This window comes from Dermacentor silvarum, unplaced genomic scaffold (assembly GCF_013339745.2).
Source record: "Dermacentor silvarum isolate Dsil-2018 unplaced genomic scaffold, BIME_Dsil_1.4 Seq804, whole genome shotgun sequence".
Taxonomy (NCBI): Eukaryota; Metazoa; Arthropoda; class Arachnida; order Ixodida; family Ixodidae; genus Dermacentor; species Dermacentor silvarum.
In genome coordinates, this window is record NW_023606806.1 from 1 (window position 1) to 72,089 (window position 72,089).

At 47.9% G+C, this 72,089-nt stretch overlaps 1 protein-coding gene across 1 annotated transcript; it reads right to left on the minus strand.

Annotated features, from left to right (window-relative positions):
• Positions 1-1,966: 1,966 nt before the first annotated feature.
• LOC119435584 (endoplasmic reticulum transmembrane helix translocase) lies at positions 1,967-53,956 on the minus strand. The gene is made up of 4 exons (XM_037702385.2): positions 53,783-53,956; positions 45,670-45,897; positions 26,473-26,542; positions 1,967-2,187 (listed from the first exon to the last, which is right to left on the minus strand). Exons 1-4 carry the CDS (start codon positions 53,954-53,956, stop codon positions 1,982-1,984), a joined length of 678 nt encoding a protein of 225 aa, XP_037558313.2. The 3' UTR covers positions 1,967-1,981.
• Positions 53,957-72,089: the final 18,133 nt, after the last annotated feature.

Sequence of the window (72,089 nt, forward strand, 5' to 3'; positions counted from 1 at the left end):
GAAGCGAGCGAAGTGACCTTTGCGCTGTTGTCTATCGCTTCAATGCAAACTGAGCGCCGAGAACACACAGCACGCACAAACTACGAGCCGCCGACGCACCTACACTGCGTAGACTCTGCCCCCACGCAGATCGCTTTCAAGATACGGCCTGCACGACCGCGCGCTGCCGCGCAGAATAATGCCAGAGCACAACGCCGCCCTCTATCCCTCGCTCCCTCACCAGTGCCTCGAGCACAACGGAAGGAGGCGCCCTTTCTCCCTGCTTTTCTTTCTTTCGCGCGCGAGACGCGGTCGTCGGCTCCCATCGCACGCTTTCACTCGCACATACCGCATACGGTGCGCGGCAACGGCGTTATCACCCTTGGACTTTATATGGAACATCTATGAACCAAAACCAATTTTAGGGCCACAACATGTCATAGACACCATCTTTAGATAGCAAATGCGGATCTCAAGGGCCATACTTTTACTGGCGGAACCCAAAAATATGTATAACTGCCGCCCCCGGCACTTTGGGCAGCCAATGCCATCGTCAAGCAACCAAGCCAAGCAACATGAAAAGTAAAAATGGCCGCTCGGGCCGGCGCGGCATGGCAGTTCGCAACGTATGATGCGGGAACGGTCCCACAGTTGCGACGTAACAGCGGGGTTACCAATGCACTGGGTTCTATGAGAGCTGTGCCGGGACCGGCTGAAAACGACGTAACAGCCGGGAAAACGCAGCACCCGGGAACATAACAGCGGGGTTCTACTGTATTAATGTATAATCACACTTGCACAGGCAGAGTTGAAAATGTAAGAGACTAGACGGCTAGCCAAGCTTGTTGCGTCTCGAATCGGCAGGGCGCATTCTTTGGTTGTTTCCATCGAGGCAGCTGCTTTCATTAGCGTCGCCCAGACGGCGACAGTGCCCGACACCGAACGTCACGGGCAAACAGGCGCCCGTGACGGAAAAGGCTGTTCGTAATGATTTGTACATATACTACCTGAACGCTCACAGATAAAAACAACCCAGGGTGGGAAAAATGAAGTTGCACTTGATATCAGCCAAACACAATTATCAAAATAACAGGCACTCAGAAGCATCTACTGTTGTCAGAAACATTGTTGAAACAGCCTAGACATCAGATCAGAAAAACAACCCGACAGAAGTTTCTGTGTCTTCACTGCGGCTGCAATTTTAAAAATATGTTGCCGAGTCGGCCAAGACGCAAATTTTGCATCACTTTATTGAGAAAGCACTAGGAGCACTGGAGACTAGTTTCGACAACACTTCCAGTAGAAGTTTTAATATATTTCCAGACTCCCCAATCTGCCAAAAATTATCAAATCTGACTAATAGTCAAACTTAAGTCGTCATTTCAGACAGTGCATGGTGTTGTTAGTAGAAGAATTCTAACGGAAATGTTTAACAACGCGCAGAAAAACTGTCAATCAAATTGATCGATTTCTATAGGCACAGTAACAAAAACATTAAGAGGGATGAAAATACTAAAAAATGCATTTTCATTATTGCAGCTTTTAATTAATCTAAAAATGACACTTAAATTAGGTGCACTGTGAAAACGAAGTGCCGAATGTGCTATGCACCCCATAAAAATGTTTTTAATGGGTGTACCCAGATCTGCAGTAGCGTGTTTTTAAGGACTTCCAAGGACCTGCCAAAGCATGTTCAAGGACTAAAGCACCATGACACCCAATAGATTAAAAACAAAACACTATCACAAATGAGTAAACATTCCTCTATTGAGCATGGATGCTCATTTACTGTTTACTGCACAAGACATTAGTAGCTACCACAAACTAGGTGGCTCCCTACCACAAAGATGCCGACCAGATTGGATTGGCTTGACTATTGGCATGCATAAACCTTGTGGTTAGATAAACAAATGAGCTCAGCTGAAAGCAAAATTCAAGGATTTTTAAGCACTGAATGAATTTTGGAAGGTTTCTCAAAGCCTTGAAAATGGCAGTATATCATTCAACCACTATGAACCTTGCATGCAATGATATGTACGGAGTTATATTTACCAAAGTAAACTTTACTGCACGTTTTCATCACATGTTGTAACACACTCACCTTCATCTGTGGCACTGACTCTCCAGTGAGCATGGACTCATCCACAATGCATGGCCCACGCAGAAGCAGCATGTCGCATGGAACAAGGTTCTCATTTTGGGATCGACCTGCACCATTGAGCAAAGCTGATCATTGCTCTAACTGTTCATTCATTCCAAAAGGACAAAGGATTCACTCCTTAAAGGCCAAGTGCAACCAAGTTTCACTTTGGCTAATTTTGTTACCAATCTACCACCGAAGCAAAGCCACAGGTAATCAGATCGTTTTCTTGTTAGCAGCCTTTAATCAGCATCTAAGTAGACAGATGATGAAAGCACCTGGTGCAGCTATGACGCAAGTCCCACCACACTGCCTCCAGGATTGTACAGTGCATCGCGGGCGCCGCCTTATCACGGAGGTCATGCAAAATCACCCCACGCACTCCAGGTGATGAGTCACTTGTGGCAAGTGCTAATGGCAGTTTCCTCTTTCAGTTTCTGTACAACAAATTGTTCACTTTGCTACCTTTTCGTGACGCTTCCGCTTATATTTCCAGTGTCGAATTTCGCACAGAGGCTCTCCAAGTAGGCTCAGACATTTTGTTGCAGTTGGCCACCCCATGCTTTCTTTATCTTCATTCGTCATTTCACTGAACTAGTTACCATCAAAAACCTGTCATGTGTTTTATGCATACAGTGGAACCTCGTTGACATGATTCTGTATAATACGTTTTTTGGGATAATACGTTTCTTTTTCCTTTTCCGGTAATATGATTTGGTTGTACAACATGTTGGATGATACGATTTTTGAAAAATAGGCTTTATTTGGCCATTTCTATGAAGATCGTATCAACGGGATTCCACTGTATTCACATTTCTGTTTTGAGTCATCAATAGTTCTCACTATTCCTGCATCAAATGTTTCGTGTTGAGAACTACTTGTTGAGACTGTGGCTCTCAAGGCATGTGAGAAGTTAATGGTATAACATAATTGTACCCATTACCGTAAGTGTACTCATGTTTAATTTTTCTTTTTGGCATTTCCTGCACTGCCATGTGTCCCCAGATAAAGGATGTCAGGACGTTAGTCAAGCCACAACGACATTTAGTCCTGGCCCCTCCTCTCAAAGGAAAAATAATTGACTGACTGATTGATTGATTGATTGATTGATTGGTAAGGCTCTAATTTGACTTGTATTACAATTTGCTCCTACAGTATGGCCTCCTCACCACATGCGTGACATTGTTGGGTTTGATTCCATCCAAAAAAGGCCATCAAGAGATTCATTTACAGTGGCTATGATCGTAACTTGTTCCCCTTAACCATTTGTCGCATGAATCATTGCAGCAGATCTGCATGTGTGAGCGGCTTATCACGATCCACAAGAATGTTCGCGCATCATCACAAGTTGAGGTGCCGGTCACTCTGATCAGTCATTCTTCTCGTCAAACCACAGAGCTGTAGAGCAGCCTCGATGGTACACGGTGCAACTTGCCAAATGAAGCATTTGACAAAGAGCTACTACCTAGCCTCAATTCCTCTTGTTCACTTGGTTGGGTATTTGTGTCAGTGCAGGGTTCTCTCTCCAGCGGGAGAAATGCCGATCGCCCCTTTGAGGGGAAGGGACTCGGAAACTACAAATTTACTCAAAATTTGACCATTTTTTTCCTCGTGTTTTTGTGTGGTTTTGCAGGTGTTCTTTTGTCACATGGGAAAATATTAGAAATAAATCTGCAGTAGCAGTTAAGAAAATCTAGTGTGTTGTGAAAAAAAAATCTGGTAGAAAATCGGGGGGGGGGGGGGTGCCATCATTGCGCAGCTTTCTGTTGATGCAACGCTGCCATCTTGGCACTGCCGTAAGGACCTTCAGATAGCCACAGCGCAGTACTTCGCCATGCAAAAATAAAAGCAAAAGAAGCAAGTAAAAAGTGGAAAAACAGACAATACGCTGCTGCAACATGCAAGCAGGAAGTGCTCCTATTGGCTGACGCACATTTGAATTGCTGGCACGCATTTTGACAGTGGTAAGCTGTGCCTTTCTTTGCCCAAACGACGTTTGGGATGTGTCACTGGCTTTCATTTTTGTTTATGCATTCATGGAAAATTGTTAAATGAACAAGAAGGCAAACAGAGGGGCTCGATTTTCGTTAATCACGACCATATAAAGCCAACAGGCAATGAAGCCAAGGAAAGCACAGGGGTGCTTCTCTTGACTTCATTGCCTGTTGGCTTTATATGGTCGCGACTAACGAACTGTTAAATGTATCATTAAACACAGCAGAATGGTTGTATGGAAAGAACAAAAGCGAAAAAAACTAATACCAGGTAAGAGAGCAGCAGTTCCGAAGCTGTGTGCAGAAACACATTCCAAGGGGAGCGCTTGAGAAATCACTGTTTGTGTGGGAACTTTACGGCTCAGCCATTATGTCAGGTGACACCAAACACATCCACAGAGTGAAATGGCTTGTCTGCAGAAACCTAGCAAGCCCTTTAAAGGGCCCTGCAATGCTTTTATTGCAATGGCAATTATATGGACACTTCTGGAGCATTTTTGCCGTCGTCGTCGCCATGATGTTCCGTATCAAGTCCACAGGCGATAACACTGTTGCCACGCACCGTTTGCTGTATGTGCGAGTGAAAGCGTGCGAGAGGAGCCGACAATCGCAGCCCAATCTCGCTCGTGCTAGGGAGGAGGGAGCGCGCAGTCTTCTGTCGTGCACAAGGCACCGGGGAGGGGGGGTGGCGGCGTTGTACTGCGGCAGCAACTGCATATTGCACAGTCGTGCAGGCTCTATCTTGAAAGCGATCTGCCTTGGGGGCAGAGTCTAGGTGCGCCGACTGAAGCGATAGACAGCACGAAGGTCACTTTGTTCACTGCTGCTGCTGCGCTTCCTCAAGCCAGCGTTTTGACAGCCAGTGTCCGCAGTCATCGAGTGTGATGTGTTCATGTTTGCCTGTGCGCGCTGACACCACACATGTTAATTTAGTTTGTAAGCAAATGTTTGCGCTTAAAAGTTTGTATGGCTGATAAAACTACTATCCTTACTTCTTATAGCTGTGTACTAATTTGCTATCACATTGATGCTTCGAGTTTCTGGCGAAACTGACTTTTTTAAGGCCACACTTACTGCTCCTGGTAGTACCGTATATACTCGCGTAATGAATGCACTTTTTTTCCCCAAAAATACAATGCAAAGTTGGGGGGTGCATTTATTATGTGGGGTAAATTTTATGGGAACTTTTTTGAAACAGCAAAAATTGAAAAGTAAGATGGTAATGATTTGAAAAATGCATTCAGTGGTGCAACAGCCAAAATAGGATTTGGAGCAATTTTTGGAGCAGGAAAATCTTGCTTTTGGAGCAGGAAAATCCAAATTTGGAGCAGGTTACGGGAAAAAAACACTGTTTTGGAGCACTAAATCCTAACCTTGGAGCAGTTTCACAAAGAACGCTTACTCATAAAACGCTATAAAGTTTACCCCGCATAATAAACGCACCCCCCAACTTTGCATTGGATTTCTGAGGAAAAAAAGTGCGTTTATTATGCAAGTATATACGGTAATTCACATTAGCAGCGTAGGTGAGGGCAGGGGCGCGATCAGAGATCGTTGTTCGCAGCGCGCATTCAGTTTTGCCGTGCACTGTTGACCTACGCCAAGCCCGGCGAAATTTAACGCGCGCTCCGAACAACGACCTCGATCACTGCACGTAACTTTTTCCGCCAAACACGTGGAAAGTACACATACATTTCTTCACGAGTGGTTCCCTTTCGTTTGTTTTGTTTGTTTTTTTCTTTTCTGGCGATATGTCACGATGTTCCGGCGGTAGTCGAAACATGCAGCGGCCGAACCCTTGCTAGTTTTGTGCATTGCGTCGCCTACAAAGCTCACGCCGTCAGTGCTGGGTCGCTTGCTGTACCGTACCAGCGAGTTTCCCGTGGAGCATGGGTTCTCAAAGTGGGTTCCGCAGGCCCCTACTCGGGGTTCCGCGAGCCACTGATAAGTTTTCCGTGGTCCCGCACTCGCCAATTAAGTGGCTAAAACGGCGAACAAGAGGTGTGCTCGATCCACAGAACTTCCATTACCCATGCCCGAATGTCAAAGAGCACATCACAGCGTGTAACAGCAGTGTGTGAACTACGCAATAAATCCGCAAGCAGCTTGTAGCCACCCAACCTCCGCAAACGGGCAGCGCTCCTAAGCTTTCGCACTTGAATTTCGGAGGCCGTAACTTACCAACATGCGCATTTCTCCCGTTTGTAGATAGGGTAGGCGCCGATAGCGTGCACACGGACGTATACGTCAGTGGAATAAAAAAAAAAAAAAAAATGCACAGAGCACCATAAATGCGTGCCGCGAAAGAGCAAAAACGGCGCTAGCGTCCAAAAACGAACCGGCACAGTCCGCATCGCCACGGTCCTCAGCGGCAATCGTACGCGATACGTGACTGACAGCAACGCCGGAATGCTTTGTGCTTATTTGTGCCCTCAAAGCCCTTATTGTTGCATTAACCGCCGCGCATAACACCGCGTTGGCGGCTAGCCGCGTGCTTCCATAAGTGCGTAGTCGCCATCTTTGATCGTGTCGATAGCCACCACAGTTTCGTCCGTAGCGGTTGCGGCAAACAGTAGTTTCATTTTGACTTGGTACACGCGTCGGCTGCGTGCCTTCATAACTGCGTAGTCGCAGTTATGAAGGCACGCATAACTTAATCAGTCATGAGATGACAAGAATTTCAGCTTCCTCACTGCTTTTGTGCTAAATAGAAACAAGATATGCTGATGCATTCAGTAAATAAAAGGGTGTTGAAGTAGTGAGCATTCATTTATTGTTTTCGTGATACTCTAGATCGACATTAGTTTAATTAGGACATTTTATTTTGGGGGGGTTCCTTGGCGCTTCATGGAGCTTAGCAGGGTTCCCCGGAACGAATATGCTTGAGAACCCCTGCCGTGGAGTATTCGTACCCGCTCCGCTCGTGAGCGCGTGCACAGATACGGCGAGGATCTTGTTGAGTCAACTGGCAATGGCGAACTGCTTTCGTTACTGCAAGCAACGCGCACTCTGCGTCTCCGCGAGGTTTTACTGCATATACAACACGCCACACTGCAACCAGCAGCGAAAATATTCTTCGGCGCCCACCACCAAACATGCCAACGTCTCGTCTGGGCACTGTTTCATCCCGAACCCGGCCGGGCGCATTCTTTTATTGTTTCCCACCGAGGCAGGCCCTTTCATGAGCGTCACCGAGACGGCGACAGTGCCAGACACCGACGACACGGGCAAACACGCGCCCCAACTCGGCAGCGCGCATTCTTTGGGTGCTTCCCCCGATTCCACCCCCTTCATCAGCGGCCACCTACCTGGCGACGCGGCCAGACACCGGCAGTGACGTTCGGACAAAGAAGCTCACTTTGAAGCGACCGACCACAACCGCCACCCTTCGTTAGAAGCGGGGATTAGCGTGAAGGCCATTCAGCCGACCCTCGCAAGATGACCGGTGGAGGGCAAGAAACTAAGTCACCGACTTTCGTGAAAGGAGTGTCAACCCCGTTTCCGGATTGCCTCGTCCTCGCTTCGAAGGTGCAACATTAGAGGCGGAGTTCAGCGAACAAGACGGCCCGTCTGATTGGCCGCATCAAGATCATCTGATTCCCTAGTCTGGTCAACTAGGGAAGACCAATGTTTTATAAGGAGACACCCTGAGTGCAGTGGTGTGTCCTGACCTGTTCTGATATGTGCTCAGACATGTAGTGAGCTGAGACTTTCAAAGTGCTCTCCCATGGAGTGGGCTTCCATATTTGGAGCCACTGTAAATATGTAGAATAAACCCTTTTTTCTCTCGCTCTTACTCCTGGACGTACTCATCCCTTTGGCTGAAGGATCACCGGCCTAAACGCTACCGAGTCTCAACAACCCGTTCCCAACAAACTGGATGGCAGCGTTGAGATGAATCCTAACCCCGAGCCGCGAGCAACTGGATGACCACGGTGAGATCGACCCTTCAGCCAACGCCAGTCGCCGGCATCTCGTTCGCGACCAACTGGATGGCCGTGGTGAGATGGACCCTGCAGTCAACGCCAGTCACCAACAACTGATCCACGAGCGACTGGATGACAGCGGCAAGATGGAACCTGCAGCCAACGCCAACTGGTTCGCGAGTGGCTGGATGAACGGAGGGCATCATGACTGCACGGTACAGGGTGAGTGCCTGGCTTTGCGCTTGAGTCATCGGATCTTTTAGCCTAGACTTTCTAAAAACCGATGAAGCGTGTACAACTGCCCATTTTGATACTGTGGTTGTTGCGCATCCAAGCAGAAAGCAGCTTTCAGCATAGATCTGAACCAGCTACTAAAGCCAGACCTCATACTTGTGTGGGAGTAATTGGGACGTAGAGACCTACCGGAATTGTAATCAGTTAAAGGCGACCCAGGATTTCCGTCGTCTTGCAATTGATTCGATGCGGTGGAGTAGAACTTGGCGACTTGGCACTACTATAGGCGCTTGGTTTCTGCTACATTTTGCAGGCTTGAATTTCTCCTAGGAAAACAGAATTGAACCACTGGTAGTTTTTTACTTGCATTGCACTTTTGCGGGTTTCGTAGCAAGTATTGTGAATAGCTGAGCCAAAGCCTAAAGTAGTGACCATGGACCTCATGAGTTTGCCGAGAGCTAACCTGTTGCAATTGTATGAAGAGCTCGACGTAGAGGTAGAGAATGACATGTCAGAAGTCGAAATTAGAGCCATTTTAGAATGCAACCGTGATCAGAAATACTTTGAATACTTCGGCAACTTAATTCTGAAAGAACAAGAAAACGAGGAGCATGAAGAGCGAGAAAGGCAGGAGTATGAATGAATTAACCAGGAACGAATCAAAATTGCAGAGGAACAAAGTAGGCAGGTAAGGAAAGAGATAGATGCTCTCAATCAAGAGATTGAAAGATTAGAACAGGGTTTTAAAGTGGAGCAGCAGGTATGTCAGGCACCCGCAGAAATATTGCACAGAAAGTGTGAAGAAGTTGCGCGCACGGTTCTACCGATGGTAGAAAGAGAGGCTGGTTCCCGTGAGCCTAATGGTACGTTCACAGGGGAGGCCAGATCCGTAGACCGTGACGTAGTTCTTGAGGAGCCCGTTAATGGGGACCGTATTGAGCGCGATGAGGTACTGTGCCAATGGAATACTAGAGAAGCAGCTAGGCCAGCTGTGGACGATTTGGCACAGTTATCCAGGGAGTACGTCGCGAAGGTAGCGCTTGCAGAAGCCCGAAGTGGCCCCGAGTCATCAGACAAGAGCACCAGTGCAAAGTCCAATCGGTCAGGAAAGTGCGCTAAAGCACAATGTAGGCAGGGCAGTGCAGTTGTGGACAGCTCCCAGGAATACGAGCTACGTTTCACAAAAGAAAATAGCTGCATTGTCCCTGAGTGTTTGAAGCTCTCCGCCAGTCGAGATAGCATTGAGAGGAATGATTTACCCGCAAATCATTCAGACTGTGCGGTTGAGATAGAAATAGTGACCGATGAAATAAGTGCCGGTCAGCACGAGATTCAAGCGGAAGGCTTGAAAATGAGCACGAGTAAACGTGCTAGGATGAAACGGCGTCGCAAAGTCGGGAATGCGGCAGACAGGGCCACGCGGTCGAACAAAGGCGCTAAACCCAGTGAGGAGCGCAGTAAAAGAGTTCGAACGGCGCGTTTGTCACTTGGAATGTTTTCAGACAGATCACGTCCGAACCGCCGAAGGACGAAGAAAATAAAGGGGCGTTCAGCACGAAAGTTGACAAAAGCGAAGGCGGCGCGAAGGGGGCAATTATGTTCCCCCTCGTTCGGTTCTTTTCGAAGTGTGTTAGGCGTGACACAGGAGAGCGAGCCGGTACGGCGACGCGAATCGGTCACGCGCGGCAGCGAAGTCGTCGCACGGCGCTCAGAAGGCATGATGCCTGCTTGTAGTGTCGAGGGTGGGCAGTGAGGAGATTAACCTACGTGCCCTTTGTACAACCTCGTTAACACGAAGAGCCCTCAGACCGCGCCCGCCTCGAGTACGGCTTAAAATTAGGTCGCAGCCGTAGGCTAATCGGAACGAAAATCGGCGATTCATGTTTTGTGGAAGCAGTTTTGTTTCTTTATTTTTTGTGTTTGGTTAAATGTTTTGAGATCGTTTGGATAAGCACATTTCGGGCCTATTTGTTGTTCGTTTATTTTAGAACCTTAGCGATATACCGAAAGAGATAGTTTGCGCGCGCCTAAATGTTTGTGAAACTTTTTTTAACATGTCGTTCCTTTTTAGGCAAATATGCTTCTTTTTTGTATGTGAGATGCACTTGCAGTGTCAGGTCTAGGCCAGTTGTTTGAAGCCTGTAGTGGCACGCTTGATTATCAGTTTACTTTTCGGTAGTGTTAGCGCGTACTTTACGCAATATTCTTTTTTTTCTTTTTTTTTAGTGTTTGTCCTTTGTGGACAGTAGAAATAAATTGTTAGTGCGTGAGTCGCACGTTTTACATGTGAATTTTGTCCGCAAAGATAAAGCGACTCTGACAGTACATCCATGATGCAAATGTGGCTCTCAGTGGCACTAGTACGTGCGATACTAGCGGATGTAAAACTGTTCATCGCGTTTCTGCTGCGTATGATATTTCAGTTATCCTTTATTGAGAGCATTTTCGAGTATTATACCTGTGCTCTCTGCGGCAGGATGATCTGGTTTTGGTGAACTCAGAGGTTCATGAAAGCTCGCTTTGGCGGCACAAAATTTTGGGTCCAAATTATTGGGACAAGCGAGGCCTGGTGGATTTAAATGGATTTCGGGCGCTTGCACACCGTGCGGCACTTGTCCACTGGGAATGACTCTTCCGTGTCGGATATTGCGAGAAGGTTGCACCATCCTGATCTAATTTCAAAATTGTGGGCTTCAGGAAAGGTTTCGTGATTTGATGGCTGCTATGGTGGTAATATTAGATAAGGGCAGGTGCGTTGATTTGTTTGCTAGACCCGATGGCTCTCGGTGCGAGCAAGGCGCTTTCCTGTGCCCTGTGGTTCGTGTGTGTGCTTGTGTATTCCCAGGGAGAAGGCCACAACGAGGTTAATGCTGGGACCTCATGCTCGAGTGTGTCATCGGCCATCATTTCAAGAAGGAACCCCGAGCTCACGACTGACCACTGACGCTTCGGACAACCTGACAGCTGGTCGCCCTCAGGTCGGATCTTCCGGCGGGGGAGGAGTCTGTGGCGTCCCGAACCGGCCGGGCGCATGTTGCATCCCGAACCCAGCCGGGCGCATTCTTTTATTGTTTCCCACCGAGGCAGGCCCTTTCATGAGCGTCGCCGAGACGGCGACAGTGCCAGACACCGACGAGACGGGCAAACACGCGCCCCAACTCGGCAGCGCGCATTCTTTGGGTGCTTCCCCCGATTCCACCCCCTTCATCAGCGGCCACCTACCTGGCGACGCGGCCAGACACCGGCAGTGACGTTCGGACAAAGAAGCTCACTTTGAAGCGACCGACCACAACCGCCACCCTTCGTTAGAAGCGGGGATTAGCGTGAAGGCCATTCACCCGACCCTCGCAAGATGACCGGTGGAGGGCAAGAAACTAAGTCACCGACTTTCGTGAAAGGAGCGTCAACCCCGTTTCTGGATTGCCTCGTCCTCGCTTCGAAGGTGCAACATTAGAGGCGGAGTTCAGCGAACAAGACGGCCCGTCTGATTGGCCGCATCAAGATCATCTGATTCCCTAGTCTGGTCAACTAGGGAAGACCAATGTTTTATAAGGAGACACCCTGAGTGCAGTGGTGTGTCCTGACCTGTTCTGATATGTGCTCAGACATGTAGTGAGCTGAGACTTTCAAAGTGCTCTCCCATGGAGTGGGCTTCCATATCTGGAGCCACTGTAAATATGTAGAATAAACCCTTTTTTCTCTCGCTCTTACTCCCGGACGTACTCATCCCTTTGGCTGAAGGATCACCGGCCTAAACGCTACCGAGTCTCAACAACCCGTTCCCAACAGCACTCAAGTTTGGTTCTCGTCTGCGCTACTGGTACTGTAATGGCGTGTCAAGCTGCAAGTTGCCAATGCGGCCTTTATTTCCCGCTAAAACTAACGTAACCGAGAAATTTCGCAGCCGGTCGGGAGTTTTGGCACAGCGTGGCGCAATTTCAACGTATATCGCGGTTTTGGCGCAGCTGCACCCCTGTGCATTATCTTTGCAGTAAAAATGCACGTACACTATTTGCAAACCGTAACAGCGTGGTTATCGCACTTCACTCCGCAATCAGAGCCACCAGACCTGGTTGCTGGCCGCTTCATTCACAACAGCACATCCTCGCAGCTGCTACCGGCCATCTTCCGGAAGCATTACGTTGAAGCGCTGCTTTTCGGCACCTGTTGGCTATGATATGATTTATATTCTGTAGGTACAATCAACACTTCTCGCCCTCCTGGCACTTTCGCTGCAGCCGCTGGCCCAGACACGCACATGAGATAGTCTTAACATGCTACACAAAATCATCAGACTAGGTCTATGCGCAGAACCAGGCGCACAGATCCCATGAACATTGTCCTGCTCTGGTCGCAACTGAATTGTTTTAAATATTATTGCGATAGCAATTATATGGACACTTCAACGGGATTTTTGCCGTCGGCGTCGCCGTCGCCGTCAGGTTCCGTATAGATTCCAAGGGCGATAAAATCGTCGCCGCGCACCGTACGAGTAAAAGCGCGCGGGGGACGCGCGCTATCACGGAGAGCCAACGCACGGCGGAAAGCAAACGCGATTGTCGCCCAAAAGGCCGTGGGGGTATGGGGGGAGGGAGACGGGGCGACGCTGTGCTATGGCACCAAATGCTTATCTTGCAACCCAGCGCAAGGAGAACTGGCAACGCAATCTCCCACGCGAAAGCAAAAAAAAAAAAAAAAAGCGGGGAGGCAGTGCGGGAGGGACGGGGGGAGCAGCTTCTACCCTGCCAACAAATACGCTTGCACTGGCTGCACCGTCTCTTTATCTCCACCACGGCCGGGCTCGACTGGCGCACACACTCGCTTCTTAAGAAGAGAAGCGAGCGAGCGCGCCAGTCGAGCCCGGCCGTGTCTCCACACGGCTCTGACCTTTATGCGCTGTCCATTCGCCGCTCAGTTTCCGCTGAAGCGATAGACCGCACGATTCTCCGCCCGCTGCAGCGGCCGCGCCAGCGTTTTGACAGTCGTTGTCTGCGGTCATTCAGTGGGATCTATTCATGTTTGCTTGTGCGCGATGACACCACGCTTGTCAATTCAGTTAGAAAGCGAATGTGTCCAAGTTTATGTGGCCGATAAAACTACTCTACTATCCCTACTCCGAATAGCTCTCTACCAATTGGCTATCGCAATTGATGCTTCGCCTTTCGGGCGAAACTGCGACATTTTTTTCTTTCCTCCCGTCAACAATTGAATTGTGGAACAAACTTGATGGCTCCGTCAGAAGTCTGCCCACAGAACAATTTTCTACTGAAGTGACAAAATACATATTGCGTTAATACTTGATAGCATTTTTTTTTTTTTGCAATCTGTAAATCTGCTTTACCTCTTCTGTGTGTTCATTAACCTGATATATTTTACAACTGTGTTCTCGTAACTTCAATGTTTTGTACTGGCCCACCCCTGCTACGTCTCGTATAAAGACAGCAGTACTTGTAATTAGATAAACATAAAAAGAAAACGGACACAAATTCGACACAATGCACGACTAGGCTGGCGATGCCAACCAAGTGTTGCAGTATCTCTATGAAACAGGCCTTCATGCTTATATTTAACCCCATGACGATGTTATGCCACGTGGCAAACCGGAAAAAAAAAAGTGCCGGCTGCCCCCTCTTGGACTCTCCCGTGCGCCGCGCCTGGCTATACATTGCGCGCACTCTCTCTGCTATTACGTCAGAGTAAAGTCCGTTAACTGCATAAAGTAACTGCTGCAAAGCTAGTTACGTTTCTTTTTTTTTTAATCTCTAGAGTCTGCCAGGTGCCTTTGCGCCGGTACTGGCGCCAAGGTTGTGGTGAGAACAGGCTGAGCGTTATCACAGTCACTCTTTCCATCAGGCCCCCGTGATAACACGCAGCTTGTTCTCACCGCATGCTTACCGCCAGTGTTCTCTCGTTATGGCTTTGCCGTCAGCTTTTCAGTCATCAAACCCACCACCCCTGCTGGTGTGCCGCTAGCGTGGATGTGTAGCCTACAGAAGTGAGATGGAGAATTTTGTTTACATGATCTCGGCATTTCTCACGTGGCATCATTTTTAAGTATTTCCAACGCAGCAATGGGCATTGAGAATAAGTGCGCCTGCTTTAAACACATGCGCGAGAGTAAAGAATTTTAGTCTCTCCGGAAAACTACATCGTTCGATCGTGGGTCTGCACAGTAGCAAAGTTTGGGGTGCGTTCATTACACAAGGAAAAAAAAGAAATTTCAGATTTTTCGCAAACAATCTGGCATTCATTATGCAAGTGAATAGGGTTTATTCTCTGCATGTTAAAGGTAGGAGAGGAAATAACTGTAATAATTACAGCACTCAAGATTAAGTTATGGAATGACGAAGCCTCAAAGTACAGTAAATGCAAAGCCACCTTCAACTTGAATATTATTTGGAGATCTTGACATCCCATATACAGCTTAATCTCGATAATTCGAACTCGAAGGGGCCCGAAAATTTGTTCGAATTAAAAGAAGTTCAAATTAACGGAAGGACATATTTCTGAAGTATTCGAGCACCATAGCAAGATGGGCACCCACGACGGCCAACGCTCGGTTCCCGATAACGGCAGAAAACGAAACTTCAGGGAGCGTATGGCGCCGACATGGCGACGGGCGCACGCGCGCGGAGACCATCGAAGGTGAGGGAGGAGGGAGGCAGGAAAGCGGATTTTGCCTCGGCAACACCACCGCCTCGGTGACAGTGGCTTCGGTGGCTCCCCTCGCCCAACTCCCTCACAGCTCCCTCACCTTCGACTCGTCTCCGTGCGCGCCCACCACCGGTACAGCCGGCTCGGCGCAGATTAGCCTGCTCCTGGAAGTTTCGTTTTCTGGCTTTATCGAGAAGCGAGCGTTTGCCGGCGTGAGTGCCGACGCCGCCGGTCCAGCCGGCCCGGCGCCAGCTTAGGCCGCGCCCTGAAGTTTCGTTTTCTGCTGTTATCGGGAGGCGAGCATTTGTCGGCATGGGCAGTTCGTTGGCCGGATTGGGCCTCCGCCGCTGCATGAAGCGGTCTCTCCTAAACTTTTGCTCTATGGCGGTGTCGGAGCAATGCCGGTCGGAGGTGCCGCCGCGTCATTTGGCGCGCTGCTGAGAGCATTGTCGGTCTGCGGTATGTCCGAATTAACCGTCGCAAATGCTTTCGCGTTCGAATTACCGAGCGTTTTCGCCCATTGAAATACACATAACTTTGATGGGACCAGAGCGTCAGTTTGAATAAACCCGCAGTTCGAATTAAGCGTGTTTGAATTAACGAGATTCGACTATAATTCTGTTAGTGACAATATATAACGTGTATCCAACGTCAGTGTTACAAAGAGGGAGTTGGTACGCCATTGGTGATGGTGGTGTTGCCATAATTACAACACCTTTCACACACTTGAAAACAATGAGCACTGCATAGCAGACTCTCAAACATTTTATACATAGCACATAATCTGACACTTGGAGCCCTATGCCATCTGCCAGTGAGCTAACCAGTCACACAACACAAGCTAACAAGTACCGAAGTAGCGGAGGCATACAGATCGAAACAGGGCACACATCAATGTTACCAGAACTAATCTTCCCAGCTCTGCTTGAAAGGCCAGTTGAGTGTGGCCAACACAAGTGTGACACAAACTACAAACAAACGTTCCCTGCACTTTGCCACTTCACCAGTGAGAGTCATGCAGCTCGATGGCTTTTTTAAACTCGCATTTTGCACAGGATGCAGTTTAACAACACATGAGGTTCCTCACTCACCACTTTCATCTATATAATAAATCATAAGTTGTGGGGGTCTTCCCCAACCCGTAGCGCGTGTAATCGCAGCTACGTAGGGTTCGGGCGAATAAGGCAACCAGCGAGTCAACTCAACAACGTTTATTGCTGTCAGCAATAAAACACACTTGTAGAGGGAAGTCCGCTCTGTATAACAACTAATAAAATAGGCTTGCCTCGTCGCGTGTGGTAGTCACGCGAACGAGGTCACTCACGGCTTTCAGCAGGTAAAAATCCGTCCAGGCAGAAGGTTAAGCGAGGTCAGAGAGAGCGGGGGTCTCTCGGTCGCGCTCTTTTATGCCTTTTTGCCTTTCCGCGAGGGGAGTGTCCTCCTCGCCCGCCGGATACTTTCCCTCTTCCCGCGCGGCACGCGCGTCGCGAGAGGCGAGCGAGAACCGGGAGAGGGCAAAGTGCATTTCTCCCGTGTTCGCCCGGCTCCCGCAGCGCGCGGTGTGCGCGCACGAGATGTCCACCCGGCTGCTGTCGCGGGCGCTCCGTGCGCCGGCGACGGGCGAGCGCCCGCGGGAGAAGGTGGCAGCGTGTGCTCCCCCACATCCTCCCCCCCTTAAGAAGGCCCCCGTACGTTGAGGCTGGCACCTAGGGACGTCCGTTTGCCTGAGTACCCGCCGAGGTTGGCGACCGAGGAAGCGTTGTGGTGATGTAGCCCTCAGCTGGCGGACACTTGATGCCGACTCGGAGGCGGCTGGTCAGCTGCACTGCTCGGGCTTGCGAGGCGGGATCGTTGTCGGGGCTCGAAGGTGACTCTCAGTGCTGCGCCCTAGGTGTCGGCTGCGCTGGACGTCCGCCGGCTAGCGGTTCGTGCGGCTCCAAGGCCGGCGTAGCGCCGTCAGTACTGCAAGGGCGTCAGTTGTTCCAGCGCGTACTGCAGGCAATTCGCACGGCCGTATCTCGTCTTGCTCTGCTCCTGGAAATTATTATCAGCAACTGCATAGCAAACTGCACGGAACGGCGCTGTGATCAGCAGCATAGTTGGCCGTATCCGGGGACACCATCGACGTCTGTTGCGAAGGGAATGTTCGCAAGCATCATCACCAATTCGAGTCGCAGCACAGGATAATCACCGCACTGGCCCTCACAGCAGTCTTTGGTGAAACCGCACACCCACGCGTCGAGCGTTCACGCCACATTCCCGTCGTGGCCTCGACGACTCGTCGTCCGTACTCGGCGCTCCGTGGTCACTAGACGTTCGCTTCCCCGGCAGGAACTACCAAGGTGCCAGCCCGGCGCGGCTGTATGCTCACGCGGTACGCAACGCCACCCGGACTTACGAATGTTCCTCGCAGTCGTCGGGTTACGCAACTAGCAGTCAGATTACCTTCGCCTGCTACGCAAATTGTAGCGCGGCTGCGGGCTCGCCGTTCTGTTCTGACTGCTCTCTCTCACCGATCGCGGTTGAGGGAGTGCCTGATCGTCATCCCACTGCTCATCACGCGGCACGTAGCGTTTCAGGTCGCATACGTGTACCGGTCCGCCGATCGGCTTTCCTTTCTTGTTCTCGAGCCGGTAAACAAGCGAGGAAACCTTCTCTCTCACTAGATACGGCCCGGTCCACTTCGGCGCCAGCGAGGCAGCGAACTGTTTGGTAGCATCGCTGAGAACATGCTGGCGTCGAAGCACCAGATCGCCCACTTCGTAGTGGACGTTCCGATGCGAGCGGTCGTACTGCGCCTTCTGCTGTGCCCTTGCAGTGCGAAGATTACAGCGTGCTTTATGTAAAGCTTCCGTCATCTTGGCACGTAGATGCGTCGCGTATTCAGCTCGTGCTGACGGCGCGACTGGCATTCCGCTGCGATCCGCGAGAACCCTATCCATCGGATTCGGCAGCTCTCTCCCCAGGTTGAGAGAAGAAGGCGCATACCCAGTCGAGCGGTTTACTGTCGATCGCAATGCAAACCCGATCTCTGGAAGGTAGGTATCCCAGTCCTTATGCCTTTCAGAGAACGCGACAAGCATGTGCTTGATGTTGCGATTGACTCGTTCAGTGGGGTTCGACTGAGCATGGTAGGTTGTCGTTTTCTTATGCTTAATGCCCAGTGCGGCGCATGAGTCAACGAACACCTTTGCAGTGAAGTAGGACGCATTGTCCGTTATCAACTGCTCCGGAAAACCAAACCTGGTGAAAACCTCCATCAACTTATCCATGATCACCCGTGCCGTCAGTTTTCGTAGGGGGAAAAGTTCTACCCATTTACTGAAGTGATCCGTGACCACCAGCAAGAATTTGTTCCTGCTCGGTGTTGTGGGATACGGTCCCATGATGTCACATGCCGCGATTTGCCAGGGAGTCTGGCTGTCGATAGGCTGCATGAAGCCGGGCGGTCGTCCGCCTCGGGGCTTCACGCTTTGGCACACGACACGATCGGGCGTAGCGAATCACGTCCCGTTTCATGCCTGGCCAGGTAGCGAAGCGACACAACTTAACGTAAGTCTTGGGGCCGCTCGCGTGCCCAGCAATGCACGAGTCATGAAAGTAGCGTAGCAGTGCTCCTCTCAACGCGCGCGGTATCACCACCTTAAACGCCTCACTTGTGTCGTTCTCGGTGGGAATATACCTCAGCAGGACGCCGTCGGAATTCAGCAGATAGGAATCCAGTGCGCTCACAGCATTACCAGCTGTTCCTGAGCGCTCCGCACCGACAGCAATACCAGCTGCCTCCATGTGCGCGGCGGCCGCGCCGCCCGGCTCTCGGAGCCCGTCAAGCACTTTTCGACAAAACGGATCCTTCTGCTGTGCCTCGAACAGCTCCTTTCTGCTGAAGACAACTCCTGCGGAACCGACAACATCTACGTGGTTCACGCTCTCGCCCAGGATCGACGGTTGTTCCGCGTCCCTTACTCGGGCTACGGCCAGGGTTTCTCCCTCGCCTCGGACAGGCGCTCGCGAAAGTGCGTCCGCTGCGGCATTGCTTTTTCCTTTGCGGTAGCGCACGGTGAAGTCGTAACGCTGCAGCAGCAGTGCCCAACGCGCCAGGCGACCACTCGGCTCACTCAAGCGCCTCAACCAAGTGAGAGCCATGTGGTCAGTCTCAATTGTGAAAGCCACTCCGTCGACATAATAGTCAAACTTTCGCAGAGCGAAAACTATCGCGAGACACTCCTTCTCTGTCACCGAGTAGTTCCTTTCCGCCGGCGTCAACGAACGGCTCGCGAACGCAACCGGTCGGAGAATGCCTCCGTGCTCCTGAAGCAAAATTGCACCTAGACCCAGGTCGCTTGCGTCTGTTTGAATCACAAACTCCCTGTTCAAGTCGGGCAGCTGCAACTCTGCCGTGTCAGCGAGCACCTTTGTGAGGCCCGCGCAGTGCCGCCTCCTGCTCTGGACCCCAAGTCCAACGCTCGTCTTTCCTCAAGAGCTTCGTTAAAGGCGCTTGCACTGCCGCGCAGTCTGGAATGAATTGGCGATAAAAGTTCACCAATCCCAGAAAGCGTCTCAGTTCGCCGATGTCTTTCGGCGAAGGGTAGCTAAGTATAGCCTCGAGCTTATCCTCACTCGGCAGAATGCGGCCGTTGTCCAACGTGAATCCCAACAGCGTTATTCTGTTCGCAGCTATCTGAGCTTTACTCGGGTTCAACGTGATACCCGCGGACCTCAGCCTGTCTAGGACGTCTCTCAAGTGGCGCAAGTGCTCGTCGAATGTTTTCGAATAAACCACTATATCGTCGAGATATGCGAGAGCATGTTGCCACTTCGCATCTCCTAGAACTCGGTCCATCAACCTCTGATAAGTAGCGGGAGCTCCGACTAAGCCAAAAGACATTCTTTTGAACTGAAAGAGCCCGCGGTGACAAGTGAAAGCCGTTTTCTCTTTGTCACGCTCGTCCATTTCGACCTGAAAATATCCCCGACTAGCATCGAGCGTCGTAAAGTACTTCGCCCCGCCTAGGTTAGATACTAAAGAGGAAATGGAGGGTAGAGGGTACGCATCCTTCTTCGTAACCTCATTCAGCCTGCGGTAGTCTACACAAAGGCGATAAGTATCGTCCTTCTTCGGGACTAGAACTACCGGGAAGCCCCATGGGCTGTTCGACCTTTCCACAACGCCTGTGTCGATGAGTTCGTCTAAGGCGCTGTCAAGTGCTTTCCGTTTAGTCAAGCTTATCGGCCGAGGATTACATTTCCACGGCGCAGCGTCACCCGTGTCTATCCTGTGCCTGACTAACGTAGTGAGGCCCGGCCGGTCCGTGAAAATCGCGTCGTATTCGTACAACAGCGATGACAGTCGTGCCCGTTCTCTCTCCGGCAGGCTGTTGACCTCTGACAAAAGTGGGTGCGCTGCCCCTTGCAACGTCGCGGCACAATGTTGTGCTACCGTCTCTCCGTTGCTTTGATCGTCTTTACCGATTACGGTTTGCTCGCTCGGCTGCGGCTGGGTGTGGCCCGCTCGCGCCGCCCCCGGAGACTGGCGTGTCGCCGCAGGCACGGGCGCTTTTGCGAAACGCTTCAAAACACCCGTTCCGTTCTCTCGGTAACCTCCGCTGGCGATGTCTATCAAAATACCCGACTTGGCGAGAAAGTCTCGACCTAAATAACAGGCACTGACAGACCGGGAAGATGTACAAGGCGTTGTCGCCTGACGCGTCTCTCCCAACGAATAACTAGTCTAGCTGCACCGCTCGATTGTGCTGTGCCGGAAGCAAGGCGGAAAGTGATGTCACTATCTCTTAAGCGGATATTGTTCTCGCGGAGATGCTGCAACACCTCGTCACCAAATAACGAAGCGCTTGCCCCAGTATCCAGTAATGCGGCAAACTTCTTTCGGGCTATCGTTAGCTCGATGAACGGCGCCTGCGAGTCCGCGACATCTCCTACGCGACAAGCCAAAGGCGCAAGTAAATCGAAATCGCCAGTTGTGTTCGAGATCGCCGCCCGGGACCCAAGGTGGATCACCGGCGGCCTCGCCCGTTTCCCGAACCACGTGCTCGACCTTGGCCCGGCGTGCTTGCGCAGTCACGGGCGATGTGCCCCAGTCCGCCGCATTGGTAGCAACGGCCACCGAAGCCTCGGTGGCGTGGGCGCCCGTCGCTCCAATCCGGCGGGCCGTAGCTTCCACGCTCGGCGGTCGGCATGTGCCGCTCCTCTGTTCTCGCATTAGTCGCCAGTTCCTGCCGCGGCGCACTGCGTGCCGCGTTATGCTGTGCTGTTTTCAGCGCGTAGGCGTACGGGTCCAAGGCGCGGTCTGATAATTCCCAACCACGCTGGACCTGCTGCTCGTCGGCGAACGATGCCGACGCGTCGACCCTCGGGGAATGTGAAGCGATCCCGCCGCCGTTCCACGCGCAACGAGGCTCGAGTGACAGCGCGGCGGGTGGAGGCGGACGGTATGCTCGCGCCGCGAGGATGTCCCCTTGGATGCGCTTTGCTTCGGTGGCGAGCTCGTCTAAGTCTCGGTACCTACATCCCCTGAAGTAGGCCGCGAAAGTCGGGTGCGCTTGCCGTGTGACGCGCTCGACTTTATCGGCGTCGGTGGCGAGAGGGCTTGCGAGACGATAAAGTTCGTCCATCGCTCGAACATACTCCAGCAGGGACTCGTCCGGATGCTGGGTACGCAACTCCAACTCTCTCCTCAAACGCCACTCGTAGTTGGCCGGAAGAAATTCCTCGCGGAAGTTCGCGCGGAACTCTTCTACTGTGCGGGCTCTGTGTCCGGCCAGTCGGAACCAACGAGCCGCCTGTTCAGTCAGTGAAGCAGGGACCACGCGCGCGAGAAGTTCGGCGTCTGAAAGCCCTGTTGCTTGCTGATAATACTGCAGACGGTCGAGGTACTCGTTTGCACTAGTGCGATCGTGGTACCCACTATAGGTAGGCATGTCTACCTTAATTCGTGGTCGCTCGCTCTGCGACGGGGCCCGCATGGTGTTCTGCAGGGCGCCGGCTAAGCTCTGCATGACTTGCAGCGCATTCTGCAGCATTATTTCGCTTGACGGAATACTACCGCCCGAAGGTTCGGACGCATCCGCAGCTTGCGTCGAACTATTTAGAGGCATAGGTGGCTCTGAGTCCGCGGGATGACGCGGCGAGGTGTTAGGCGTGTTAGGCCTACTCTCAGGCCTAAACCCTGCCAACGTGGCGTTTCCGCGATCCCGACTGTTCCGCGTGAAACACTCAAAATCAAAGCTACCGGTTTGTTCGGAAGCTGCCGCCGCGTTAGCACTAGGCATCTGGTTATCTCCCGCGACCTCCGACAACCTGAACAAATCTGGAAAGTCAGACAAGCCCGTCGCCATTGTTTACTGCAACTTCAGTAGTTCCAGCTCCAAAAACAGAAAAGAAAACTCGCCGTGTTGCCGAATTCGAACCACGTTGGTAGCGCCAAATGTGGGGGTCTTCCCCAACCCGTAGCGCGTGTAATCGCAGCTACGTAGGGTTCGGGCGAATAAGGCAACCAGCGAGTCAACTCAACAACGTTTATTGCTGTCAGCAATAAAACACACTTGTAGAGGGAAGTCCGCTCTGTATAACAACTAATAAATAGGCTTGCCTCGTCGCGTGTGGTAGTCACGCGAACGAGGTCACTCACGGCTTTCAGCAGGTAAAATCCGTCCAGGCAGAAGGTCAAGCGAGGTCAGAGAGAGCGGGGGTCTCTCGGTCGCGCTCTTTTATGCCTTTTGCCTTTCCGCGAGGGGAGTGTCCTCCTCGCCGCCGGATACTTTCCCTCTTCCCGCGCGGCACGCGCGTCGCGAGAGGCGAGCGAGAACCGGGAGAGGGCAAAGTGCATTTCTCCCGTGTTCGCCCGGCTCCCGCAGCGCGCGGTGTGCGCGCACGAGATGTCCACCCGGCTGCTGTCGCGGGCGCTCCGTGCGCCGGCGACGGGCGAGCGCCCGCGGGAGAAGGTGGCAGCGTGTGCTCCCCCACAAAGTAGGTGTGTCATAGGTGTTCACACCAGACAAAAATAATAAAAGGAACGAAAGGTGCTGCCATCTGTCACAGTGATAAACAGTAAGCACCAGCACGTTTTGTTCTAAGGAAGCTCAACAGTTAAATAAAAGCAACTCAGGTAAGCCAGTTCACAGCAATGTTCACACAGTGTGGTCTGTAGTCAAACATTGTCTTCTGATGTGGGTCATAAATGGAGATAAAGCATTATCCAATCATCACCCTCTGCGACATCGTATGCGATGCACAAAATAGCCATACAGTGACAGTGCTATCGGTGCAGCCCCAGAAGTTTCCCTAGGTGCACTGCAGGGCCCCTTACACACCAGGAAAGAGAACGGAAAATAACTCATCTCTTCGCCTTTTGCACAACATACTGTCAATGGTTATGGTGCCGTACCACTTCGGTCAACCACACTGCTTGAGTTCTTTTTTTCCTTGCCCAGACAGTCAAGCTAAAAATGACTATTCCTGTAAATAATTGCAATGACATGCCACTGTGTATAAGAGAAATGTGTCTTCTTACTTTATTTAAGTGCTTGTATTTTTTTTTCCTGACAAGACATTTGTAATGAGGCATCCTTCAATACAGAAAGCATGCTTGTCGATTTGAAATTCCTTAACTGTGTGCTAAATAAAATCCACAGCAGTCATAGAAAGCCCAACGGAGTTGACAAACCTAAACCACCCATTGAGACAGAGCATGCCCCGAGTCTAAGGGAGAGCAACAAAGCCACATTGAAGCCAATGGTACCATTTTTACATTGTCTTAAAAGTGTGGTTCATGCACTTTTGGAAATGCCATTCATACCCAAAATGTCTCAGCCTTAAGTTTCACACCTTAGCAGTAAACCAATGAGCTGGTTGTGCATAACAAAACATGCCAGAAAATTTATGGGGTGCTCAGTAGGCGTTGCCGTTTACTTGCAACCAGAGACTCCGAAACCAGGGGGGGGGGGGGGGGGGACTCGAGCCCCCCGCAGTTTTCTTTTTTTCCTTTACAGGGCTCCAGCCCCCCCCCCCCCCCCCCCCACTAACTCCGTCTTTCATCTCCGCTCCCACTAGCCTGTCATGGCCCCGTCTACTGCTTGGTGCCGGCATGTCAAATAAACAAAAAGTTGTTCAATTCATTCCTTCCCATGTCTCTCGTGTTATCTGGCCCTTCTCTCTGGTGATGCCGGCAGGTCAAAAAGCGGTGTTTGATCTGCCCTCAGACATGTTCGGGGCAACATTTGGCAAGGATCCCACATGCGAAGATGCCCAACTTGATGCCCAAGTTTTCAGTGAGTGGCACCCTGTCAGTTCCTTCTTCAAACAACTTTCTTCTTGCTGAGTCTGGGCTGTCGCGAACATGTGCAACACAGTTGCAGGGGTAGCGCTAAATTGAGACGCAAGCAAGTAACGAGCCAAATATTGTGCAACCACCGCACTGCACCCAACTCCGCAAAGTTCGCTTGAGTATAATAACTGGCATGCGAAGTGTCTTAAGCCCCGCAACAATGCCAGCTTCTCAATAAAAGATGAGCAGTTTCTTTCTGCCAGCACCAAAACACTTCTCTGCAATAACCGAAACTCTACAAGGTATTGCATCTCATGCCTGTACGTGTTTCTTTACACTCCTTGATCACACACGTAAATTTTGTTTATTCACTTCATTTTGCGTTGCTAGCGGTAGGTGCCTGTGCCGAGTCTTCGTCCTAGCAATGCAGTCATATTGTGCAAGAATATTGCTCTCATGGTAAGGCTTGCCGCCAACTAAAACTGCATTTTAAATAGCAGCCAATGGAAGCAACTTCAATCTCGTGACTTTTGCAGGAACTCTGTCAGAACTTGCAACCACCATAGATATCGCAGACGCATAATGACTACAGCCTGATTGCATCCACTGTTCCTAGTCATCACCATCGTCCACAGACTGTTCCGCATGTAAACTGTCTCCAGTGTTGAGGCAATAATGCGCGTCCCACAACTTTAAAAGCACGGTAGACTGTCAGTATGCGCATAGAGCCATTACAGATATGCCAAGATGACCACACAGACCAAATAAAAAAGCTTATTTTCTTCTCTTCGTAGAAACGCCTGCGATGCTGAGCCAGTTGACCAAACCGGAAAAGAGTGGACTTGAGCCAAGAACCTTTCAGGTATCTCTTATATTTTGGCATTCATTATTATGGTTATGTAATGCCAGTGTAAAGTACACCTGGCATTAGATGCCCATAATAGCTGCACGTTCGAAGGATATGTGCCTCTGTGCAGAGGCGACGTGCCAGGCATAAAAGGAAGCGGGGCGCCAATCGTAAATATTTCAGGAGGGGGGGGGGGGGGGGGCTACGCCACTGCAACGAACGTCTCCGCGAACACCGATATGCATGCCAACAATTGCAGGGAGCAGGCCATCTTGCTGCACACTGCAAGTGATGCTCATGCGCACCAGTTTTCCGTGAAACCGAGTTGCTTGCACGCAGTAGTAACAAGGATATCAGGGAGATCAAAGAAGCACTTTTCATTATTGCGGTAAAAGACGAATGTATCAGCACGCCTTCATTACAGCTCATGCAAGCGGAAATCACATTGCTACAGGATGATAAACACTAATCTTATTATGTATAACTGGCTCACGGAGGCATCGGCGGTTGTGGTTTAGCTTGGTTTCCTTGGGTATTTTCCTTGTTCTTTGGGCCATTCCCTTCGCCTATTCTTAACCTTTATATGACACATCACGAGATATGAATAAACCAGTTTTGAGTTTGTGCACCATTCGTAGTTGTGGTCCTCGTCATTAGGTACACTGTGCAAAAAGTAACTATAAACAACCACCAACTAGCCCAATTCATTGCTCTCTTGAATATCAACACTTATCACAATATCAACAATATCAAATACAACCAACCGCTGTATTTGTATCGCATGCAACCAGAGCGACATAAACAAGTAACAAGTCATCTCTTGCACATTTGAACTAAGCAAATATTAATAACAAATACAATACACTGCTCAATCCATGGGAAAGGTAAAAATGGAATAAATACACAACAATGCTGAGGTTGTTCTCATACGCAGATAAACACACTCAAGTCTTGACAACAAAGAACATTTACATTTGATCAGAAGTATGTGTCACAAGATGGGAAAAGTAGATTTTTTTTTCTCAGGAAAGGGGAACAGTGATGCCGTCTGTCATTGTTGACCATAGATGGCACCACCATTCCTTTCCTGGAAAATGTACATATGGCGATTTAGACGAAAACAGCCCAGTAAGGCTGTTGTATCTAACTACATGCACTGCAAAATGCCACAAAATGCAAGAGCAAACAAATTGCGCACATGTGTGTCAGTCTGTTTTTGTCCAAGCCAGTGCCTGGCCAGAAAATGTGGTGCGCCTATTAATGCCACATTTGGTACGTGTGGCTTTGTAACATAGCACTAGTGAAGCCAGCCATGAGAGTATGCCATTGTCGGCCATCGCTATGGAGCACTCAAAACAATGCTGCAGTGAAAACATTGAGCATGCAAGAGCGCCAAATTTGGTTCAGAGACTCACCTATAGACACAATGTCACCGGGAATGAGATCGCAGCTTAGAATAGGTCTCCACTTCCTGTTTCTGTAGACCTGGCAAAAGTAAATTCACAGTCATCAACATGGCATTGGTCACAATGTTCAAGAAATCCCCTTCCTTGCCCTTGACACATATGCAGACACTTAATCCACTTGAGCAGACTGCTTGCTTCAGACAAGTCTAATTTTATGGTTCTTTGAAAAGGATGTTCCCACAAGAGACGGTTTCGTGCAATGCCCTCCCATAAGACCTGCACGGAAGTTGCCTTGCACAAATCTTCTGCCGAGGTTCCTCCACGAGAAAAGGACAGTACCCACCAAGTGTCAACGCTAAAGAAGACAAGGTCGACGTACATCGTTGCTCAAATGATTCTATAATTAAATGTTGATTACTATAGTGAGTGAAAAAGGAAATGCCGAAACTACAGTGTGTGGCCATGTGGAACAAAGAATAGTGTCGCAATGATGACGACAATAAAGCGTCCATGCGTACTATCGCGATTAGGCGACATGCGTGTGTGCGTGGTCCAGTAAGGGACATGAAGACGACAAAGTACAGCAATGGATGGCTGTTATATCCTCAGTTTCAGTTTTGGATTGTTGTGACCACTAGTGCCACGCCACGCCGCGTTCAACCTTGTAAGCGTACTGCGCCGTGTCCCGCTTTCCATCTGTTGAAATAAACGTCAGTCTACGTTTGGTCCCCGTCAAAGGAAGCACTCTCGAAGGAAGTACTCTGTGGCGCTCCGTGCCCTCAGCCGTTCCGGTCGCCCCGTCAAGGCAATTACAACTTTTGAAAATACAACAGTGGCACCGTGATCAGGCCACGTGTGCGTGCGCATGGAATGGGCTAATCAGGGATGGCTTCGTGGTGCTTCGACGGCACTTTGTGTTAGGATTGGACAACGTGTGCGAAGCGTGGGCCCAAAAAGAAGTAGTCTCGAGAAGGAGAAGGGCGGCCACCAGCCACGGACATCGCTGAGGATTCCACAGCCCTCCAAGCCAGCCAGCCAGGCACTGTTGAGCACAAGCAAGGTCCGAGGCCGCCTGGCTTTCCAGTGCTACCAGGGACCCGCTGCCAAGATCGAGGCCGGTTGCGCGAGCGACGACCGCTGTACACCAGTCCCCGGGCGAGTGTGGGTGCCTGGGCCATCTACTAGGAAGGCCTGATCGGTGGCCCCGGTACGCGTCGTCGGCGCCCCCCCTCAACTGCTACTACCGACACACCCTGGGCCATCGGAAGCCACAGCCAGCTCCTGCACCTGCAGCACATTCAACACCGCACCTGCCTGCCCTTGAGTCTACGCAAAGTGACGTAGCGTGAAAGCCATCGGACCTTTTCTCTTTATTGACTCTAAGGCTGCGCTTCACACTTCCTCGCGTAAGAACTCGGTATTTTTAGTATCGGCAGTGTAGGATTGTGCTACGCTGATGTGTGTTCTCTGCGTTCTTATATAAATACACTTCATTGTGCGTTTTACAATGGGATGTCTCTCTCCTGTCCTCTCCTCGAGGCACCACAAGTCGGCATGTGTGGCAAACATCCTCCAAGCTTAACATTTTTAAAATCATATGGCTCTATCATGTCTCTTTATCGTGATTATTATTCACTTAATTAAATATCGTAATCGCATCATACTTCATGCACAATTACGATGATGCCCATCGGGTCTCCTTGGCCTTCCGGCAACTTAGGAGACACTCGTATTCTTCACAAGTCTCAGCAGCCTCGTGCTGGGCGACTCTCTTCCGCCCCAAAACACTTGTCCTACGGCTCTTTGCGGGTACGGTACGAATCATGCGCTTCGGCGAGATAGGTCTCACGAGCTTCAGCAGTCTTCTTTGCATGGCTGGCACGTGCTTAATGCACGTCGGCAGCCTCACTGGCCCGTCGAACACACGCAGCCTCAGCACACTTGCATTTCCTCCCTTCAGCGCTGACAGCCATCTTACAATGTGGCGGCATGTTTCCGTTACGAATCCCTCAGGGGTCTTTATAGTCTGCCATTGTCTGCGTGCCAGGCAGTGGCCACTGAAATCGGATACGTCACACCAGCAACGGCAGAATCGCCCAAAATTTGTCCCCTGTATAGTTGGAGCGTTGAACGTGGCCCACAGCAGCGCAAAGATCAGCTGTTGCAAGTGCGCGGCGAGCAAGCGCGTTTTCGTTTGGTGAAGGCACAAACTCGGCATGCTCTCTTCAGTGCACCTGAACTCTAGGCTAGCATGCTGCCAGCCAGCCAAGCTGCACGTGGTGCACTCTGGTCTAGTGGCTTTGGCGTGATATAGACCATGTTCTATTCCCGCGTCGGTCGCGCCAAAGTGGCTCAATGCCACCGGTAGGCTAACTGTGCCAGATGCTAAACTGTATGAGCGTCTACTTTTTGCTGGCGTAGTGGAACTCTGCCGCGGGTGGCACCCGCCTGCACTACACTAGCATATACCATATTTACTCGATTGTAACGCAAGTTTTCTTTTCATGATTTTCGTTGCTTGAACTCGACCCTCGCGGTACATTCAATTAACAGCAAAATTTAGGATTTTATAACAATATCGTAAATCCCGCGATTTTTAGCGTTACGTTGCCAAACTGTAATTTACATCTCAATCCAACCCATAGACAAGTCGACCAAAGTTAGAACTTGACCCTGTTTACTCTGTGCTTGTGACTGGTTACGATGCTGAAATACCCTACGGCCTTTTGCGCTTCGACTCCGTTCCTTCGCGACGTTATGGCGACGCAGCGCATTCGGTATGACGGCCGCTTCGAGAGACGAGCAATTTTGATGGCAGAGCAGCTGGGAAAGTCTGCCGTGGCTCGGTGTATTGTATTGCCGTCAAGGAGTCGACGATTTGCAGATGGTGAGACACTGCAGTGGCAGGACCACTTTAAATGCGAGGCCTGGTACTGTCCCCGAACGAAATGATCATGCTCTCTTTTATTAAGTACTTAAATCTCAAACAACCTCGACAGCACGGAAGATGACAATTCTCGGGCGATCACTTTTGCAGATTCACTTTCGCGAGACTCGGCTCGCCCCGGCACTAGAGTGTGCCGGCACCCTCGAAGTATACTGCTGACAGCTCTCTTGGCGCTGATTGCGAGCTTAGGACAGCGCCAGAAACACTTGTCGGGGACGGTTTCTGTGCCGAGCCACCCGAAATTTCGTTACAGTGATCACCCGAGAATACCGCCAAGGAAAGCTCCATCTCCTCTTCAGACGACGATGAGAGAAGAGAATGTTTCTGAATTTTGCGATTCCTTGAATAAATGTACCATTTCTTTTTCCGTTCATTTCGCGTTACATTAGAGGTTTTATTTAATTTATTTCACGTGTCTGGAAAGTCGCCCCTCGCGTTACACTCACGGTCGCGTTACATTCGGGTAATACGATATTGCACACCCATTATCAGCCACCTGCAGTGTACTTAAGTGCCAGCATGCGTCTGCTTAGAACTTTTTTTTTTCCACAGACGGTACCAAAGAGTCGTACGAGGCGGGTCGGCGTAAACTTTCGTCATATAATTGAGGTTATTAATGCATTATTTATATGGGGGTTTTGCCAGGACCAAACCAATTCGTCGTAAAATGGGGGTCGTCGCATAACCGAGGGACGTATAATTAAGGTTCCACTGTACTTACATTCGTTTTTTATTATATCCTTTGCTGCCGATTACTGCTACATATTCTCAGCATGACGAGGTATCATTTAATACCAGTGTCATGTTCATACGACAAAGCATAACCACTGCTGCACATGGTCGAAGCAGGCATATAAAGCTTAGACCACTTATAACATAACCATTTATAGTGCAGAACTGGCTACAACGCTACCTTTTCGGACTCCCGTTTACCCTCCCATAGAACTTCATATATAACGCATACCGCTTACAGCCGGGCAAGCCGAAATACTGGTTATAATGCAGCTTCCGCGGGAAAATCCCTTCGACAAGCGCAGTAGCAAGCACGCTTCTCAATGAGGTGCACCCGCCGATGGGAGAGGAGAGCAACGAGGGGGAGGAGGAGCATCAGACGCAGAGCGAATGGCAGCACGATGCGGGCACGCAGCGTTTGCCTAGGCAACGGAAAAGCCTTTTGCTCAGCTATTTGTCAGTGGTGCGCTTTGCACTGAACGCAGCTTCAGTTTCTGTGCAGCTGTCGCGATGCGCATCGTGAAGTGCAGATATCGCACGTGCGACACTGTCAGTTTAAGCAGTGTTCCACAAATTTAGTTTGGAGCTATATTAGGCTTTATATACACTTGTGAACTTCCGCCGCTTGTACCAGTGTGCGCACATGCAAACTTGGTAGGCATTTGCAGTAGTTACTGCAGCTGATCGACCGAGGAACCAAACTCCGCTTCGTACGCGTTGCTGTCAATTCAGCCCGTGCATGTGATCTCATGCATAGTCTCTATGTAGTCTACGGGTACGAACATATCAAGGGCGAGCTTCCCGCGATGGCATGCTGCCGACACCCTCGCCGGCTAGGTCTAACCAGCACGCCTCGCTGGCGACCAAAGTTGTGGTTTGGTGCAGAGTCAATAAAATGCATTGCAATGGCTGTACAGCACATGGATAGCAGAGAAACCACCTTGATAATGAAAGTGAGGGCACGGGCAACACTCGAATGGTGGCAACTTGGTCTGCGGTCGCCACGTTTTCGACACCATGCATACACCGAGAAATCGGATGAGACTTTACTGCGCCTAAAATTTCGGTCACCAACGTTTTTTTTTTATACTACAGTAGAACCCTGCTGTTACGTTTTTCACGGGGACCGTAAAAAAAAAACGTAAGAGCGGGAAACGCAAGAGCCAGGAAACAGGAAAAATAGAGAAATGGGAGTAGTGTTGAACTGCACACAATATTGTTTTAATTCTTACGTGCGACAAAAAGTAGTTCGCCCGACAGCCGAAATATCGATTGCGATGAGCTATACAAGTAAGAATAGTAGTTTCATCGTCTGTATAAACTTGTAAACATTCGGTTATTAAGGGGGGACACGGGTTGTGGCGACCAAAAATCGCGAAAAAACTCGATTTTTTAAAATTGCATTGTTGGAATGTACAGCTATTATTGCACCTATATTGTTAATTTCATACCGATAATGTCAATATTTTAGCCGCAATGATGCCTTATACGACATGTACTAGCTGAATTTCAGGCTAAACTGACGCTGAAACGGCACATTTTCCAAAACGCGCACTGCTCTTCCACGTGTGCTAGCGCGGACATCTTGGTCTCATTTGAAAGAGCCGCTTTTTGCCTTCAAATTCTCGCCAGAACGGGCCCCATTCAGCTATTGGCCACTTAAAAACTGCGCGCCAAAAAAAGGTACTAAAACGCTCTCCTATTCGGCACTTGGCACACGTGACTTGAGCTTGCCTCCCAATTGGCGGAACGGCATGGCCATCGTCTGCTGCGCGCTTCGAGACGCGCATTGAGACGCGCCATCTTGCCCCAGTGTCAGCGAGAAAGCGTGCCGCGTTTGTCGAAAACGGTGCGCAAATTTCGCACACGGCACAAGTTTGGTGCTAAAAAAGTGCGACGGACGCTCATCGAAAACTGCAAAGTGCGCTGCTCGACGCCGCAAAACGACCAGGACGCCACAACCTCAGCGTTTGATGCCCAAATCGTCGATGCAGCAACGGTAGGCCTAACGACCGCAGCGGCTGCTGCGATTCAGAGTCCGTCTGCCGCCAAGCCTTCGACCTTCACTCGCGGCAAGATACGATCTACCGGCAACCCTCCGAGCTGAAGGAGGAAGCGGCGAAAGCCAAAGCGAATCTATCGGCGTTATCTTCCGCTCCAGCGACGGAGAGGAACGCGAGTTCGTGGGTGACAGTACCAACGATGCACTTCGCCCGGCTGATGGGACTACGTTTACGATTGTGGATTTGAGTGCAGTGAACACTTTATTAACGTTTGCGACGTGCAAAAACTGCAGTGGTTATTTCGAAATCGTCCGAGACGAGCGGGAATACGGACTCGCTGTAACCTGCGTTTTATGTGCGCTAACTATGGAGAGACTACGTCGGTGTCGAGCTCGCCGCGCGTTGATAGTGCCGAGCGAATGAACTCCTTTGCTGTGAACGTTTTGGCTACGCGTGCCATGCAGGCAACGGGCAACCGACAGACCGCGTTCAATGACATTTTCTCGTGATGGACATCAGCCGTCGGGCTCTTCACACGAAAACGTGGCAGAGCTACGTGAAGGCGAAGCTGACGCCCGCGGACGATCGCGCGGCGCGTAATCTGACGAGCAACTGCGCGCGGTCGATTCGCGAACTTTACACCGAACTGAACGTGCTCAAAGCAACAGAAAACTTGCGCCAGTCCCCGAAAAAGCGGCACACAGGGGCTGGAAGTCAGCAGGACTACATTTCTGCTGCCTACTGAGCTGTTCCAGCTGTAAATTTGCAAATAAAAAGGTTTTGCATGTTTTCTCGCTTTTCTCAAAACTTGTTTTGGGTGACTTCACCAGATTGTCGGAGTGATATCTCATGATCTAGAACAGCTAGAGCAATAATTCTTTCCTTAGCAGAAAGCCTAATCTGCATATTACAAAGTGCTGAGAGCAGAATTTCAAATTTCTGCAGATGTATATTTTTAATTTATTAATTTTCTTTTGTTGTGGTAGCCATAGGACAAGGAAATAAATTTGATCACCTGCAAAATGGCTAATTATTATTTAATTTGAAAACTTTTTTGCAGCATTGCATTTATTGCATATTATAGTATCTAGCTATGAAATAATATTCACTTTCTACTGAGCAGTCTTTTTCTCATTGTCTCCTGAAACAATAGAGCGACAGATTTGTGTATCTTCTGAACAAATGGACCTACAAGAAAAATTATTGCATATTTGAAATCAGCACGAAAAACTAAGCAAGCCTGATTATTTTCATCAGAATTGGCCATAAGATGCAGGACATAATCTCCACAACCCATGTCCCCCTTAACTAATTAACAAACATGGTGTCAGCGCCCACAGGCAAACATGAACACATCACACTCGATGAGCGCGGACACGCGCAGTTAAGCGCCGCTGCAGAAGCGAGCGAAGTGACCTTCGTGCTGTTGTCTATCGCTTCAAACCCAAACTGAGCGCCGAGAACACGCAGCACGCACAAAGCCACGAGCCGCCGACGCACCTACACCGCCTAGAATCTGCCCCCACGCAGATCGCTTTCAAGATACGGCCCGCGGGACCGCGCGCACGCCGCGCCGCGGAGTATGATGCCAGAGCACAACGCTGCCCGCTACCCCCCCCCCCCCTCGCTGGTGCCCTCGAGCGCAACGGAAGGAGGCGCGCTTCCTCGCTGCTTTTCTTTCGCGCGCGAGACGCGGTCGAGTCCTTGATGTAGGAAAGTACCGCCACTCTTTGTACTTTGCCGCCGGCGCGCGACCTCCTCGCCTCCTCCTCGCCCCTTGCGAGTCCCCTCCGCGACAGACGGCCTTGGGCGCGTTTTCCTGCACGATGATTGGTCTCCCTGCCGTTGCGCTTGGAAACGAGCGGAGCTTGCGTTTTGCTTGTGTTTTGCTTTTTCGTTCGCGCCATTTTGTGCCTCAGCTCGGCTGGCTCGGCGTATAGAGAATGTCGCGCGCTAACATTGCACGCTGTTTCGAGCACTGTCTGCTGGCGCTATGCCGTGCTGCTGCGCATATAACTGCAGCAAGAAGCGTGATGATGGCTATGCAGTTTTTACGATACCGCAAGGAAAGCGCAAGAAGCAGTGGCTGCACAACATTGGCCGGAAGAACTTTGTCCCGACAAGAAACAGTGTTGTTTGCGAGGTAAGGCGCCTTTCTTATTGCTCGTATCAAAGCATCTCCAATGCTGCATTTTTTCAATTCTTCCGGCCTGCTCATTTGCGTTTTTGCTGCGGCAATTTGTACGTTGCATAAAATGGGGTTCTCCTCAGAATGCTGAATATTCTACTGGGACTCCACCAACTCGCACGTCGTCAACTCTTATTCAATCGGAAATGCAGCACTATAGATTCTGCTTTCCACTGAACAGATATACCCGAAGATACAGCCTCTCGATCGCACTTTTTCGTGATTGTTAGGATCCGTTGCCTGTTTTACTGAAAATCGAAATAGCAGCCTGTAGAGGAGCTATTACAGCTTACTTCGATGTGTGTGTCAGCCACAAATACGATCAATGCAGGGCCCCCCAAAAATAGGGGCAAGTATACCCGTGGTATTGCAGGTGATGAGCGCCAGCTAGTCCACATTTTAAGGCGAGACCCTTAGTTGGATATGTTTCAAGGTGAGCGTTTGAGGTACAGAAAGTAACGTGACCTAATGAAGGCCAGAAGCGAGTCAAATCATGTCCAGCCGTGTATAATAAATTAATGATTAGCAAAGTAAATTCATGACTGATTAACGATTGTATTAAGGTGTTTAAAGTTGATTAAGGGGGATTAAGGTTAAATAAGGAGGGCTAGGGTCGATTAGGAGGATTAAGCTGAATTAGGGTGGTTTAGGGTGGATCAAGATATAATAAGGAGGATTAGGGTGGATTAACGTGTATAACGTGCATGAAGGAAGATTAAGATGGATTAAGGTCGATTAAAGTGTATTAAGGAGGATTAGGGTGGTTTAAGGTTGAATAATGTGGATTAGGACGATTAGGGTGCATTGAGGTGGATTAAGTTCTATCAAGGTGTATTAAGGAGGGTTAGAGTGGGTTAAGGTCGAATAAGGTGCGTGAAGGTGGATTAGTGTGGATTAAGGTGAATTACAGTAGATTTTACAAGACTCGCATTCGAGTCTCTTAGGCGATAGCTAAGGACACCTGGTGATCTTTTTCAGTTCTTGAATTAGCTTTGAACTGGGCTGCCATGCATGCGTGAGTGGGTGACGATTATTATGTGGTTGTCTCAGGATACAGGCAATGTGCAGGAGGTGTTCACATGATCGCGCACCCTTGCTGTTGATATCGACTTCTAGGTGGAGGCCGGGAATTTTTGCTTTAATAGCGAATGCGTTTAAATCACCTTTCTTCGGTTTTGTTCTGTGGGTAAACCTTTTCCATCCATGTAACTCGAGCCGATGTCATTGTATCAATGCGCTTTGATTACGAAGTTGAGCAATAAATAATGATTATGGTTATGATGTAGCAATGCATCTTCTTCTTCTTTCTTGGGTTTACGTGCCAAAACCAGTTCTGATTATGAGGCACGCCGTAGTGGAGGGCTCCGGGTTAATTTTGACCACCTGGGGTTCTTTAACGTGCACTACAACGCAAGCACACGGGCGTTTTTGCATTTCGCCTCCATCGAAATGCGGCCGCCGGGGCCGGGATTCGATCCCGCAACCTTGTGCTCAGCAGCGCAACGCCTTAGCTGACTGAGCCACCCCGGCGGGTAATGTAGCAATGCAGGAAATATTATGTAGGCAATAATGGTTACCACTGCAGTGTATTAGGCACTTGTACTTGTATAAAGGGCGTTTTATTCATCCTGCCTGAGTGATTAACTCTTCGATAAATGTTCTAGCTACATTGCACTGAAGACCAATTTGAGCCGCGCATATTACAAGAACTTGGAAAAAAAAAGCTATAGCTCAACGCAGTTCCAACAATTTTCTCCCACCGACCTGTCGTGAAGCACAGGAAGCCCCCTCGACAGCGGCATGAACCTCGAACTGACAGTAGTAAGTGATTGCTGCTGCTTTCTCCTTGTCCCGCCTCTAATAATTTCAGCAATAATGATCTCGGTGGCTTAATGACGCAGCCAACGAAATTATGATACTTTATGCAGAGCCTGTCGCCACCGCATGCTTGCCCGCAATCTATACAATGCGTCGGCAATAGGGCCCCCCGCTAATCAAAATCACAATTTTAACTATCCTACTACATAATTTAACGGTATGTCGGTGTGAACTATCAAAATACCTTATCCAGAGGCGTTTCTTTTGCCTAAAAATATAGAATGCCTTTTCCCATAGGTATACCGAGTATTTTTTAAGCTTCATTGACACCGACGCCTAAAGAATAATCTGTAAATACCTTACCTCAGCTACTGTTATTGTGGGCGATGAGTGGTTGCCGACATCGCTTCATCGCACAGAAATTGCGCAACCGTCCTATTCAATGCAGAAACCACAGCGAAAGAGCTACTTTGACATTGAGACAAACACATGGATCGACGATGCACTCGCCAGTAATTCATTATACGAAGGCAAGCTGGATATAATACCTGCGGTGCAAGAAAATGCAAGAAAAAACTGCCAAACACAGAGCGATTTGCCACAAGCAATACTAGATCAGATGCACGAAGTCAAGCAGTGTATCATGTGGCAGAAAAAATAACTGGAGTATAGAACTCGCCTCAAAGCTCCTTTTACATCAACGTGTGTCAGTCATACGGCTTTAAGATGAAACCAACCTCATCATAAACGTTGCCTTCAGCATTCTCCATGCTGTATCACCATTTTTCAAAATATTCTACGCCACTGGGGCGCGCAACTGCCCAAAATAATGCGCCTCCATCGAATTCTGCGGATCGTCCACGGGAGCCCAGGCGCAATAGCGTGCCGGTGCGCAGCGCGCGCAGCCGGCGGGCAAGGAAAATTGAGGAGGAAAGCGCGCGCGCGCGGAGGAGAGTGTCGCTACTTTCAAGATCAAGGGGCTTTAGGTCGTCGGCTCCCCTCGCACGCTTTCACTCGCACATTCAGCATACGGCCGCGCGGCTTCCCTCGCACGCTTTCACTCGCACATTCAGCATCCGGCCGTGCGGCTTCCCTCGCACGCTTTCACTCGCACATACAGCATACATCGAACATGCAAATCAAACATTCTTATAAATCACACATGAAAGTGTGATTCAAATCACACATTTCTCAGCATTCTTGCGCACCTTTAGAGTCATTTAACAAATTAAAGCTTTAATGCTACAGTACAGTCCACTCATAACAATATATCGGTTATAACGATGAGTCGACTTAAGAGTCAATTTATGCATTATGGCTATGACAAAAGAAACATATATAACGATATGTCATGCCGAATACAATGATAAAAATTCTGCCTTCTGAACGGCATTTTTCATGCAGACTAAGCTCAACATTAGCATTGCTAAGTTCCCCTAAATAAGCGATGCTGAGACGTGGCAAAAAGTTTGCCAACATGAATTCGTATCTGCTGCCATTACTCCACAGCGCGTCCTACCTGCGCCCCAATTGCAGAAGCCACAGAGAGCATCGTGAGTTGGTGTAGCGCACCACAAGATGCCGCCAGCTGCTATCGCATCCACGTTGTCCCCCACAATCGTGGTTTTAGTCCGCGTGCAGAGGAGAAAAAAAAGGCGGAAAAGCGGCACGGTGCCACCCACCCTTTTCACAAAAGAGACTTTTAATGTGTCTGGTATTCTGCTAAACGCAAGCAGATGGGGCGGAACAGAGGTGTGAACGAGGCCGTAATGGAGTGGCCTGCATGGTGCAGCCACCTGGTGGTGCAAGAGCTCTGCCAGACAAACACTTTGACCACGAATATGCACTCTACGATACGACTGATTCAAGAAAACTTTCGGATGGCAAAAAAGCCAGGTGAATATAAACATCGCACAGGGCCTTCTCGCTGGTTCGAATACCTCCAAAGGACTACAAGTGAGATGGCGGCAAGGGAACTCCCGTAAAGTGCAGCATGGCCAGTAGGCGTGGTGAGGTCGGTGTGATTGGTAGTGGGGTGTGGCGTTATATTTGCGACGGGTTATACGGTTGTAGCGGAAGAAGCGATAAGAAGAGAAGAAGAGACACTAGTGGGTTCAACGCTACTGGATCAAAACGCTAGTGGGTCGAGCGCTTTTGATCGGCACACGGCTCTCGTGCTTGAAAGCTGTCACTGCGCTGACCATTGACGTTGCGCTGCTCCAAGCTCTGCCGAATAAACACCTTTAGAATTGGTGGAGGTGCTGGGTAACCTCAGTATATATCCTGGAACTCCGATCCCGTACCCTACCATCTACCATGCCCAGACGCCTCCGAGGCAAACGCCTCATGCCACACCCACTGCGTTGTGCCCGGGGTACTCGACACCGCGACCCTCCGATCTACCACAGTAGCGGACGTACACTGACGTGGACGAATGGCTCACGGCGTATGACAGGGTAAGCGCCATAACAGTGGACGAAGCGGACAAATGCGCCAGTTCTGTTCTACCTTGCTGGTGTGGCCAGCCTGTGGTATAACAACCATGAAGCAGAGTTCCAGAGCATGGTCACTGGAAGTTAAAGACTTCCTCTGTCGCCGATGTATTGGGTCAGCCCTGCTGTTGCACAAGATGCGTGCCGAGCAGCGTTGGCGAGAACGAGCTAACAGCCAGGTGAAACATTCACCAGCTACATTGAAGATGTCCTCGACCTATGCCGGAAAGTCAATTCGACTATGGCGGAGTCTGATCGACTCCAAAACATACTGAAGGGCATTGAGGACGACGCCTTTAACATGTTGCTGGCCAAAAATCCTCGCTCTGTGGCCGAAATTATCCTGCTGTGCCAGAGCTATGAGACTCCGCAGGCAGCGATCACTTACCCGTAGATCTCTACGGGACGAACACCTTGCTGGTTTGGCTGCCATGTCGACCGACCAGACAGCTTTGCTCGCAGAGATGAAGGCGTTCGTCCGCGAGGAAGTTGCCCGGCAACTCTCGTGATGGATTTTGCACAGCCGCAGCCGGTACACGCGCCAACGCCGAGTTTTGCGCCTCCGCTTCGCCGCGCCATAGCGCAAGAAATCAACGACGTTTTGCCTGAAACCACCAGCACGTTCCGGCGGCTGCACCTCACAGCTACGCTGAAGTCATGGCCAGACCCGACAGATCCCGACGGCTGTACCACTCAGCTACGCAGAAGTCGTCACCCAGCCCCAACAACTCCCTCAACGGGGCCCTCTCACCTACGCCGAAGCCCTCGCTATGCCTCGACCACAACCTGCCATGCAATCACTTCACCAGCTGCCCCGTCCAACCGTCCTCCCACATGGATGGGACCTGTCGCAGCGACTCGTGGCGTACAGCGGACAATCGGCCGATATGTTTTGCGTGCGCTATGCAGGCCACGTCGCACGCCACTGTAGTCGCGTGCAGTCGCCTAGCGCTACACCAATATGCGCAAGTCGTATGGTGGATTCACCGCGCCCATATTACGATGATGAACCTCGTGCTGCGTCACCACCATTCCGCCGGTCTGCCACCATCCGCCGCTCACCTTCTCCACGTCGACGCTCCACCATCACCAATGCGGCCGTCGTCCCGAAGCTCGGAAGAGGAAAACTAGTCGTCGCAGTCCATGAGGCAAGGGCTGCGATGCCGTCGAAACGCGAAAGTCCTCAACGTAGCCGACCAATGTGATAGAAGTGGTTAGTTGACGGTTGCGGCATATATGCCCTCGTAGACACCGAGCCTCTGTATCAGTTATGGACGCTAAGCTTTGTCGCTTCCTTCGAAAGGTCACGACCCCCCTTGCTGGATTCTCCCTCCGCACAGCAGGCGCACAGCGTATTGACCCGATAACGGCATGCACCGCTCGTGTTCTCATCGAGGACGTTGTATACGCCGTCGAATTTATTGTGATTTCATCGTGCTCCCACGAAGTTATCCTGGGGTGGGACTTCCTTGCCCGCCACAATGCCGTCATTCATTGCGGCGCGGGCCGAACTAGAACTGTCGCCGGATGTCAGATATGACGCTTGCCGATAATGCTTCTTTTGTGAACAAACTACTCGTCAGGCACAACACCAACGTGCCTCCCAACTCGTCAGTGATTGTCGCTATGTATTGCAGCAGCCTCTCCGACGCCGTCGCACTACTTTCTCCATCCGGCCGCATTTATAATCGAAAAGGTCTGCTGCTACCTTTTGCGACAGTGAACGTGAAACAGGGCTCTACTGCTATTTTCGTCTGTAGCCCCTTGCCATACCCTGTGATGCTGCTTCAAGGCGAATGTCTTGGCTATGTGGAAGCGATCGAGCGCCGTACAAATTACGGATGCTCCCAAAGACACGTCCCTTAGCAGTTACAGCACGCTCGGTTCTATCTCTAAGTCCGACCTTTACCCACAGCCACAGTAGTGTTCGATTCATCTATTGCCAATGGTCTCACCCCAGCTCAGCGTCTCAGCTCCTGCGCATCTTAGAAGAATTTCGTTCTTCTTTTGATGTTGGGCAACCTTCCCTGGGCCGGACGTCTGCTTCACGCATCATATTGACACTGGCTCCCAATCGCCATTGCGGCAACGCCCATATCGCGTCTCTGCCGCAGAACGTCGTGTGATTAGTGAGCAAGTCGACGAAATGCTTCCCCGCGAAGTAATCCGACCCTCAAACAGTCCTTGGGCATCTCCTGTCGTCCTTGTTACGAAAAAGATGGCTCCGTACGGTTCTGTGGAGACTATCGGCGCCTGAACAAGATCCTCGCAAAGATGTATACCCGCTACCGCGAATTGATGACGCTATCGATAGCCTACAAGGAGCTGAATTTTTTCATCTCTAGATTTACACTCGGCTATTGGCAAGTGCCCATGGCTGACGCCGATAGGCCGAAGACAGCCTTTGTCACACCGACGGCTTATACAAATTTAACGTCATGCCGTTTGGACTTGTAATGCGCCAGCAACCTTCGAACGCATGATGGACACAGTTCTGCGCGGCTTGAAGTGGCACATGTTATGTTACCTAGACGACATGGTTGTTTTTGCCCATGACTTCACCACTCACCTTCAACGCCTCCGCGTGTGTTTTGATGTGCCCTAACAAACGCTGGCCTACAACTTAACCTAAAGAAGTGCCGATTTGCAGCGCGGCAGCTCACGATATGGGTTACGTCGTCTCGAAGGAGGAATCCTCCCCGATCCAGCCAAACTTCGTGCCGTCGCCGAATTCCGAAACCGACGTCCTTACAAAGAACTGCGCAGTTTCGTGGGCTTATGTTCCTACTTCAGGCGCTTCATTCGTAATTTCACCGCCGTCATCGCCCCTGACGAAGCTCATTGGAAGCAACGGACCCCTCCATTCGTGGTCATCCGAGTGCGACGAAGCGTTCGCAAATCTCCGTCGCTTGCTGACGTCTCCCCCCATTTTGCGTCACTACGACCCAACGGCACTATTGAGGTACACACGGATGCCAGCGGTGTTGGCCTCAGCGCTGTCCTAGCGCAACGCAAACAAGGCTTTCCTGAATATGTTGTGGCATATGCAAGCCGTACGCTTACTAAGGCCGAGATCAATTACACCGTCACGGAAAAAGAATGCCTGGCGATCATCTGGGCGCTTACTAAGTTCCGGCCCTATTTGTATGGTTGCCAATTTGAGTCGTCACGGACCACCATGCATTATGCTGGCTGTCGTCATTGAAGGATCCCTCAGGCCGTCTCGCCCGCTGGGCACTTCGATTGCAGGATTACGATATCCGTGTACTTTACCGCAACGGACGCGAGCATGCTGACGCTGACGCCCTCTCACGTTCTCCCTTGCCTGATGACAATGCCTGCTGCTCACTATCCCAGCTTGACGTTTCTTCCATCGACATTGGGACCATCGCTTCCGAGCAGCGCAAGGACCCCTGGATTGCCTCCATCATAGACTTCCTTGCTGATCCGTCATCGCAGCCAACCACTCGTGCATTGCGCCGTCAAGCTCGCCATTTCTCCATTCGCGATGACCTGCTTAACCGACGCAATTTCGCCTCTGACGGACGCCAGTGGTTATTAGTAGACCTCGAAGCCTCCGTTCGGAAATCTGCGCATCGTTCCACTCTGATCCACAGTGTGCACACTCGGGACTTTTCAAAACTTACCAGCGCATCCGACAACGCCACTACTGGTGAGGAATGTACCACTACGTTCAGAAGTTCGTCGCTCATGCCCGACTGCCAGCGCCGGAAATCTTCACCCCAGCTCTCGCCAGCTGGTCTGCAGCCTCTACCCTGCCCTAACCGGCCGTTCGGTCACGTTGGAATCGATCTGTATGGACCACTTCCTTTGACATCAGCTGGTAACCGCTGGGCCATTGTTGCAGTCGATCACCTCACACGATACGCCGAAACGGCCGCCCTTCCGGCAGCAACAGCGCGCGACGTTGCCACATGGTCCACCTGAAGAACTGCTCAGCGATCGCGGACACGTCTTCCTGTCGGAGGTAGTTGAAGCCATCCTCAAAGAGTGCCACGTTGTTCATCGCACAACTACGGCGTACCCCCCTCAAACGAATGGCCTCACGGAACCAACCGTACGCTCGGTGATATGCTTTCCATGTACGTCGCCTCCGACCACACGAACTGGGACGCCATCCTACCCTTCGTAACCTACGTGTATAACACCGCTACGCAGACCACCACTGGTTTTCATCATATTTCTTACTGTATGGTCGGCACCCTTCGCACACCATCGACACAATTCTGCCGTATCGGCCGGATGCATCCGAGTTCGTGCCTATCTCTGCCACGGTCAGACATGCAGAAGAGTGCCGCAACCTCGCTCGGGCATTTACTACCGAAGATCAAGAGCGCCAGAGGAGCACTCGCAGTGACGCCACTTTCACGCTCACCTTCGATCAGGGAGCGCTTATGTGGCTCTCAGTCCCTTTGACTGCCCCTGGCCTCTCATCAAAACTGGTTCTGAAATATGAAGGCCCGTATCGTGTCATATGGTACGATGACTAGGCATGTCGGAGAGTTGATGGGGGTTCAGTTCTGTAACAACTGCTTGATGCTACAGGTAATTTTAAAGCAAGCAGTGCTTGAGAAAAGCTTGCAAATGCGACTCGTCATAGTTCTCTAGGAGTGGCTGTGGAGGATTGGAATGCTGCTTTTGTATTATAGATCGCAAAATACGGTACAAGGCAAAGTGCCACACTATACCCATTACACCCCATAAGCACCTTACTTTGTCGACTTCATTGCCAGTGTTGCTTTGGCCTCTGCAACAGACAACGCACCGCCTTGTTGGGCGTTACAGTAGAACACCGCTGTTAGGTTTTCCTGGCTGTTACATTATTTTTGACTGGTACCCGCATAGCTCTCATAGGACCCAATGCATTGGTACCCCGCTGTTGTGTCACAACCGTGGGATCGTTCCCTCATCATGCATTGCGAACTGCCACCCCGCGCCGCCCGGGCGGCTATGTTGACTTTTCATCTCACTTGGTTTGGTGCTTGGTGATGGATAGGCCCCCAAAGTGCCGGGGGCGACACCTATGACATATTTTCGGTTTCCGCCAGCAAAAGTATGGCCTTTGATATCCGTATTCGCTATCTAAAGATGGTGTATGACGCGTTGGGGCCCTAAAATTGGTTTTGGCATATAGATGTTCCATATAAAATCCGAGGACAATAACGCCGCGCGCCTTATGCTATAGGTGCGAGTGAAAGCGTATGAGGGGAGCCGACGACTGCAGCTAAATCTCCCGTGCACAAGCAAGAAAAGCGGGGAGTAAGTGCACCTTCTTCCGTCACGCTCAATGCCTCAACTGCATACTGCGCGGATGCACGCGGGCCGTATCTTGAAAGCAATCTGTGTTGGGGGCAGAGTCTGTAGGTGCGCTCGTAGCTATGTGCGTGCTGTTTGTTCACAGCACTCATTTTGCCTTCAAGCGATAGATCGCACGAAGGTCACTTCACTCGCTGCTGCTGCCATGCTTCCTCACGTCAGCATTTTGACAGCAAGTGTCGGCGCTCTTCAAGTGTGATGCATTCATGTATGCCGGTGCGCGCTTGTTAATACAGTAAAAGCACGTTAATTCAAATTTCACAGGGACACTTGAAGAGTTTAAATCAAACTGAATTTGAACTAACGAAAGTCATTGAAAAACAGCCAGAATTGAGACTGGGTTGCTAGAAAGCCCTTGCAACTCAAATATTTATTAACCAAAATTATCTGTGATCACTCTTTGCTTCTCTTATGAAAGCAATGGTCATCAGTTTGTCTTCCAAAGCGCGAAAGTGATGCAGAGCTTCATCTTCACCCTCCAAGTTGAAAAATATGCGCGCGACACCGAGTGCCTCCATTACAGTAGCCGACGGATTTTTTGGATTTGATATAATTTTGACCTTCATATATGCACTGTTAGGGTTCCCATAGGTAATGTAATTTTGCGGCCAATTTTTCGTACAAATTTAGGCCCCAAAGTTCGATTTTCCGGACTAAATTGCTCATTCCAAACCACAATCTGGGGGGGGGCGCGCCATGTTGGATTTTCCGCTGACTTGGCCAGGCTTGGCTATTTTTTTCTTCTCTGCTTCACGTGCACAGCACCTCATGGAGACATTGCCTTTCAGGGACTCCACAGGATACTCTACCCTTCCCCAGTAGCCTGCTCTATGGAGAGCGCGTCCTCATCTCAAAGGCCATGCCTTTTTACGTTTTCTTTCTGTTTTTCGGTCAGCACTATCGTCACAGCCACTTATTACAGGTTCCTGTTTTTTATCACCGTGGCAGCGTGCAGTTCGAATTATTGATGGAGGAGCCGATGCGCGTGCGAAATAACGAATTGGTTCACCCATAGACACCTATGCTGCGTGGCCGGACCCTGACAGTCAGTTCTAATTATCGAAAAGTTCGAATTAATGAGGTGCGAATTAACAAGCGTTTACTGTAAAGTTAATAAGCGGTGTTTACAAGTTTATACGGATGATAAAACTACTATCCTTACTTTGTATAGCTGTCGACTTTGCTATTGCAATCAATGTTTGCCTTTCGGGTGAAACTGCGATTCTTTTCAAACGTAAGAATTAAAATAAAACTGTGTGCAGTTCATCACTACTCTCATTTCTCAAGTTTTCCTGTTTCTCGGCTCTACCTTTTTGTTTTTTTTTTACGGTACCATGAAAAATGCATCAGTGGGGTTTTACTGTATTTGCCTGCTGTAGGTGGGACAAGGTCCACTAAGTGCTGTACCATCAGGTAAGTGAGGCCTGCTTTGAAAAACGTGCACACTGAGGTGGCAGCAACATGCGATGGCCGTCGCCATCTTTTAAAATTACTGCTGAACGAACGGGGTCCATAGGCACCTTAGCGGCCAAAGAGGGAAGACTGTCAAAAGGCCCGTTATTGGAAGAGCGCCCATACATGAGAGAGACTTGTCGTTGCCACTTTTTGCCAAAAAAATTGTAACCCCAGCACTTAAAGGGTTAAACATGCATTGCACCAAGCTTTGAACAGCCAAAGTGTAAAGCGTACCTGGATCATATACGGCTTGTTGCCCATCTTGCGGATTAGGGAAAGATTGCGCAGTTGCTGCTGCACCAGGGTGCACTCAAATGCAACCAGCATGAACAGGGTGAACACACTGTAGTACCAGAACTCATCCAGGCACCACAGTGCCACGCAGAACACTTGGAACACAAAGAAGGGCGCGTGCACGTGCCCCTTGAACAGCGCACCAAACTCAGGCACCTCCAGCTCAAGCTGTGACATGCAAAGAACAAGATGGTTTCTCAAGAGACAAAACAATCAACAATTCAATAATTTATGGCGTTCCCAATGCAACACAGGGCTTAAAACATTTGTGGGACAATTAAGTTAAGCTGGACTGGAAAAAATGTGCTTTCAGAAGAATAGATAGGTCTTATCAAAAAAAGAAAATGGATACACGAAAAATAAGGCAAAATGAATCACCATCACCACAATGAAATGTATTCCTTGGTTAACGTGGTGTCATGAAGTGAACCATCCCATGATCAAGGCTAGCTAAGTGTATTAATTAATTAAAAAATTCTACAATGCACAAAAGAATAAAAAAGCTTTAATCTGTCATCATTGTCTGCAGAAATGGGCCCGAATAAGCAAAGCTACTTTGAGGCCACAATGTGACTGAAGCCAGAATTCCAACAACAAAACTCTTCCCCTTAATGAGGAATTTCTTTCTGTTCATCAATGCAACAGCATACAGAAGTCATGAGCCTCCCTTAATAGGAGCTCTAATAGGCAGTTGTAGACACGGCAATCATTGCAGGAAGCCTCAATTCCTTCGGGCACACACTGAATATTGTCCTTTAACTTTTCCCTGCCGTGCCCATTGGGCATAGTTAGCCTGCTAACAACAGTTTCAAACGCCACCATTTTTGAGACGCTCACGGGCACACTGCGAATTAGCACTGTATAGTTTGCTATGCGTGAACGAGAATGTTGACTGCTCGATGTATAGTAGGGGAAGTAAACTTTCATTTCTTATAGAGTTCATTTTTTTCCCACTTGACAGAATTTTAACAAGCTCCAAAAATGCGAGCGCACTTGTCAGAGTTGAAAGCAAAAACGACCGCTTCCGGAAGCGGCATGAGTGCTTCCGAAACATTGCAGAGTTGGCAATTCCGCTGCATCCTATTTTATCAACGGCTCAAGGAACAAGCGGATGCTGCCTTTTCATCTGACTGATTCTGAGGCGGTGACGATGAAAATCAACCCGAACTTGAGGATGCAGTACTAATTCATGCTTCTCCACCAACTGAAACCATTCAGCATTAACATGGAGACATGCCGAAACTGCAGAAATGTTACGACAGTCAAACACAGCAGAAAACAAAAGCTTTTTTTTTCCCCCATTTATTTACCCTAGAGGCCCAGCTTGGGTATTACATAGGGCGGGAGAATAACAACTGATATACAAAAGCCTATAAATCGAACATCCTATATGAAGTCATACATGCTATGGAACCTTTATATCATTCGACAACATCATGCACTAATTCTTACATTATACGAACAATAATCTTACATCTTCTGACATCATAACAATAAATAAGGTTATAGCAAGGTTACAGAATTTTTTTTTGTATTTTTGATATGTTAGAAGAAATGTAACAAGAAATGTAAGAAATATTAATGTTTCTGATTTCCAAATGTTTCATTAAGTGTATGTTTGAATATAACATGGTCAGTTATTTCGGCTATATTACTTGGGAGATGATTCCATTCTGAAATGGCCAAGTGCAGACATGAAAACTGCAATAGTTTAGTATGTGCAAAAGGTTGTTCGACCTTAAATTCGTGATCAATTTGTGGGAATTTCCTTTTGGCTGGTAAGATGTGTTTCTTAAAGAAAACATTTGGGTAATAAAAAATTTGATGGAAGAAAGTTAACCGAGATATCTTTCTTCTAGTCTGCAATGAGATGAGTCCTGGGTCATGTTTTATTTTGGTGATGCTTGAACGTTGTGAATAGTTACCTGTAATCAATCGTGCTGCCTTGTTTTAAAAATATTCTAATTTGGTAATAAGATGCGTTTGGTGCTGGTTCCATATAAATGAGGCATAGGCCTACTCAAGTTTTGAGCGAAGTACTTGCAAGAAGCTTGGTATCACTATTAGCCTGACAAAGCATACAACAAATGAAGCCAAGAGATTACATGCAGCGCAAACAATACAACCCACATTGATTATGCCAAGACAAAGTCGGAGAAAGATGAACACCTAGATGTTTAAATGATTCTGCAGTTTCTAGAGCTTCGCCATTAAGAAAGTATGTGTGCTTCGTAATTTCACGGCAGTAGAAAATCTTATAAGTTTAGTTTTTGAGGTATTTACGCTCATTTGCCAGTCTGAGCACCATCTTTCAATCCTATTCAAGTCATTTGTAATTTAACACAGTCAGAGTGTGTACCCTGATGAATATCATTTATATAAATTAAAAATAGAGTGGGTCCCAAACAAAACCTTGAGGCACACCGGACTGAACAGGTTGAAATGACGAACAGAGATTATTAATTACGACGGCTTGTCGTCTGTTACCTAAATATTGTTAACCCAGTTTATTACTTTCTCGTCAACTTTAATCAGCTTAATTTTATACATCAGGCGGTTATGAGCCACACAGTCGAAGGCTTTAGCAAAATCTATAAATATGGCTTCAGTTTGTGTAAGTTCGTGAAGGGTGAGGTGAATGTCTGTAGTTAGTTCAAGAAGCCGGTATTCACATGACCGGCCTCGCTGAAAACTATGTTGGTTTGCAAATAGAATGTGATTGCTAGCCATGTACTGCATGATTTGAGAAGATAAAAAGTGTTCAAGTAGTTTGCATACAACAGATGTTAAGAATATAGGCCTGTAGTTAGCTTGTTTTTGTCACCGGTTTTATATATTGGTATCACATGTGCCAATTTCCAGTCTCGAATTTCGGCGGTGCCAAGAGACTGTTGAAACAATAGTGTAAGTATAAGAGCAGAATTGTGCTTTATCATTTTTAGTAGCTTAGTACAAATACCCAATAGCTTTCACAATACCGTCACTTCTCACAGTAATACATTCCATAAATGGAGAACTATCACAAAACTGTGTTGACATATCTAGGGGTTTTGTCATTAAATACACTACAAAAGAATAACTTAAACCGATCAGCAACATCTATGACATCAATTGCAGCACCAGACTCAGTGTTTGTAGGTGTGGGAGAAATGACCTTCCAAAATTTTTTTGGATCTGTTTTCAGAAATTGCGAAATATCCTGGTTGAAAAACTTATATTTGGCAACCTCAATCTGTAATGCACATTTTTAGAAAACGAAAATTCTGACTTAGCTTAAACAGATTTTGTGCATGTTGCTTTTGAAACAAACGTTTCTTTTTATTCAAATATCGCTTAATCTCTCGGGTAAACCATGGCTTGTCTGCTGTTTCATAGATCCCTTTGTTTCATGGAATGTATCTCTCCCGCAGTCTTAACACCTCGTCACGAAAACAGATCCAGTTATCTTGCATCGAACAGTTTTCATAGGTTTGCATGAATGACAGGTAAAATTCAAAAAGCTCGAAAAGCCTTCGGGATCCCCTTTAGGATAGTCATAAATCTTTTTTTTTTTTTTTCGTGGTTTCTTCACGGTTTGCGTTTTAAGGTACAATGTATAATACGATGGTCACTGATATCCCTAGCTATAGTACATCCACGGTAGCACGTTCGGGTGTGTTGTTAGAAGCAGGGCCGCAATTTTGTAGCGAGGCATTATGACTTATTCTACTCTAGTCTTATCATCCACCGCTCACAGCCAGCTGATCCCGTTGATAATGCGAGAGGGACCGCGTCGCTCCGACAACTGACAAAGCGGGATAAGCGCGAAAAGGCATTATTACCGGAAAGGCATCGCTACAAAATACCGGCCCAGATCAAGAATAGCATTGCCCCACGTAGGAGTTTCGATAAGTTGCGACAACTGAAAATATTCTAAAAGGTCAACAAAATCTGCACATTCGCGTACGAGGGGACGTTAAAGCAGACCACTCTATGCCTGGAAAGTTAAAATCGCCGGCTAAAGTTATAGGAGGGTTACTATATTGGATTGAAGCGAGCCTAATACACACTGCAGTCCTCAGAAAAATCTTGTCGAAGGTCAGGTGGCTGTGCTCCAATAAACAAAGTTACCGCAACCCAAATAGTTTCAAGAATGCTGTCAGTAGGAATAGGTTTGACTTTACGGCTACTACGACACCACCTCCTTTCTATCCACACGATCTTTAGGAAAAACAGTGAACAAATTTGAAATTTGTAACTCGCAATGTTAACTTCAGGAGTTAACCACGTTTCCGTTCCAATTAAAACATCTGCATTACAAGCGTGAATGAAGGAAGCAAGCTGATCATTTGTTAAGAATGCGATGAAAGTTGGCGGAAATTATACAAATGTACAAATGAATACAAAATGTATTCCTACCGTCTTCTGTGCGTGGCGACTGCGTCAAGGGTTTGCATTTCGCTGGACCCATTCCACAACCCTGCCCTCAGCATGCTGGTACCGATATAGTTTCCCGCCTATCTTTAGCTCATCGAAGGATAGCTTAAACCATTCATCGGGTTGACAATTCGCTCGAGCAAAGTCGCGAAGCTGTTGCGCAAAAATTGTATTCGAAGTGAAAAGTTTTCCATCTATCCAAACCTTTAATTTCAAATTTTTTAGCTTGTAGGAATTAGCCAGAATACTGCATTTTGTCTTGTAATTTAGAAACTGCACTATTACTGAGCTTACTGCAAGGCTTGCAAGGTTCCCCCATGTTTCACATCAAGGAACTGCTTTGCTGCATGGCAGACCCAACTGTAGGGCTCCCAGGTAAAACTTTTGTAGTGCAAGTAATTTTCAAGGAAAATTTTGATTTTTTCACAGATAGTGGTATTAGTGAAATGTATATTTTAAAAATTTTTAGCACTTTTCTTTTCAGACACAAGCGTATCTTTTCAAGTTTTGTTCAATTTTAGTCCACAACTTGTGTTTGGAAATTTATAGTTTTATTACGTAAATCTCGTTAATAAAAAACTTTTATTTCTGAAAAGTGGATGCATTCTGCTTTTTCATGTATTCCATAAAATTGCAGTGCCAGAGTTTCTTTGGGAAAAAAAATCTAGTGTAACCTGCAAGAAACAACAGCCAATTTCCCCATGGTATGAAAAGAATTCATGTGCACTGTTCAAATGCATGTCCGACTTCAAACAGTGTGCGACAATCACAGTGATCGAAGTTGCCCATCACTTTTGCACCCTCTGTTGCCACCAATTTGTTCATCAACGTGACTGTCGTTATTCATCATCTACATGACTGAGGTTCTCAGGTGCTAGAGAAAGTTTGGCAAGAGTTGACCAAAGCCAAGCATGAGACATGCAACTACTACAGTGAAACCTCGTTAATACTCAGTTGGCGGGGAACGGGATCAGGCACTATATAACCGATAATGGCAATGAGCGGGTATAGAATCACTGGCCAAAAAAAACTTGTTAATTCTCACCCAGTTTTATTTGCAAACAGGCAGCAAAAAAATGTGTGACATTCAGTTGCAGGCATCCTCAAACTCAGCCAGGCCACGAGCAAGTTTCGCCATCATGCCCCCTTCTCTGTGAAACCCTCATAAAGCACTAGCCGTGTCGGATATGGAAGGGCCATCATCCACGTCAATCCATCATGACCATGCGGAAGCGCTAGAAGCTATGAGAGCACACCATGGACATCACTATCGGTGGCAGTCCGGGAAAGGTCTGTGCGCCACATCTATGGTCTGCGCACACAACATTTTGCCGATTCCATGCTTATGCGCCGAAAAATGAAGTAAATACTACGCACTAACCGTTTGGCATAAGCGACTACGGCAGTTAGCCAATACATTAGGTTCAATGGCGACAGGGCGGGGGATTCATCGTGACTATATTTAAACCGGAATTACTTATTAAGAGAGTATGTATTAACGAGGTTTTACAGTATATTCTGTTTCACAATATGTTGGCAGCGAAGTGAAGCTACAGCTCATGTCGTTAAGTTAACCTTTTGACTGCCGGGTTTCTTTTGCGAGCTAGCATAGTGGACATTTTGTGCTACATATATACTGTTTCTTCATTGTCGCTTTATTCCGACAGTGAATTCATCAACAGCTTACAAATCCTTTTGTCTGTCAAAGTGCAGACGGACCTGTCCCACTGGTTTGCAATGGCTGCCCTGCTGAGACAGGGCGACAGAGCACCGAGACATCTGCTCCACCTGCTACTACACATTTACCTTACGAGCTAAGCTTTAGGTGTTCTTACGACCTCTCTACAGATCACCCATCAGGTACACAATATCCATTTTTGCAAGAGTTGCTTCTCGAGAGGTAGGGAATGCGCTGAAAAGACAAAACGAGTACAGTAAAAGCTCGTTAGTTCGACCCTCATTAATTCAGAAAATCGGATAATTCGGACTCTTTCTCTGGTCCCGGCAGGCGTATGCATTATTCAATGCAATGAAACTCTCGTTAATTGGGACGTATTTAGCCACACATCGGTTAATTCGAACAACTATCGGAGCTCGGCAAGCGAGGAGCACCGCAAATCCGATGCAAAAGAGCATAAACGGCGCTAGTGTCAAACCGAAACGAAGCGGCAGAGTCCGCATTGCCATAGCCATCAACGAAAATCGTACTTGAATGACAGCAACGCCAGATTGCTTCGGCCTATTGTGCCTTTAAAGCCTTTACTCTTATGTTTACCGCCGCACATAACAGCGCGTTGGCGTGGTGCTTCATAATTGCATAGTCGCCATTCATGATTGTGTCAATAGCCGCCACGGTTTCTTCCACAGCGGTTGCGGCAAACAGTAGTTTCGTTTTGACTTGAAACGCGCGTCGGTCACGTGCTGAAAAACTGCGTCCATGATCGCGTCGATAGCGACCGTGGTGTCGTTCACAGGTTTCGTTGCAACGAACGGCAGTTTCGGTCACGTGCCTGAAAAACTGCGTCCATGATCACGTCGATAGCGACCGCGGTGTTGTCCACAGTAGTTGCAACGAACGGTAGTTTCATTCTGTCTCGGTGCGTGCGTCGGCCGCATGCCTTCAGCACAGCAAAGTTGCCGTTCACAATCACGTCGATAACAGCCGCAGTTCCCTCCGCAGCCGTTGCGGCAAACAGTTGTTTCATTTTGACTCGATGTAAAGCTGTCGAGGATGAAAAGCACCGGCTACTTCGTGATGGAAGGACGATCTGTTGGCAATGAGCTCACTGACAAAAAAATTATCAGGATGTGGGCACGGTAGTGAAAAGCGCATGAAGGCGCATGCCACAGCCATGCTCGATCGAAGTCGCGAAGTCGCGAGGGCTCGATCGCCGCAGCGAGAGCCAATGAGTTGACGTGAATTGCAGCTGACGCCCTGCTTTTGTGCAAGATAGTAACAGGATTTGCTCATTCAATCACTAAATAAAAGGGTGTTGACGTAGTAAGCATTTGCTTATTGCTTTCTGGATACCCTCGACAATTTGACATTCGGTTAATTCGCACATTTTCTCCGGTCCCGTCAAATACAAATTAACAAGGTATACTCGAGAGTGGCAGTCAAATGGTTAAGAGCGCAATCGTGCAAACGCAACAAGTCCCTCCGTCACAAAGTGTCGTCTGCTCTTGAAAACACAGTGCGGTGTCATAACCACCTCATCTCAACCAATTCAATGCGAGGAAGTCAATGCGAGGAAGGCGAAAAACTAAGTTGGCCATCTATCAAATTTCAAGAGCTGCGTAAAGCAATCACAGCATCAGCGGGAGACACAGGTAATTAAAATTCTGAAAGAACGATGCAAGGCTTTTTGACCTTGTTGTGTAGCATTGGATAAGTTAAGCCTTGTGCAGTGCACAGGGGTGTTAATGCATTAAACGCTAAACACTGCTAACACTTTTCTTTGTGTGTCTATCATAGGTTGCCACTGCTTGCACTGCCATCCAGTGATAAAAAATACATAACAAGAAACGAGGTCATGCAGCAAGAAACAAACACTACCACGGAGACTGTCATGCGAACAATGTTATAGTTGGAACACCATGCAGAAGAAGAAGCTGCGCTGCCAAGAAATTGTGAGACACAGCACAGCTTGTGTTCGGATGAGTCATTCAAGGCATCACATGCACTGCAAATGGCACGAGAGGAGTAATGCTTGCAAAGGCCGCACTCGTTCTTGCCGTATTGGCGTTCGGCCGCTGCCAGGTCGGCGTCATCCACGTAGCCCTTGCACTCCTGGTAGTGGCGCAGGGGCATCCCTGTGGGGAACTCGCCCCCGGAAGGCCTTGCGCTCAAAGCTGTACAGGTACTTTGTCTTCTGGAAGAGAAACCACACTGACGGTTCCTCTTCACCTGGCACCTGCAACAAAATCTTGGAATCAACATACAGCACTACCTAGAAAGAAACCATGGGATGCGAATTGTTTAGCTCGTCTTGGCCTAAATGGTGATTCGAGATAGTCCATATAAACTTTTTCTGGCATTAAAGAGAATGATGTTAGGGCCTGTGCCAGCACACCATTCTCAAAGAACTGCTACAAGGGACCACATTCACCAAGGGCAATTTAGGTGGCGAAGGCACTGAGACGATTAAAATATCAAACATCACATTAAAAGACAATTATTCATTCAAAAAGTTGACTCCCACATTAGGGTCAGCACCTGTCTAAAGGAGCAAATAAAGGTATCACAAATATGTTGCATCACTACTCCTTTGAAAATGGTCACATCATGTTCTAGATAACATTACTTGCAAGTAGTTTATATGAACTGGCAGGCAGCCCCTCTTCGCTCATCAAGATCTCCCAGTCAAGAGGAACTAGAAAGGATCACAAATCAAGAGACATGTTTAACATTAAATACAGTTTATTTTTATTGCAATTGCACCCCGGCGGCTGCACATGGCATGGCTGAGCGCTGCCATGAGGTGGGTACAGAGTCCAGGGCTGACAGGTTCGTGTTCTCAGTGCGAAGTTCACGCTGAAGCGAAAGGCAGCGCAATTCGTTCGCTTCTTCATGCCAGCGTTTTGACAGCAATTGTCCCCTGTCATCGATGTGTTCATGTTTGCTTGTGCGCGCGTGACCCTATGCTTGTTAATTTAGTTAGTAAACATGCATTCACAAGTTAATACGGCTGATAAAACTACTATCCTTACTTGGTATAGCTGTCTAATAATTTGCTATTACAATCAATCGTTAGCCTTTCGGGCGAAACTGCAACATTTTTTCTCCCTCGTGTCATGGGCTGATTAAGCTCTTCAAAAAATGTATTGATATTTTTATGCACACACAAAATGAGAAAGGTATGCTCAGCCAATCTAAGGAAACATTATTAACTCGTAGCCTTTAAAAGTTGCATCTCTTGTGCATGTAGTGCGAGATCAGTCAAGGCATATCCGAGTCAAACTGCAAGGTAAGGTGTCACATCCCAAAGCAAAGCTACCAAGTCTGACCGCCCATTAGGCTGCCACAGCGGGAATGCAATGAGGTGCCCACCAGAGTGGGTTGCTTCCCCATACACTGAATGAAGGTTTACATGTCGCAAAGCTCAACAGGGTCCTTTAGACAGCAGCAAAACACTGCACAAGTGGCAGTGTTTGTCCCACAAGTCCCATTAATGTGTGACATCTTTCTGCCCAGAGCCAGACAGCGACAGTAATGGGGGACCTCCTCCATTGCAGAAGTGGTAACAGACATGACCAACTTTCTTGGTGCCATCGAGGCGATGCCTCAAACATGAACGCCTCGTACACATAACATGTAGCACCATAACACAACTGGCACTATTTCAAGGGGATAACATGGACCAACTCTGTTGAAGAAAAAAGGCAAAGGCCCATTTCCCCTGTAGTGCCACTTAAGGGACAAGAGCATCTACGTTCACCTGTGACTACAACTTGCTTCCTCAGGTGCAGGCTTCAGGGGAAACAGGTGGGAGCACGTGATGAAACTACTTTATGACAGCATCAAAAGAGGACAAACAAATATTTAGAAAAGTCCTATACTCCATCTCACCACTACCGAAGCTAGGGGGGGGGGGGGGGTGTAAGCAAGCCGCATGCTTGCGCAGCAAAACATAGTTGCATATGTAATTGGCAGAGTTGAGACATCAGCACTTTTTTGGAACGTGCCACGTCAGAAAGATAGATTATGTTTATTCCACTTCGCATGTGCGTCGTATGCCTTTAATCGTTGTATCGGCAAATGCGAGCAACTCTGGTTACAAATCAACATGGCAGCACCCACGCAGAACGGACTGTCCGCTTCAACCCGAACTTGCGCTTGCTACTCATGCACTGCGCCAACAGCAATAAATAAATGCTGAAATCACCATCGGTTTGTTTCATCGGTCGCTGAGGACAAAGCATCAGGTATTTCTTTTGCCACGCCTGTTAAGCCTTATGTGCCTAGAATTTGATAATGGTTCTTGGAAATAGTGCAATATAGTTAAAACCATTGCTGTTGAAGCGCCAGACCACAAATATGAAGCAAATACAAGCGTCAGTTTGGAACTTATGGGCCACAACGCGCACGACAACGACATCATAGGTTCGAGGCGGAAGGCACACAATTCGGGCAGTACGCCATGTATTCGACTCCGGTGTTGTCGCTCGAATGTGCGCTCTTTGTTCGTCGTCTATGCTCTCGCACCCAGATGGTGGGCGGAATCCATGTCCCCGTGTTGTCCGTCTTGTGTGTACACCACAAATGGCGTCCAGTGAGTCACCGGGGCGCGTACATCTCAACGTTATCCCATTTGTCGAAGGAGGCGAAGTTGGTGGCCATAAATGTGTTGGTGTGGTCCCAGAAACTCGGTAAGTGCGCCAGTATACACAGTTATAAAGATAACCGCACTCCTGACAAACTCAGCTAACGCTCCCTTTATAAGCGGGTCATTGAACTTCACAGTAATGCAAAGTGGTATCTCGTGGCAGCAAAGGTCGCGAAGGACGAAGAAGTCGACGAGTTCGATTGGGTGTGCTGTGAAAAGTCCATGACTATTTTCAAGAGAAGTGAAATACCTACAGTGAAGAAGCTTACTGATCACTTTAACGCAGATGAAACGCTGCCTTCACTGTCATCGACAATGCATCGCATGCTCAGGAACTTTTAAAGGGCTTCCAATTTAAAAAACGGTGCCGTAATGCACTCCTTATTGAAGCTACACTCATCATTCAGTGGCGCCGCAAGTACTTGTCAAATCGGAGAACTGCATCGCCAAGGTAGGCCCATTTTCTATACAGACGAAACATAGGTTAACGTCGGACACACTACGAATTAGGTGTGGGTTGACGAGAGTGTGAAAATGACAGAGCAAGCCAAGAGGTGCGGACTGTCTGTTGGCCTGCAGAATCCCTAGTAAGGGACTGATTGTGACGCACTGCGGAAATGAGAACGGTTTTGTTCAAGGGGCAAGAAGTTTTTTTCAAGCAAAAAAGCACAGGAGACTACCACGAGGAAATGAACAGGCACCACTATGAGAAGTGGTTTCAAGAAACGCTGCCACCTCGCCTACCCTTAGGCAGTGAGATTGTCCTCGACAATGCACCCCTACCACTCGGTGAGACAAGTGCTGCGTATGAGCATCCTGAAAACGGAAATGCAAGCATGGCTTTCCCAAAAAGGCATTCCTTGGAAAGAATATATGCTGAAAGCAGAGTTGATGCAGCTAATCGATGACTGCAACAAATACTGTATTGACTGCATTGCTGCCACTTCTGTACATCTCGTTTTGAGACTGCCACCATATCGCTGCCAGCTAAACCTAATAGCACTGGTTTGGAGTGACATTAAGCAGTTTGTGGCTTCCACGAACCAAGTCTAAAAAAAATTAAATTAAATTATAGGGCTTTACGTGCCAAAACCCACAATTTGATTATGAAGCACACGTAGAGGGGGACTCCGGAAATTTTGACCAACTGGGTTCTTTAACGTGCACCTAAATCTAAGTACACGGGTGTTTTCGCATTTCGCCCCCATCGAAATGCTGCCGCCGTGGCCGGGATTCGACCCGCGACCTCGTGCTCAGCAGCACAACACCATAGCCACTGAGCAACCACGACGGTGACCAAGTCTACAAACGAAGAACTTAAAAGCTTATGCGGACGCCATCTCACAAATGAGTGCACAGAAGTGGAAAAATTATGTTAAGCATGTTATCGACGAGAGGAAAAGATGAGAAATGGACCACATTCTTGATGAACTTATCGACAACCAGCAACCGGTTGTTGTCAGCCTCAGGGAGGACACAGGCTCCGATGAGGATGCTAGCGTTAACGAGGAAGACTTTGGGTGCCAGGGATAGTTGTGAATTGAGGCACGTGTCCTAAAGTGCGATGCCTTCTGGACACACATGAAAATTTACAATGTGAATCCGGGTACATAAATACTTTTAACATGATTTCTTAAACACGCTAAATATCTGCACAGATGCTTGGAAGGCACAAAGTGAAGCGCACGAGAATTAGGTTATCCGCAATGAGCACCTAGCAATCTTCGGCAGCACAATAAATCACACTGAGCATGCACTGCGTCTTTTTTTTTTGGAGAGAATGTCTAATTTGTAGCATTGCTACATAATTAATAATGTTAATGTTGCCACACTTCCTCGAATTCCCGACGTAGTTGTTTGTTTCATTGTTTTCTAGTATTTTTTAGGTTGATAAGCCAGCCACAATAACTGCAATGAGCGTGTATCGACAGCACGGTGAGCAAACGCCGTGGAGACGCTGAGCAGACAACGCAGCGCGGACATGTGCAGGCGCTAGTCGCCCTTCCTACTGGCTGAAGATCCGGTAGCCTCCACAGTGCTGAAGGAAACTTCTGAGATGGAGTATAGGTGATACACGGGATGTGTTTTTCTTTTTTTTTAGCTATAGTAGTGTACAACTTAAAAAAACTGCAGTTGGCAACAAAGGCACACGGACTGCGCGGGGTTGTTTACTCCGCCAGCCAATCACAGAAGCAAACAAAATGGTCGTCATGCGACCTTTTACGACCTTTTTTTTTACTGTACTTGTAGTAATTGTACTTTCCCCTGTAATAGACGAGTGAAAATGTATAAAATTATGCGCTTATAATATTTTGGGGGCCACCGCCTTATTTAGGCAACAGGAAAAGTGATAAGTACGAACTATTTGCAGCCTCGCGAAGGAACAGTGGCTAGCGGTTATGAGGGTGTGGATGGAGCTTCACTGCAGACTCAAGTTGTATCCGACTATACACAGATTATTTAAATCAGCTATGAGCGTCATATTTTTACAGTGGAGTTGTAAGGCAAGTCAGACTAACAAAAACTGGTATTAAGCTTTTCTATTGGAACACTACACCTATCTTTCTTAATTCTTGAAAAATCTCACTCATTTGAGATATTCATCACCAACACTCAATTCAGGCAATATCTGAGTGCAGAAAAGGCAGCCCCACTGTCACGTGAGATGGAAACGCAAATGTGTGACAAAGTTTGAATGTTGAAGCAGATGCTTGTAAGGCATCTGTTGAAACTGGACGCTCAGTCATTGCGCTTCTCGTCAGGGGTGTTTCAGTCCGTATAACAGCAGGGCTGCCTTTTTTGTGCTCTAGACATGCTCTGTTTCAATATATTGCTTCAAATGAGCGCTGAAATTCAATGATAAATCTCAAATGAAGTGTGATCTCCAAAAAATGGGGTGTATTAAAAATGACACTGCCTACAATGGACATCAACTTTCATTATTTCCAAACTTAAACCAGGAAGAATAAGATAAAAATGTGGTACATACAACTAAAAGTTAGGTGCGAGTATACATCGAACGTGTCAACATTCTGCTGCTACCGCTTTTCGAGAAAATGTTTACTTGGTGAGATATGTACCGCTACATCCTCAGCAACGACAAGAAAATGAGTGTCAGTCATGAGAGCACATAGGTTGGGCCGTTTGCTACGGTTCGCCATGCTTTTCTTAGCCGTCTCCGTACTGGATGCAGCAGCAGTGGCGCCGAGCATTCAGGAATGCACACGAGGGCTGCCATGGAAATTACGTTGAAAGCCGTGACAGCCCCCCCGAGCCAGTGGGCAGAGAAATGACAAAGCATGCATGGAAAGTGTGTTCCGTGGAAATGAGCCGTGGCGGTTCCCTAATCTAGGGAGGAATGAATTCCGCTGGATGTGGCTTTTTCAACCCGTGTTGCTGCAGAGGGCCACCAACCGGTTACTGTTTGCTCAAGCGGGCATGACGGATGGCAATTAACCGGTAGCGAGTGACTGAAAACGCTTGCGGGTTTGACAAATTGAGCGTTGCTCCCGTAGGGGCGGGTGAAAGCAAGACAGTCAAAGAATGTATGCGTTTTTGTTGGGTTGTTCGACCGAGCGCGACCGAGCCTTTAAAAACGCGTGCTCGGCATGAGAGAAGAGTTGTCTGGGCGCAGCCCGGCCGGACGCTTTGCTGCAGAATAAACGCTGTCCCCCACCAGACGCTGGTTCCTCTTTCGCGTTGCCACCGTGCATTCAGGCCATCGAGGTGCGCCATCTCGGACCTACCACAACCCACGAACTTCCATCCCTAACCATCATTCATTCATTCATTCCATCATTCATTTAAAATTCCATGAGATAAATCCAAGATAAAAAGTGAAGGCCAGGGTGGGGATGTTAAACCTGCAAATGAAACAAACTGAAGACGATTTTATCTGAACAAACTGGAGAAATGGACACATTCACGGAGGCGCTGCTGTGCGTAGATCCCCTAGCCATCTGATCAAGCTATTAATTTTTCAGACATGCCAACCTTAGAATTCGAAAAACACTACAGTGAAGGCCAAAATACAAAATTTGTTGTAAAATACTAAAAATTATTTGAGTATTTAATATGTTTATCTATTACAGATTTGCAGACTTTGTTCTGTCGGGATGCTCTGCTCTGTACGATAGCAGCAGCAACAATCATCTGTACCACAGAGTTTGTGAAGCTTCTTATTCACATAACAGCTATTGAAGATGCTCTTACACATTGGCTCTATCAGATGAGGCATGCTGCCCGATTCGGACAAAATTTCCGCAGTGCTCAACTTTGCACGCCCACTTCGTGCAAAAGAACTGCGCAGCTTCCTTGGACTCACCTCGTACTTTTCACGTTTTATCCAAACCTTGGCCAGCATTGCCTCGCCCCTCCACAAGCTCCTTGCTAGTTCCAGTTCGTTCGATTGGAACGATCAGTGTGAAGCCACGTTCCGAGAACTCAAGCACGCACTAACATCGCCATCTGTTCTTTGTCATTTTAATGACAAGGCACCCACATTACTGCTTATTAGTACCATACTGCTGCAGCACGACCACGAATTTTGCGAAAAGGTTGTTGCATATGCAAGCCGCGTTCCGACTTCCGCGGAAAAGAAGTACTCGATAACCGAACAATAGTGTTTGGCTGTTGTCTGGTCGATTCATAATTTTCGTCCATACCTCCACGGTTGTGACCGGCCACCATGCCCTATGTTGGTTGTCGACAATCAAAACTTGTCTGGACCCCTTGGCCGCTGGATACTCCGTTTAAAAGCATACGATTTCGATATCATTTACAAGTCTGGAACAAAGCACCAATGTGCCGATGCTCTTTCACGATGCCCATTACACCATCATCGGAGCACATCACATCACCTTGTCACATTCGCCGCACGGAGGACGCATTGTCTATTACACCGATTTCCTCCTTGACTCCATTAAACCGCTCTTCAGTGCTTTTCACTCACCAGCACGCCGATTCTTATTGCCACGGTAACATCAATCGCCTTAGCGGTGTTTCATCTCGACCCAATGCCAGGCTACGGAAACAGCTCAAACTATTCAAGTTCGAAGAGGACGTGCTCAGTTACATTTTTCACCCAGAAGGCCATCGATGGGTTCCTGTTCTACCCGCTCTCTTCGCGCTGAAGTTCTGCAGACCTCACACGATGACCCTACGTCAAGCCACTTGGCTTACCACAAAACACACGAGTGCATACGCAGCCGATTCTTTTGGCCAAGTCTTTCCACGAGCATATGTTGCATCGTGCACACTTTGCCAACATCGTAAGCGTCCTACTACTGCTTCGGTCGGGACGCTACAACCACTTCCTTGTCCAGCAGAACCCTTCTCTGTTATCGGCATTGACCTTTTCGGTCCCCTCCCATCTACTCCAGACGGCAATAGATGGATCGTCACTGCTGTTGACCACTTGACCCGGTACGCTGAAACAGCCTCAATACGTTCAGGAGCTGCCTCAGAAGTAGCGGCCTTCTTCTTGCAGGCTATCTACTTACGTCACGGGGCGCCTCACATTCTTTTGAGCGACCAAGGCAAGGCATTTCTTTCAAGCACTCTTAATGAAGTTCTGCAAGCGTCCAACACCATGCACACGACGTCTAGCTACCACCCTCCAACCAATGGCCTAACAGAGCGATTTCATCGCACGCTGTGCGACATGCTATCCATGTATATTCAACCTGATTATCATAATTTGGATGTGATTTTCCCGTTTGTAACATTTGCATACGTCTGTTCACGGACCACCGGGTACTTTCCCGTCTTTCTTAGTATACGGCCGCCACCCAACCTCATCACTCGACGGTTCTTTCTTCTCTGGCCCCGTCAACGCTTCACCATTCATTTACGACCATTTGTGTCTCGTCTTGCCCAATGTCATCGTCACACCTATATGAACACTGAAGCAAGACAAGATGATCGCAAACATTGGTACGATGCCTCTCACCCCCGTCGTTTCCTACCGTCCTGGTGACGATGTGCTCCTATGGACACCTGCACGAACACTCGATTTATGTGAGAAGCTTGAGTGTCGAAATATTGGCCCCTACAAAGTCATAAAGCAGACCTCGCCGGTGAACTATCGCGTTACACCTGTTGATGCCCCAAGTGACCGACGCTGCTGCAAAACAGAGATCGTGCACGTTTCCCGCCTGAAGCCCTTTTTCATCTCTGCATTCCACAGTTTAATGTGTGGCCAGGCTGGTCGCTTTGGTGCATGGGGGAAATTAGTGTAAGCATTTATGCGGACTTCATCTTCATCTGTACGAAGCCATCATCAATCATCGGCTCGCGTTCGTTTTTGCGTCGGCACCATCTTTCCTTCTTGGAATGAAACGTTGTCTCGACCGTGGTATTTCAATATCATTATTTAATCTCCTCATTAGGCACTTTTCCTAGGTCTTCAGATAGCCAAAGGTTCTTTTTCAAAGGTGGTAACAAAACATCACATTACAGACCCATTTCAATTCTGCTGATACTTTCTAAAGTAATTGTAAAACTAATACATAAAAGAATGATGCCATTCTTAACCAATTGTCACAATTAACCAAAGCCACTGAACACTTTTTTTTCCGTTATTCTTTTCATAAGTGTCAGTGCTTTTTCTATTTGGTTTCAGAAAGCAGCATTCAACAGAAACTGCTTACTATTTAAAAACAAAATCATACTAGATGCATTCGAAAAGGAAATATAGCATTTGGAATTTTTATTGACTTCTCAAAACTATTCGATACAATTAACCACGTTACACTAATTTAAAAACTACACCACCATTGATTCTGGGGTAACTTCTTGATTGCCATAAAATCCTATTTGCAATACCAGCAGCAAGAAGTTGAAATTAACGGCTACACATCTAGCTTTAAAGAATTATTGCATGGCGTGCCACAAGGCAGCATCCTGGGTCCGCTACTTTTTAATGTTTACAATAATGATTTAGTGGACATTGATAAAAATACAACTTTTATTATTTACGCAGATGATACAAGCTTATTTTATAAGGACTGCAATTTGTATACACTCGTAGAGAGAGCAAACAGTGTCTTGGAATTACTGAACACATGGAGTGTAAACAATTAATTACAAACACCTCCAAAACATATCTATACTCTTTCATCCCAAAGGTAAGCCTGGGAATTGCAATCAGGTCCTAACGATTGGCTCAGAAACTATTAAAATGGTACCTCTAGTGAAAACCTTGGGAGCAGTTTATCACGAAAACATGCTGTGGAACAACCAAGCTTAGCTTGTTCACGCTAAACTTTCTCGCACTGTAGGTATCTTTTCACGTTTGCGTTTTCTCTTGCCGCAAAGAATTAAACTCCTACTATACAATTCTCTCTCTTTTTCTCTACGCTAAGTTATTGCTCTCTGGTATGGGGCACCACAATGGAAAAGAACTGTGCTACAATATATAAACTAAAGAAAAAGCTGTGCGTATAATTGCAGGTGTCCCACGCAATGCACACAATATTTTAATGCCCTTAATTTACAACAATGCCTTAAATTTATAATTCCATTTTATAGAAGCGATATCATACTTGCCAAAAGATCACGATTCTGTTCTGATTGAGCTAGCACATTTAACACCATACACCTGCCCATATAACACTCAAGCCACTGATGCTTGGAAAATCCCTTACTCACATACCAATTATGGTCGCCAAATGATGAGCTATATACTGCTACTAATGCTAAACAATGCTGGACAATAAATCCATAATATTGTTCTTTTCTACAAACATCTTTTCTTTTTCTTCTTTTCTGTGCACAATGTACGTGTGTTAAAATGCACTCGATTTAATAAAGCCTTAATGGCTTTTTGCTCTCACCCCACAGTGTCACTGTTCCTCTCGTATGTTAAACTGAAAACAAGAAAACACAAACGCAAACAGCAGGATGTGTCACTGGTTCCTCAATTTACATTGCAGAAAAGGTTTTAGAGGCGACGCCTACCACATCCAAACATGCCACATCTGCCAGCAAAATCAGCATCAAGTGGCAGGAGCATCACTTCACAGCCTGAAATTACACTTGCCAATCAACACCAAGCAAACAATTCGTACCATGTCCACATGAAGGCAGACCACCAGCTCCGCTGAGCCATTGTTGGTGTGGGCACGACTTTTGCAAGCACTGCCTTCGTTGGGTTTGTTTCCTACAGTGGCATGCGAGAGAACAAAAGAAAACAAACATTTAAGGTTTCCCAGAAATAATGGTAAGCACTATGTTTTGCGATGACACTTAATGGTCAAATATTGCACACCAACAGGTTCTTTGTACAGGTGTAAAAAGTAACTATCAAAATTGATGCCGGCATAGCAATGTTACGCAGCTTCAAATCCAAAACATCCTTTTGCATTTCACTCACTTAACGAGGACTGCTTCCAATCAAAGATGCGACTTGCTAGTTCCCTTAGCAGAAGCTTATGGCCTTCCAACAACCACTCACAATATTTTACAAATGTTACAATCACCACCAGTCATACATTAGCACAGTGCTGGTAGTAATGCTTTCTTAAACCACAATGCCTGAAAATATTTGTCATTCACCTCACAGAAGGGTAACTAGTATACACTAATTGTTGATGCCGAAGCGTTTGCACCAGGATAAATAGATACATGTTCTTTGTAATTACAGTTTCATGTGCTTTAGACACGTCAGTGTCTAAACAGCACCACCAGTGCTACTGTGAACGTCTGTCTCTGGTGTACCGTTATTCAGTAAGCTACAATTTATTCACGGGCAAGGTAACGTGCTCTAATCAGGTTCTTATTAAATGAAATTGGAATGCAATTTCCTGCCAAAAAGTGAGGTATGCATTATCCCATACATACATTTGGAAAGCCTGATTTGCCATAAAGCCCAATGCAATGAGAGGCGAAATGAACTTTATGTAAAGCATTTGACAGCATAGTGCCAGTTGAAAACATTTTACATTATTTTGCATACAGCCGAGACCTATTTTAAAAGCCTGAAACACAATTTTGTTTAATAGTCGCGACGTGTCCAACCAATCAAAACAGCACAACTGTGTGTCATGTGCCTTCTGCCTCACATCTGCTGCCAAAAATCGTTCGTCTAGGACTCTGCAGCAATGCATGGGCACTTCTGAAGCACATTTAACAATGTAAAGCTCTGATCTTGGTATTTTCACTGCCGCTGAAGCATTGTCAAGTCCTACAGTAAACAAAGGTGCTATAAAACAGCATGGATAATTCGCGTCGTTGTAGGGCCCCTTTAAAGCACACGAACATGACAGTATGCATTTGCACATTTTAGAATTGCACAGTAATACATCAGACATGTCAGATGCACCCTGCCAACCTGGTGATATCGAAATTCGGAAGGTTCGCCGAGGGGCACGGTGACAATACAAAGATTTTTTTATTATTTTATTTTACTCTATGGAGTTCTGTAGCATGCACATAAATGTTGCATTTGCCATCAGCATTCAGGCAGGTGATTGTTATAATCGACATCCAGCCAATGCAAGTCCCACATCATCCGTGCAACCCTTCTGCGAGTGTTACAGGAAGGAATGCCCCAGGTAAGCCTCCTCCATAACGTATATAGAGTTAGAAAATGGCAGTCATGCTGATTTAGTATCCCACACCGATATTTTCCCGCAGAGTGCTGCCAAATCAAGTAACCGCCATTCCGCGGTTTCCATTCATTTACTCAAGTCACGGCTGCTAAACCACAACGGCCATTACATCATAACTATGTAACGGCATTATTCATAAGACGGCCACGTCGGACGTCCTAACGCTGACCAATGGGCAATGTTGCTTTCACTAATCTCAAGACATTTTCAGAATGTGAGCAATCAATGGGGCGAACAATGGTCGGCCGACTCACGTGGCTCCCTAGGGCTGTTGTAGCTAGGTGCCAGCCCTAGCGCCTTACTGGCTGGCAATGGGTAGCGGTATGCGTTGCATTTCGATGCCCACAGGCCTTATGAATTCAGTGCAGCTGTCTACTACGGCTCTAGTGGCTCTCAACAGGTGTGAGCGAAGTCATACCGTGTCGACGTCATCTACCTATATGTTACACGATCAGAGTCCCCTCAGCTTGTAGAAAACCGCGTTACATCCACTGAGCAAAGAGTGGAAATGGTGAGCCACTGCCATCAACAACGGCCAACTGAATGTAATCAGGGGCCGGTCAGTGCGGCCCGTTTTAACTCGCTCGGTTACCATGCTAACGAGTGCGAGGCCGCAACAGATTGCTCACATGCCGGCCGCCCGAAAATGCCTGAGGAAGCACCAGCAATAGCGGGCGCGCATCACCGGGCACGTAAGCGTCTTACCCTGCTGCAGGACAGAAGGCAGCGAACGTGCACCGACCAGTGACAAAACAAGCACGTCAGTATGTGCACGACGCCGAGGCAGGCGAGCGCGATTAGTCCAGCTTCGTAGTACTCAGACACACCATACACGCACGTCCACAGGTACAGCCACGCTGTGTATAAAGTCAAGAACGGGCTCACGCAGCCATCCAAGAGGAATGGTTTTCGCGTGTGTAACGAAATATGTTGCACCAGCTCATCGACACTCTTTGCCGGCGGCGCCATATTGGCAACGGCGAGACGACGACCGATATTCCCCTTCCTGGCCCGGAACATCCTCCTCCTAGGTACTACCACAACGCCACGACCTACTAAACTCCAGACCTGCACAGATCTCTCTGCTCCAGCACGCCTGGTCTAGTTCACCCCTTTTACCGCTAGGGATAGAACGTACGAGCAGAGTGGCGCTAGTTATAACCTGTTCGCTGTCGTCTGCTTCTGCGATTTGTTCCAGCGCTCGTGCCGCTATTTCGGCAGCCCCAGATTGTTTACATTGTTTGTAAACGCATAAATTCACGAAATAAAAGGAAACAAAATTTGCGAATGATTGCTTCTCATTTCAATCACGAGGTACAGTAGGAAGCGGTGCAAGAAAGGAAAACAACGAGTACAGCCGGCAGACGATAACATTTCCTCCCGTTGCCTTCGCAGTAGAGGAAAAAAATCTGATTACCAGAAGATTCATAGGATAAATATAGTACAATGGAGTAAGAAAGAATACATAATAAAGAACTTGATATATTGATATGAACAAGGACATTTAAAAGAATCACGCAGACCACACACAAACTGCGTGAATCTGCAGACGCTGCAGAACGCATGTAACTTCAGCCTTAGCTACATGCAGCTTGCTTGAGTTAATTACAGATGGGATAACGTAAACGATCACATTGTGTTATATTGCTGTGTGCCATCATGTATATCAGAACAAAGCAAGGACTCTAGCATCACTTTTCACAGTTTCATAAAAGCTTTGCGATGCATATTTGACGGGCCGAACGAACACGTAAACAATCACTCCATCAGTGAGTTTTTTTTTTCTTGTGTGGAGCGGTGCGAAATTTCCGCGTAAAGCAAACCTAGAAAGAATTCGTGCACTATTTTACGCGTTATTACATACCACTACAATGAGTACACTTAAACAATTTTGACATACTAGCTGTTGGCTTCGTAAGAAATTGTCACATACGTTAGCAGCCCGCTACAGAAGAGCAGGCGCACACATTCGAACGCCGCCCAGCCACCCGCCGAGTAGCAGACAGACGGACGGACGGACGGACGGACGGACTATGGACGGACGTATGGACGGACGTATGGACGGACGGATGGACGGACGGATGGACGGACGGATGGACGGACGGACGGATGGATGGACGGACGGACGGATGGATGGACGGATAATTGGATGGATGGATGGATGGATGGATAAGGCTGAACCCTTTAAACCGGGCGGTGGCATACGCCACCTAGCCATGACTATGACATATTTTGTACTTTGTGGTGGGTGAAATTTCACTCCTGCCTTGATTTTATCCACCAATCAGATAACCTCTGTTTGGTTATTTCTACCCGCTTAACGTCTACTTTGCCTTCACTGTCCCTAAACCCCAATGCTTTGAAAAAACCAGCCCCGTTGCTTTGCACTGTAGGGTTAAGCCCTTTACAGAAAAGTATGAGGTGTTCAGCCGTTTCCTCTTCTTCTCCACACGCACAGCACAACGTGTCTATACCTTGGTACTTGACTCGGTACATCTTAGTCCGCAATACTCCCGTCCTGGCTTCAAACAACAAAGAGCTTCCCCTAGAATTATCGTAGATATTTTCTTGGCAATTTCTTGCTTGCAAGTTCGGTATGTTCCCAGCGCTGATTTCGTCTGCATCCCTGTTTTCCACAGACCCTCTCTGTTTCCTTAACCTTTTTCTTAACCGCTGTTTCCTGGTTTGCACCCTCCTGCAGTCCAAATATTTTATTGACAGTTTTCTGGTCAGCTTCCTCCATTTTGTATGAACATTCCTCATGTACAAATAACTGAAAACTCTCCTTGCCCACCGCTTTTCTGCCATTTCTCTCAATCGCTCCTCAAATTCTATCTTGCTGCTGGCTTCCCTGCCCTCGAATGACGTCCATCCCATGTCACCCTGTACCCCCTGATGTGGTGTATTTCCGTGTGCTCCCAGAGTCAGTCTACCTACCCTCGCTGCTTAACTTCCAACCTTGCTCGAACCTCTGATCTCATGCACAGGACCTCATTGCCGAAAGTCAAACTAGGGACCATCACCCCTTTCCAAATCCCTCTCACCACTTCGTACCTATTGTAATTCCACAGTGCCCTATTTTTCATCACAGCTGCATTTCTGCTACCTTTAGCGTCACATATTTTTCATGTTCAGTTAGGTACTCAGACCCATTACACACCCAACATAGATACGCATCTTCTTCACATGTGGGAGGCGAGACAGGGCGATAAAAAGATGGAAAAGAAACAAAACGAATACGAGACTCCGAAGGCGCATAGGGCTACTAAACGAAGAGATTGCTGCGTATTCAGACCATCTCACCCTCGAAAGCTGGCATACTACATGTGACAATCTGAGCAATACACTACACCTGGGGTCGGCCTGGCACCTTATAAGGGCTCTTTTAGACCCAGCACAGACCAAAACCGAAACAACAAGCTCACTCCGCAAGCTGCTTGATGGCTACCAAACACCGGAGGATCTATTCCAAGAACTACATGATAAGCACATAGCCACAACATGTAAACCTCAGTATGCCGATTACACAGGACCAGAGCCCACGAACCCTAACCTTAGTGGGGAAATTACACTTGAGGAGCTCAAGCAAGCGATAGCCGAGACAAAATCCAATAAAACTCCCGGACCCGATCAAATCACAACATCGCAGCTTCGAAATCTCACCAATGACGACTATGAATTCCTCCTTCAACAATGAACAAAGCATGGAATACAGGTCAGCTCCCACAGGAATGGAAGACGGCTAGGATAGTGTTCATACCGAAACCGGGAAAACCCCTAGCGGTTGAAAATCTCAGACCAATTTCTCTCACCTCTTGTGTGGGGAAACTATTAGAGCGTATAATACTCAATAGGCTCCGTACACATCTAGATAGAACGGCATATTTGCCACACTCCCTTATAGGATACCGGCAGCACATATCTACACAGGACGTGTTGCTCCAACTATAGGAAGATATCACCCGAGAACCCAGCATGGCCCAACTAAGAGCCATCCTTGCAATAGATCTTAGAAAGGCTTTCGATTATGTGACACACGACAGCATGCTACAGGAACTTGCAGGTACTGCATGTGGCACAAAACTATACAATTACATCCGTAGCTTTCTGACCCAGTGAACCACAAATATCCATTGGATGTACCACAAGAGACCAAATATCCAAGACATTTAACGACGTCCAGTTTACATCTATAGTATGTTCGACTAGTACGTGGCAGTCAAGGGTTATCCAGAGGACGTCGAATGTCCTTATGATTTGGACATCTCTTGCACATTCAAAGCTCTCGTGCATTGATCGTACATTGTGCGTTATGAGTCGATGCACGCACTATGCCGCAGAAATACAAGCAAATTGTCTCTAATGCCTAACAATGGGAAGCTAGGAGAGCAAAAGCATTAAATTAATTATTTTGCAATTTAGCACGACCTTTGCAAGCACTGCTGGAGGTCTAGTAACGTTGCTGCCGGACACCGCGCGCAAAAGCCAATACTTTCGCCATTTTGTCGCTATGCTTTCGGTCTCGGTTACGTCATTTTCTCTCTCATACAAAGATGCTCTATTTTTCAGGTATATCTATTAGTACATTGTTGAAAATACGTAACCTTTAACTTGCTGATGTATACGACAGTTTATAAAGAAAAAAAGAAGCTTGAACTCGCAATAGCTTTGACTTCGCATCGCCACTGATATCAATTCAGCAACACGCGCCTCGATGCAAGTGCGCAACAATGTTTTGGGCGCGAGCAGCGTGTGCTTTATTTGTGTCTTTTCGACTTTTGTGCGGTTGACCATGGCCCAAGTACGTATATACTAGGCGGAACTGTACAGTTGCGTGCTGAAATTTAGAGCTGTGCTTCTGACTGCTATTTGTGGCACGTTTGTTCGCCTTGCGGAGCGCTCACGGGAATGTTCTGGAGGCAATGTTTTGATGGTTAATTTTCGCACATGTTTGTATCGCTTGGTTTCCAGCGTTCCTCTTCAAGTGTCAGGGATATTTCTCATTTGCAATGCCTATCTCTAAGTCTCTGGCAGCATTATGTTATTGGCACTTTTGTGATCTGAGAAGCTGCCTGACCAAGTTGCCTATCAAGATGAACATTCCATCTCTGGATTCTGCTTGCGTGGAATTTATTTTACCATATATTTTTCAATGCAGCTAGAAAGTACTGGCTTTCTATCTTGAATCCGGTGGCCCCAGAAGCAGGTGCTGGCAAGCAGGCCATGCACTTTTGGTCATTAATTAGTATGTGATACTACCTCTTACTAATCAGTTTTATTCTTTTAATTATAATTGTGGCACTGTGCCTACTTGTCATTTTGTGCCTACTCGTTACTTGTGTTTTAATAAAGTTTAATTTTCAAGAATCTGTTCTTGATTACGTTTTTTTTTGTTTTCCGCGTTTAACCTGTTTGTATACAGAGAGAACATGTGCATGCGTGGCTGGGGGCCGATCATTTTTGCAATAAAGCTTTATCAGTTGTATAAATAAAAAAGTAACATTGGTATGACATTGTGAGTTTCACTGGTGTGCTTTACCTAGTGCTTACTGAACTCACTATTTTTCATTTATCCATTGCAGGATTTGTAATGATGCATAATGATCAAAATGCGGATTTACGGTTTTCTTAGCACAGTTTTCGCGTTTTGATGAGCGCTAGAACTATATATAAAAGTTGACAGTCACTTTAGCGAACACTGAAGAAGATGAAGGCAGAAGCCTGCGCACTCACGAAGCATTAATTAAATTATTTGTAATTCGCATGCGTTGTTACTTCTATTGTTTTCCCCTACCAAAGTTGTGGGCTCGAGTGCCTTAATTACCTGTGCCTTAATTATCTTCGTCATAATTAACACCAATGGTTGCGGGCTCTACTGCCACCAAAGGTCGAGGGTTTGAGTGCCTTAATTGTATCTTAATTAACTTTGTCTTAATTAACACCAAAAGTCGTGGGTTCGACTTCCACCAAAGTTCGAGAGTTCGAGTGCCTTAATTAACTCTGCCGT

Bases quoted from the DNA above. Each gene is read 5' to 3' on its own strand.
- LOC119435584 (XM_037702385.2), bottom strand. From the start codon at position 53,956: ATGCCCCTGCGCCACTACCAGGAGTGCAAGGGCTACGTGGATGACGCC. The intron at 45,898-53,782 runs GTCTCACAATTT...TGCATGTCACAG, and splicing joins CCGAACACAAGCTGTGCTGT to CTTGAGCTGGAGGTGCCTGA. The intron at 2,188-26,472 runs GTGAGTCTCTGA...TCAATGGTGCAG, and splicing joins CGGTGACATTGTGTCTATAG to GTCGATCCCAAAATGAGAAC.